This window comes from Phragmites australis, chromosome 12 (assembly GCF_958298935.1).
Source record: "Phragmites australis chromosome 12, lpPhrAust1.1, whole genome shotgun sequence".
In the NCBI taxonomy this organism is placed as follows: domain Eukaryota; kingdom Viridiplantae; phylum Streptophyta; class Magnoliopsida; order Poales; family Poaceae; genus Phragmites; species Phragmites australis.
The window spans coordinates 9,625,162-9,697,250 of record NC_084932.1 but is presented as its reverse complement, the minus strand read 5'-3'; the positions used below and the strand labels follow the sequence as shown (position 1 = coordinate 9,697,250).

Sequence of the window (72,089 nt, the reverse complement as noted above, 5' to 3'; positions counted from 1 at the left end):
TGTACTCATCCCATACCCATATGCCATCTTTCCACAATATAAGATCTTCAACCAATGGTTTGAGGTACATATCGATATTGTTGCCTGGTTGATTCAACCCACTAATCAGAAAAGGCATCATAAGGTACTTCCGCTTCATGCACATCCAAGGTGGAAGGTTGTAGATACAGAGAGTCACGGGCTAAGTGCTATGAGTACTTCTCGTGTTGCCGAAAGGATTCATACCATCTGTACTCACCTCAAACCTTAAATTCTTCACTTCATCTCTGAATTCCCAGTATTTTGAATTGAATCTCTTCCATTGCATGCCATCAGCAGGGTGTCTAAGCATTCCATCTTTCTTGCGCTGTTCAACGTGCCATCGCATCAACTCAACATTCACTCTGTTAGTAAACAATCGCTTCAAATGGGGGATTATAGGGAAATACCAAACCACCTTAATGGGGGTCTTTCTTCACCCCCACTCCATCGCTCTCGATATCATAAATGTTGCGCTTGTACTGTGGTGCATTGCAAACGCGACATGCTTCCAAGTCTGCATCCTCGCCATGAAACAACATTTAGTCGTTTCCACATGCATGTATTTTCTATACTTCCAATCCCAACGGGCAGACAACCTGCTTGGCATGGTATGTATTTTCAGGCAACACATTCCTCCTTGGAAGAAATGCCCTATAGAATTCTAATAATTCATTGAAGCCCTTATCGGCCCAACCTAGCCTTCATTTTCATCAGTGTCAGCACCACATGCAACTTACTGTGTTCATCTTTACAACTAGTGTTTTAGAGTCCTCTACCATGCGTTGGAACTTTTAATGTTGTCTTTCACTGGTGAAGTCCCCCTCCCCATCGCGCAATATTTGCTCTAAGTCGTCTTCGTTGTTGCCAACAAAAGTGTCCCCTCCATCGTTCTCAACAAAAGTATCTTCAAATGCTGACATATTAGAGTCTTCGTTAGCTGTCTTCTTCGACTGTTGGTTGCCCTTCATGCCCAACATCTTCAAATTCACCATGCTCAATCCAACGGGTATAGCCAGCCTTGAAACCCCTGCGAATCAAGTGTGCACGCATCTGTTCTATGTTTGAAAACTGCTTCTCATTTTTGCAATCAACACACAGACAACATATATAGTGATCGGTATGCTTCCTTTTTGGCTTCTTGTACACTACGGCAGCCCTTAGAAAATCCTCAACACCAACAAAGAACTATGGACCTCGATCCTTGTACATCCATGACCGGTCCATCTGCAAATCATTATAATTAAACACATTCAACTTATAATCATTAAACATTTCAAAATCTAGAACAAATTCATTGAATTACCTCTCATCCTGATTGGTCCCTATTTGAGGGCCCATCTCCTTCCGATACTTGGGTCTGGTCGGGGAACCCGCCTTCCAAAGGCTACAGTGTCCGATTGCGACCTGCGGGTGGACAAGCTATTCGTACAACATAGTATTATACCAATTGTGTTAAATTCACTACGTTGATTATGACAGAGGAAATCCACTGGATTATTATTTAAATTCAAGACTTTAAAAATATATGCAAACAACATACTAGAAAATTGGAGCTAGATTTTAGGGGCATTTGAAAATAACTCCTTGATTTTTTATTCTTTGCAATGATGCCACTCGAATGACAGTTCTAGTGGTATTTTTGCAATTTTTTAATGGCAATAACAATTCAAGTAGTGGTAAATTTGTAATTTTCCATAGATTTTAACGTAAGCACCCACATCTATTTACATGTGACTATTAATCTACTCCTTTAATTATCTACAATGACAAAATAGTGATCTTTCTCTAATTTATATCATATTAGAGCTCTTGCTCATTCCAAAATTCAACACCAAGGAACAAACACCTAAATTCAAATCTAGAGTAATATAGCAACTAAATCCAACTAAAAACCAAATATAGATCATGTCTATACATCTAACAATGACAAAGTTATAAATTTTTCCTAAATTAGATCTCAATTGCATCTCTAAATCCATAACCATAGAACAAGCACCAACCATCAACCCTAGAGCAATCTACCAAGTAAATCTATCTAAAAAAGAAATATAGATCATCTTATTAACCTTAGAGCACTTGATTCCTCCAAATCTTGAATCCTTCAAAAGTAGAGATGGCAAAAATGGTGATCGGCGCTGGCTTGCGGCGGCTCTGGTCACGCTTGGGGGAGAAGGTCGGTTTTATACTATAGCGCCCCATCAGTGCTGGTTGTATACCGAACTGGCACTGATAGTGTCTATCAGTGCCGGTTCGTGGCTGGAAATGGTTCTTAATTCCTCAGTATCTATCAGTGCCAGTTCTTAACTCCTCAGTGGTTGTTCGCATGTGGGAGTTTAAGAACTGGTATTGATACGTCAACAATACCGGTTACTGTTTAATCGGTACTGATGGGGCTCTACATATGTGGTGTTCTATGGTAGTGCAGGGTGATTGTAGCCTCCCTTTGAATGGTTGGCGAGCATTTGTCCATGGAGATCGATGGATGTAGTGTGGGTGGCGGTCATGTCCTTGAGGTGCACGGTGACCTTCACCTGGGGCAGTGGGATCTCCGACACGCTGTGGGTGTTGACCGCAGCGTACGGCAGCGCGTTGGATGTTCTTGGTGTAGGCAAAGATTGTGAGAAACAAGTTGAGATGTGTCTTGTTAATTTATGATGAGTGATTAACAAAGTGTTGAATTGACTCGATGATTTTTGGATTGTACAAGCATGTTTATGTTTGTGACTAACCCAAAAATAGAGTTGGAGGTTGTTGTCTCTGAGTGCGGAAAAATTTGACTCATCGGATGGTCCGGTGTATGTGTTTTTACACACACCGGAAGTCCAGTGTTAAGAGAGGATGAACACCGGAGCATTTTCAACTTAGAGTAAAAAATTGTGTGAGCACCGGAAGGTCCGGTGTTTGAAAGGTTTTAACACCGGAGCATTTAACAGAGATGCTACAAAATGGCTTGATTGGTGTTGTACACATCGGACAATCCGATGATGTGCTGTGTGCGCACTGGAGGCTTCACCAGACCATTTAACAGAGATGTTGCAAAAGGAGGTCTGATGAAGATGAACTCACCGGAAGGTCTGGTAATGGACATGACTGAACACCGGAGCATCATCAGAGCATTTTTTAGAAGGACTCCAGAGCTAGAGAGAGTACACACCAGATGGTCTGGTGCTTATACTGGTGTGAGAGCTGGACCATCCAATGTTCACATTTTTATTGCGAGTTACTATTTTTGCCGGGATTTCAATGTGAGCTAACTGTAGGTGGTGTTCACATATTGTTGGAGATACATGTTTGCTTATCTCATAATGTGTAGGTGACGGATGCAACTTGGCAGTCGATAGTGGGAAGATCAAGGCCAAGCGGGGTGCTTGGTGCCGGACGATCGGGGAGGCCGGACAGAGTCAAGGATGATCCTAGTTGTGCACATGGAGGTCTGCAAAGTATGGATGGAAGGATGAAGATGGCGTGCTAACAAAAATAAAGCGAAGGGGATACCAGTGCAAGTGACAAGGCGGCCTGATGGATTGGGAGCGGGAGAGACTTGCTAGTGGTCAAGGTCGCAAGATAGAGTACACGCATCGACATCCGGATGCTTTCTTGAGGTCGATACAATCAGTAGTGAGTCACGCTTTGAGAAGCATGCAAGTCGGTTTGGCTTCAAAACCATGGATGGGCGGAGTGCACGTGGTATCATCGCGAAGCTAGTGTCAAGACGAAGCTAAGTCATAAAGAAGCCGAGCCGTTTGATGAATGAAGAGAAAAATGGACAAAAATGCCCCGATGGTAGGTAGGAGTGCACTACAAGAGAGGGATATTTTAGAACAAGAAACTTGGTATCCAAGGAAGCTTCCAAGGCCTATAAATAGAGGCGTATGGCTATAGGGAGAGGTTGAGCCAGCTATTTATGCTTGAGAGCTAGGGTTTTAGAGGAGATGAGATGATAGGATTAGCCTTTGTAATATGTTAGAGCTTTTTTTAGAGGAAAATACTTTGTAATCTGCTTAAAATAGGGCTGACTTCTTATTGAAATGAAGTTCAAGTTTCCTCTCGTGTTCGAGTTTATCTCCTTCTAGTCTCCTTCTATTGGCTCCGTATTTTGTTGTAAGTTTTTCCTTTTGGATGCCATTTTCGTTTTGGTCGTTGGGCTGAAATTTCAGCATGTTGTGAATTTATTCTCTTTGTTGTTAGAGGCATAAAATTCGTACACATATGTGTACAAGTGGGTATTGAATTCCCATACATCTATTCCATCAACTTGGGGGGTTTACTTCTCTAGGTAGTTTGTGTTGATTCAAAGTTGCTAGATTTTATGCACAAAGGCATATGGAATGGTCTTGAATGGTACCTATGTGTCATATGTTGCCTTGAAACTTCCCTTCTTAAATAGTCCCTCTAGTGTTCTTGCGGTGCGTAGGGTGATCAAATAGGAGAAGGCCATCAGTTTCAAAAGAAATTTGTTGAGGCGCCAATTCACCACTCTCTAGTCGCCAATCTCAGTCCTACAATTGGTATTAGAGCCAGTTTGATCACCTGTTGACCTTAATCGACTTTGTGATCCGTAGGTGATATGGAGAGAAGTGGAAAGATTCCATTTTTTGATGGTCGAGACTTTTCGTACTGGATGGTGCACATGGAGACTTATCTTCTAAGCCAAGGAAGTGCAATTTGGGAGATAGTTTATTCCAACTATGAGATCCCTGCTCCTCGGATGACTCAGTTTCAAATTGAATAGTATGAATCCAGAAATATTTTGTTCAGAAGCCTGAGTCAGAATGAGTTTGACAGAGTTCAGCACCTCCGTACTACCTGAGAGATCTAGTCTACTCTGAGTGCCTTTCATGAAGGCACTAATCAGATTAAGGCTAGACACTAAAGTACATACAACCAAGAATATCAAATGTTTGTGCAAGGATCCAGTATATCTTTGGATGCTATGTTTGCTAGATTTGATGGAGTTGTGAGAAACCTTAAATCCACTGGTGTTTTCCCCTATTCTGATCATGAGAGGGTGATCAAACTTCTCTATGCTCTTGATCATAGCATATGGGAAATAAAGATCTCGAGCATTGAAGAGTCATCAAATTATGACACATTAACTTGTGATGAACTCTTCAACAAGCTCAAGTCCATTGAAATAGCTAAGGCGGCTCGGATTGATCTTGAAAATCCCCTATCTCAGAATATGGCATTAGTTTTCAGACCTAGTGGTGGCAACCAGTTTGGAGGTGGTGTTTCTTGTGCTAACACTTTATCTAGTGGATTTGCTTTGTCTTCCCTTGTTTCTATCACAAAGAAGCAGGTGAACACTCTTGACGATGAGGATCTGGCTCTCATTGTGAAGAAGCTCACCCGTTTCTATAACAAACATCGAGACCAGAGAAGGGGTGAATCTCGAGCCTTCTTTGAGTGTGGTGAAACCACCCACTTCAAGGCAGACTGGCCTAAGCTTAAGACCAGGGAGGACAGCGACCACAACTACAACAAACACAATAAGAAGAACAAGAAGCCCTTCTTCAAGAAGAACAATGAAAAGATGGCCAAGAAGGCGGCCAAGGCGGCTTCTAGGGTGTTCGTTACAGCTCTTAGCAATGTAGACACCTCTTCTAGCGAGGAGGAGAGCTCGGATGAGGAGGAACTGCAAGTGAAGAACAAGAAAAATGCCAAGGACTTTACCAGCCTCTACTTCATGGAGGACGATAACAATGACAGTGACCCCGAGCTTGATCCCTCTGAGGTATTACCTTCCTACGACCAGCTTTCCATCCAAGTCGACACCTTGAATGATGCTCTCGTTAGCTAGGATAGGTTACTTAAAAAAGCTATGCATGAGTTCAAAGCTTAGGGCCAAGTATGAGTCTGTTTCTTTTGAGTTGAGTTGCTTAGGTCTAGGGCCAAAGTTGAGGATGAGGATTATGAGAGTTGCTTGGTTGTCATTAGTGAGCTTGCCGAGCTTCAAACTGTGAATGCTGAAGTCGCCAGTCGGCTTGAGACTGCAGAGAAAAAGCTCCTTGAGGAGGAGTCCAGACCTACTCTCTTAGGCGCTTGCAAGAATTACCCTTTGCTCTCAAAGGATGCTGCTATGAAAGTCAAGTGCATAAACGAGTTAGAATCTAGATTGGAGAGTGCTGAGAGTTCTATGTATGTGCAGCCAAAATGTCCCACCTGCATTATCCTTAAGGACAAGCTCAGTTGGGTTAGAGGGTAAGTTAAAAATCTAATGATTGAGAATGAGTACCTCCTTTCTCTTGTGGAGAAGTGCTCAGAAGGCAATGGCAAAATTGATTTGATCTTGACCAAGATCAAGATGTGTGTTGATAAGGTTGGGTTAGCTTTGGGTTTGGGTTTGGGTTCTGAGAGAGCTGCTTACACTAGTTCTGACAAGATTGTTTTCACCTCATCCATTATCCTATAGTCGGAGAAAGCCAAGATCAATGCCTCACAATCCATACCAGAAAAGAACAAGCTTACACCACAACCTGCAAAAAGGAAACCCACAACACAACCCAAGAGATCTCCATAGCCTAAGATGAAGGCACCTATCAGAGAGCCTAGAGTGATCAGAAGTCGAGTTTCTGAGGGACGCTACCACTGCACATACTGCCAGAGAGAGGGTCACCTTGTTGGGTTTTGCTTTTACTGTAGGAGAGATGAGAGGCGTGAGTGGGAGTGGCCTTGGGACATGTACCACCCCTGTGTTGGTGTACATGAGTCTTTTCCTTGCTCCCACCCATGAGTTTCAGATGCTTTTTAGTCTCATCCTAGAGGAGGTGCCCGGCATGGATCTTATCATGACTTGTATGGTTTTTAATCACGTTTAAGAGGCTTTGATTTGCAGCGTTTTGGCGGACCATGTTTTCCCTACCGTGACACTCGCTCTCAGTGCACTAGTATTGATTTGCATGTACATGCTCCTACTTCTTCAGGGTAGATGACCTAGCACTGGATTCCTAGGAGGTTTTGACTAACCCCAGTACTGAGGCATCTACCTTCTATTCTTCTCATATGTAGGTGGCAGGCGGAGGCTTAGAGAACAAGTGGCTCATCGACTTCGGTTGTTCACGCCATATAACTGGATATTCATCGTGATTCTCTAGCCTCACCCCCATGAAGCGTCACGAGTACATCACATTCGGGGGTGATTGGAAAGGAAGGGTGAAAGCCAAAGGTATGGTAAGGGTCAATGGGAGTTTTACTCTTAAGGGTGTGGCTTTTTTGGAGCATCTGGGATACAACTTTCTCTCTATATCTCAGTTGTTGGATGAGGACTTGGAAGTGCGTTTCAAATGCAATACTTCTCGAGTTCTTATTTCTTCTAGCACTTTGATTTGTCAGATTTTCAAAGTTAGGAGAGTTTTTGGAGCTGATTTTTCTGAGTCTCCTAGTTCTTCTCGGTGTTTACTTGCTCAACTTTCTTCTAAGCTTTGGATGTAACATAGGAGACTAAGGCACATGAGCTTTGATTTGCTTACTCATTTCAATGCCCTAGGATTGATCTGAGGATTGCCCAAGCTCTAGTTTGAGAAGAACCTTGTTTGTGCTCCTTGTCAGCATGGCAAGATGGTTGCCGCTCCTCATCTACCAGTTAATCTGGTGATGACTAAATGACCGAAAGAACTTCTCCATATAGACACTGTTGGTCCTTCTCGGGTTCATTCGGCGGGTGAGAAGTGGTATGTACTTGTCATTGTTGATGACTACTCTCGCTACTCTTGGGTCTTCTTTCTTGTGATTAAGGATAAAGTGTTCTCACACTTTCGGAGCTTAGCTTCGAGATTGTTCAAAGAACTCCCTGGTGCACTGAAAGCAATTTGCAGTGATAATGGCACCGAGTTCAAGAACCATCTCTTTGATGCTTTCTACCTTGAACATGGCATTGAGCATCAATTTTCTGCCCCACGCGTTTCTCAGTAGAATGGCGTGGTTAAGAGGAAGAACAAAAACTTGGTTGAGATGGTTAGGATGATGCTTGATGAGCATAGGACTCCTAGGAGGTTTTGGGAAGAGGCTATTAGCACAACTTGCTATATCTCAAATCAGATTTTCTTGTGCTCGATCTTGAATTTGACTTCTTGTGAGTTGCGCTTTGTCGTAAAGCGTGGCAATCTTGATAAGTTCAAGTTGTGTTCTTTCGATGGAATTTTCTTGGGGTATTCTTTTCATGGTCATTCTTATAGGGTCTTTAATCTAGACGCTAACACCATCATGGAGTCCTATGATGTGACCTTTGATGAATCAACCCCGTGTGCTAGTCATGTTCTTGAATGTGCAGGTGACCAGGAGATGAGCGAAAGCATATTTTTAAATGGTGACCTTCCAGCTCTCGGGGATGACGAGGATGATCCATTACTTTCTACTACCACACTTGCTCCTAAGCTTGTTCCTACAGTCTCTACTTCCACTTCAGCTGCTTTCGAGGTTGCATCAATAGTGTTTGAGAGGGAGATCATCTCGTAGCATGAAGCTCCTCAACACATTCAGTGGTGACACCCTCCACAGATGATGATCAGTGACATTAATGAAAGGGTGACACGATCCAAATCTGCCTCTCATTCTCACTTTATTGATTCTGCATTTGTGCTTCCTTTGAGCCCCATGATGTTGGACATGCTTTATTTGATTCAAATTGGGCCAATGCCATACAAGAGGAATTAGAAAACTTTGAGAGAAACCAAGTTTGGGTCCTTGTAGAGCCACCCCCTTATATTCACACCATCGACACAAAATGAGTTTTAAAAAATGAACAGGGGGAGGATAGGTCTATAGTGAGAAACAAGGCTAGACTTATGGCTCAAGTTTTGACTCAAACAGAGGGAATTGACTTTGCAAAGACCTTTGCATTGGTAGCTAGGCTAGAAGCCATTAGGATCTTTCTTGCATTTGCGGCATCCTAAGGTTTCAAGTTATACCAAATGGATGCCAAAAGTGCTTTCTTAAATGGTTTCATAAAAGAAGAGGTCTATGTTAAGCAACCCTCAGGTTTTGAGCACCCCAAATATCCATAAAGAGTATACAAGCTTCATAAAGTTTTGTATGGGCTTAAGCAAGCGCCTAGGGCTTGGTATGATAGGCTAAAGTCTTTTTTGCTAGAGCAAGGGTACAATATAGGGTCGGTAGATAAGACCTTGTTCACCTTCAGGCATGGCAATGATTTTCTACTTGTTCAGATTTATGTAGATGATATCATTTTTGGTGGCTTTTCTCATGCACTTGTGACCAATTTTGCAGAAATTATGAGCAGGGAATTTGAGATGTCAATGATGGTCAAGCTTAACTTCTTCCTTAGGCTGCAAATCAAGCAATACAAGTAAGGTATATTCGTCCACCAGATGAAGTACACCAAGGGCTTGCTGAAGAAGTTTGACATGAGCAATGCGAAGCCCTTGGTGACACCGATGGCTACCTCAATCGTGCTTGATCCAGACGAAGATGGAGAGGAGATGGACCAGCGAGAGTACAGGAGGATAATTGGCTCCCTTCTGTATCTGACGGCAACAAGACCCAACATCCACTTCGCCATTTGTCTGTGTGCCCGCTTCTAAGCTTCACAAGGACGTCTCGCCGCCAAGTGGTGAAACGCATACTCAGGTACCTCAAGCACACTCTCGAGTATGGCCTTTGGTTTTTTGCATATTCTCCTCTCTCTCTGAGGTTTTTCAGATGCGGATTTTGCTGATTGTAGAATTGACAGGAAAAGTACCTTCGATACTTGTCATTTCTTGAGTACTTCTCTTGTGTATTGGTCTTCTCACAAGCAGTCTAGCATTGCGCAGTCTACTGCTGAAGCTGAATATGTAGCTACTGCTAGCTGTTGCTCACAGATTTTGTGGATGGTTGCTACCTTGAGGGACTATGGGTTAGACTTCAAGAGTGTGCCACTTTTGTGTGACAACACCAGTGCCATAAGCCTCTAGAACTAAACACATAGATGTCAGATTCCACTTCTTACGAGACCACAATGAGAAGATAGACATTGAGTTGAGCTACATAGATACCCAACACTAGCTAGCCGACATATTCATCAAGCCTCTCGATGTAACAAGATTTGCCTATTTGAAGGGAAAGCTTGGAGTGTGCCATCCCTATGGCATTATATAAGGGGAAGTTGCCATTGTACATACTCCGTCTTACTTTTGTTGTATTAGCATCACACATAGCATTTTGTAAGATAATTATAGTAGTTGAGCTTCACTTATGTGTTCATTGCACTTTCTTGTATTAGTTATGAATTTGTGCTAAGTGGAGTGGATGTATAACAATTTGTGCAAGTTTAGACTCTTTTTGAGACATAGCATAAAATCTGTTGAGCAAGCTTGACTTTTCTAAAGCACAAAACTTGAAATATGAATCTAATCACCTGTCACCCTTGAGTATTTTCTTTAGCTTGATTAGTGCTTGTGCTAGGTCATTTTTGTTCAGCTCAACGGATTAGGGGTCTTTGACTTTTGTCTTTGTAAATGTTTAGCCTATGATTAACCCTTGGGAGAGCATATGCTCTTTTGTGTCACAAAGGCACAACTTGATTTGGCTTTGTAAAAATTGCATATCTTGAATCCTATGCTAAGTTAATTAAACGAATGATCAAGTTTTGAGCTAAAAGTGAATCCAATATGGTGACTTAAGGCTTCATGTGGTTTGCCAAAGAAGTAAACTCATGGTTGCTTAAGTTCATTTGAGGATAGTTAAATGATCAAATGTCAAAGAGAGCTTGTGCTTTTAATGTGCTAAGAATGTTGTTTTTCATCTTATCAAACGAACGCTTGGATTGATATGTGGGTGCTTGCATACCCCATCAGGTTGAACTTGGTTTCCTAGTTTGAACTTGACATAGCCCTAGTTTATGTAATCTTTGCACTGATCATGAAACTGTTAATGTTTATGTGGTGACATCTTTTGGATAATGGAACTACATTATCAAAACTTGCTTCACTCCCAGTGCTTGTGACATGGGATCACTTTGATCCTTTGTACACCTTTTGAGTTATATTGTTTACTCCTCATAGTGCTTTGACATCTCTAGTCCTTGCAAGTGCTTTGTGATCTATATGTGAAGCTTTGTAGGCTTGCATTTCATTTGCATGTTCATACATTGCATGGTGCTTTGTCTCAAAGGAGGAGAAATTTTGTCCTTAATGTTTGCATTGCCAAAGGGGGAGAAAATATGCATTAATTCACAAAGAAGAATCTTGTATAATGAACGGGGGAGAAAATCCATAATGAAAATTGTGCATACATCAAAGGGGAGCACGGAGCATATGCATTGGAGTCTTTGAAGTTTTTGGCTTGTCTCTCTTCTCTCTTCAGGCCTATGCAAGATTCTTATGCCAAGTGACATGTTTTGCTCTTTCTTGAGTTTTTGTCACTTGGATGAGCTTCTTTTGTTTCTTCAAACCAATTCTTTGTGCTTTAATGGTTGTCAATGCACTCATCAAGGGGGAGATTGAGAAACAAGGTTGAGATGTGCCTTGGTTCATTTGTGATGAGTGTTTGACAAAGTATTAATTTGGGTCGATGATTTTTGGATTGTATAAGCATGTTTATGTTTCTGACTAACCCAAAAATAGAGTTGGAGGTTGCTGTCTCTGAGTTCAAGAAAATTTGCCTCATAGGATGGTCCGATGTGTGGATTTTTACACACGTCGGAAGGTCCAGTGTTAAGAGAGGATGAGCACCGGAGCATTTTCAACTCAGAGTCAAAAATTGTGTGAGCACCGGATGGTCCGGTGTTCGAAAGCTTTGAACACCGGAGCATTTAACAGAGATGCTACAAAATGGCTTGACTAGTTTTGTGCACACCTAACAATCTGATGATAAGCTATGTGAGCACCAGAGGCTTCACCGGACCATTTAACAAAGATGTTGCAAAAGGAGGTCTGATGAACATGAACTGACTGTAAGGTCTTGTGATGGGCATGATTGAACACCAGAGCATTGCCAGAGCATTTTTCAGAGGGACTCCAGAGCTAGAGGGAGAGTACACACTGGATGGTCCGATGCTTGTACTGGTTTGAGCGTCAGACCATCCGGTGTTCACATTTTTATTACGGCTCACTATTTCTGCAGGGATTTCAATGTGAGCTAACTGTAGGTGGTGTTCACATGTTGTTGGAGATACATGTTTGCTTATCTCGTGATGTGTAGGTGATATATGCAACTTGGTTGTCGACGGCAGGAAGATCAAGATCAAGCGGGGTGCTTGGTGCCGGACGATCAAGGAGGCTGGACAAAGTCAAGGATGATCCTAGCTGTGCACATGGAGGTCAAGCAAAGCATGGATGAAAGGGTGGAGACGACATGTTGACAAAATCAAGTGAAGGGGATGCCGGTGCAACTAGTAAGGTGGACCAAGGGATTGGAAGCGGGAGAGACTTAACGGCGGTCAAGATCGTAAGACGAAGTACATGCGTCGATATCGGGATGCTTTCTTGAGGTCAATGCAAGCAGCAGCAAGTCACGCTTTGAGAAGCGTGCGAGGCGGTTTCGCGGTTTGGCCTCAAAACCGTGGATGAGTGGAGTGCACGTGATATCATCACAAAGCTAGTGTCAAGGCGAAGCTAAGTCATGAACAAGCTGCAGCAATTCGATGAATGGAGTGAAAAATGAACCAAAATGCCTCAGTGGTAGGTAGGAGTGCACTGGAAGAGAGGGGTATTTTGCGAACAAGGAAACTTAGCATCCAAGGAAGCTCCATTTATGCTTGAGAGCTAGGGTTTTAGAGGAGAGGAGAGGGTAGGCTTAGCCTTTGTAATAGGTTAGAGATTTTTTTTAGAGAAAAATACTTTGTAATCTGCCTAAAATAGAGCTGATCTCTTATTGAAATGAAGTTCAAGTTTCCTCCCGTGTTCGAGTTCATCTCCTTCTAGTCTCATTCTATTGGCTCCGTGTTTTGTTGTAACCTTTTCCTTTTAGATATGATTTTTGTTTTGGTCGTTGGGCTAAAATTTCAGAACCTTGTGAAGTTATTCTCTTTGTTCTTAGATGCATAAAATTCACACACATATGTGTACAAGTGGGTATTGAATTCACTTGCATCTATTCCATCAACTTGGGGTTTTACTTCTCTAGGTTGTTCGTGTTGATTCAAAGTTGCTAGCTTTTGTGCACAAAGCACATGAAATAGTCTTGAATGGTACCTATGGGTCATATAACATCTGTGGAGTCATGTCGCCTCAAAACTTCCCTTCTTAAATAGTCCCTCTAGTGTTTTTGCTTCCACTGAGGTTTTGAGGTGCGTTGGGTGATCAAATAGAAGAAGGCCATCAGTTTCAAAAGAAATTTGTAGAGGCGTCTATTCACCCCCCTCTAGTCACCAATCTCGGTCCTATAGATTAGCCTTCCAGTTGTCCTGATGTAGCACCAGCAGAAGCATCATGCAATGGCGCGCATGACATCATTGATGGGGAAGTGGAAGAAGATGAGGCCGAGGAGGTCGTCGGCGAAAGTGTGGATGCAGTACTCGCCATCTGAGGTGGAGATGATGGCGTCCCTGGTGTTGATGAGGTTGGGGCGGTGGTCGTCCTCGTTGGGAAGGGGTTGTGGTGATGCGCGACATCGTTGGTGAGGTTGGAGTACTGAGCTGATGCAGAGTCCGCCAACACCAGCGAGTGTGTCGAGGCCGCAAGAGAGCGCACCGATGCCAGAATGGCTGCGTTGGAGACCTTCATCACTGCCAGCATCTCAGAAATCTCAGTAAGGTTCTTCTCCATCTTCATGTTGATTCCACTGATTGAACAACTCTAATACCAATTATCACATATCCGGATGATCCTCACACCGATCAACAACAGGAACACCTCAATCACCCAAGTTAATCCAATTCAATACCAAATCCAAGTCAGTTACATGCAGGATACAACTGAGACAAGGAAGCCTTAGGCTGGGAGAGAGCGAGAGAGAGAACAAACACTACTACAAAACACCACATATGTGCAAGTCCATCAATGCCGGTTCAACAGTAACCGGTACTGTTGACGTATCAGTGCTGGTTCTTAAACTCCTGCGTGTGAACAGCCACTGAGGAGTTGAGAACTGGCACTGATAGACACTATCAGTGCCAGTTCCATATACTAACTGACACTGATGTGGCCATACAGTATAAAGCCCGCCTTCTCCCCCAAGCGCGACCAGAGCCGCTACAAGCCCACCAGAACAGCGTCGTTCGCCATTTTTGCCATCTCTACTGTTGAAGGAATCAAGATTTAGACAAGTCAAGTGCTCTATGGTTAATATGATGTTCTATATTTCATTTTTAGATACATTTACTTGGTAGATTGCTCTAGGGTTGATGCTTGGTGCTTGTTCTATGGTTTTGGATTTAGAGATGCAATTGAGATCTAATTTAGGAAAAGTTTACAACTTTGTCATTGTTAGATGTATAGAGATGATCTATATTTAATTCTTAGTTGGATTTAGTTGCTATATTGCTCTAGATTTGAATTTAGATGGTTGTTCTTTGGTGTTGAATTTTGAAATTAGCAAGAGCCCCATTATGATATAAATTAGAGAAAGATCAATATTTTGTCATTGTAGATGATTTAAGAAGTAGATTAATAGTCACATGTAAATATATGTGGGTGTGTACATTAAAATATATGGACAATTGCAAATTTTTCACTACTAGAACCGTTATTGCCATTAAAAAATTGCAAACAAATCACTAGAACTGTCATTCGAGTGGCATCCTTGCAAAGAATAAAAAATTAAGGAGGTATTTGCAAAATGCCCCTAAAATCTAGCTCCAATTTTTTTATATGCGGTTTAGGTATATTTTCAAAGTCTTGAATTTAAATAATAATCTAGTGGATTTTCTCTGTTCATTAATTAACGTAGTCAATTTAACACCATTGATAGAATACTGTGTTGTAGGGATGGCACGTCCACCCACGGATTGCAATCGGACGCGACAGCCTTTGGAAGATGGGTCCCCCGACCCGGCCCAAGTACCGGAAGGAGATGGGCCCTCAAATAGGGACCAATCAAGATGCGAGGTAATTCAATGAATTTGTTCTAGATTTTCAAATATTTAATGATTATAAGTTGAATGTGTTTAATTATAATGATTTGCAGATGGATCGGTCATGGATATACAAGGATCGAGGGCCAGAGTTCTTTGTTGGTATTGAGGATTTTCTAAGGGTTGCGGCAGTGTACAAGAAGCCAAAAAGGAAGCGTGCCGATCACTATATATGTTGTCTGTGTGTCGACTGCTAGAACGAGAAGCAGTTTTCAAACATAGAGCAGATCCGTGCACACTTGATTCGCAAGGGTTTCAAGGCTAGCTATACCCGTTGAACTGAGCACGGTGAACTTGAAGATGTTGGGCGTGAAGGGCAACCAACAGTCGAAGAAGATATAAACAACGATATGACATCTAACGAAGATTTCGATATATCGGCATTTGAAGATACTTTTGTCGAGAACGATGGAGGGGACACTTTTATTGGCAACAATGAAGACGGCTTAGAGCAAATGTTGCACGATGGGGAGGGGGACTTCACTATTGAAAGACAACATCAAAAGTTCTAGCGCATGGTAGAGGACTCTAAAACACTAGTTTACCCAAACTGTAAAGATAAGCACAGTAAGTTGCATGTGGTGCTGACATTGATGCAAATGAAGGCTAGCAATGGTTGGAGCGATAATGGCTTCAATGAATTGTTAGAATTCTTGAGGGAATTGCTTCCAAGAGGGAACGTGTTGCTTGAAAATACGTACCATGCCAAGCAGGTTGTCTGCCTGTTGGGATTGGAAGTAGAGAAAATACATAAATGTGGAAACGACTGCATGTTGTTTCGCAGCGAGGATGCAGACTTGGAAGCATGTTACATTCGCAATGCATCACAATACAAGCGCAACGTTGATGACATCGAGAGCGATGGTGTGGGGGGTGAAGAGCAAATAGAAAAGACTCCCCGTTAAGGTGGTTTGGTATTTCCCTATAATCCCCCGTTTGAAGCGATTGTTTGCTAACAGGGCGAATGCCGAGTTGATGCGATGGCACGCCGAACAGCGCAAGAAAGATAGAATGCTTAGACACCCTGCTGATGGCATGTAATGGAGGAGATTCGATTCAAAATACAAGGAATTCAGAGATGAAGTAAGGAATATAAGGTTCGGATTGAGTACAGATGGGATGAATCCTTTCGGCAACATGAGAAGTACTCATAGCACTTGGCCCGTGACTATCTGTATCTACAACCTTCCACCTTGGATGTGCATGAAGCAGAAGTACCTTATGATGCCTTTGCTGATTAGTGGGCTGAATCAACCAGGCAACGATATCGATGTGTACCTCAAACCATTGGTTGAAGATCTTCTTGTATTGTGGAAAGATGACATACGGGTATGGGATGATCAGTGGTTAACGTTAATTATCATGTAATGAGTACGAAAAATTAAGTTTAACATAATTGGTTTCCCATGTTTTTTTTGATACGAATATTTCATAATTTCATTACGGAATTAACAAATTAATTCAATGCACATTTTATGTATGAAAGTATTTTTATCATGTAGGCGACAGTAATATAAACTCAACAAATTTGATGAATTTTTCAAGTTTTCAGCCGAATTTAACAATAGAAGAATATTTCAAGGGAAAAACTATTTATCAATGCCGGTTCTAAGTAGCAACCGGCACTGATCAACATACCAGTGCTGGTTAGAAACTAGAACCGGCACTGATACGTGCATCAGTGCCGGTTAGAAACTAGAACCGGCACTGATGCTTCTGTACATATATATACCAACACTTAGCCTCGTTCGCTCCATTCACCATTTCAGGCCACTCCTCCTCCTGACACTCCTCATCTCCACCGCCGCCGCTCCTCCCCGACAGTCGCCTCCTCCCCGACTGCCGCCTCCTCTCCGACCGTGCCGCCTCCTCCCCGGCCACCCCTGACACCTTGGCCCGCCGACCCTCGACGCGCCGCCCCTCCTCCCGACGCGCTGCCGCTCCTCCATCTTCTTCCTCATTGCTGGCCGCCCCAGTCCCCCTCTCCGTCGGTGAGCCTCCACTATCCGATTAGGGTACGGTTACTATGAAGATTGCTATGTCCGATTAGGGTAAAATGTCTTGAATATATGTTTGTATGCTTTAGGTTACTGTGAATATATGTTTGTATTTTGGATGCCACCAAAATATGTGTATGAAGTGGTGTATATTTTGAGTATGAAGCGTTTGTATATTCAGAACATATGGCTTCTGTTTGTATATTCAGAACATATGGCTACCAGAACATATGGATGCCGTTTTGTGTATGAAGTGGTGTATATTCAGCAGGGAGAATATTTTGAGTGCCTATCTGGTCATCTTGTTAGAGTTTTGCCCACATCAAAGTCTACCTAGCCCTAATTTTGAGTGCCCCACAACAGGTTTGCACACAGTAGAATTTTCTGGTAGTGGGGATCTTGACTTGAATGAACTTTTCAGGTTTACATGCTTGCCACTGAGTCCATATCATTAGAGGGAAAAAAGGGTACATCTTTTTCCCTTTTTGCAATTAATATCATTCAAACTTAAATATATTGCAATGGTGGCAACATATTGCATTAAAGCTGCTTTCTTGAATCATTTTGATTTTTTACAGATTAAAGCTTCCTTTTGGAAGCACTTGCGCACCACCCATACATACTTGCACGGGCACTTTCTTCTGTCAACACTGCCTAACATATTGCTGTCAATATTATTAGTGCATGATAGGACCTGGGTGAAATCCTATTTGTTGGGAAAGTTGGAATTGGAACAACCAAAACTATGGCCTGGCAAGGCTTTCCTTGGTTACTAGATTTGCAAAAAGCCTCTAGCTGCTGGCACCTTGAATCAATCGAAGAGCACTAGCTTAGATTTCGCACCAATATTTTGAGGCAAAGGCTGTTGCTTGATCAAATATTTCTCGGTACTTAGAGCGCCAATTATGTACTGACTCCTGTGATGAAAAAGTGATGTTTGAGTTGGAGGCAGCCGCTGAGGCTGCGCAGGGCAGGGCCGAAGATGATGCTCTGGAGGGTCAGATCGATCCAGATGCTGATGCTCTAGAGGGTGACGAGATGACAGGAGAAGAGAGGAGTGGACGAGGTCCCAGCAAGATGCCTGAGGTCAATTCATTCGGGGAGCCCACGAGACCTAAAGTTGTTCCGGGGCCGTTCAAAACAGCAATCGGGTGTCTAGTGAGGGACCATGTTGCAATCACATATAGAAGTTGAAGAGGCAGACGAGATGACATGTGGGTGGTTCCCGATAACATCAAAGATCTTATGTGGGGCAAGTTGGTGGCAAAGTTTGAATACCCTGAAGGATGCAACATGGTCAAAGCGAAGAGTCGTGCCCTATCAACAATGGCTATCGCGTTCAAGAATTTCGAGGGTAAGCTATGGAGAAATTATTACTTGGTGGGCTAGACACCGAAATGGGATGATTATCCGATGGTGGAACCATTTTGGAATGATTTCGTAGAGTACAGGCGGTCAGAGGAAGCTCAACGACTAAGTGAGGTAAACAAGGCCAACTCCCACAAGAATGTGTGCCCACACAGAACTGGCTCGCGTGGGTATGTGAGGAAATACAACGAGTGGGAAGAGATGGAAGAACAAGTAACTCGCAGTGATGCCACACCTCAGATGGCCGACTGGATTGAACGAGCGAAGCACTATCTGTACGCGAGAGGGGTGACTTTGTCGGCAGATGACAGCCTAAACTTCAAAAGAGACAGAGAACAGGAAGTGACGTAAAGAATTGCAGATGCCCACGCCCAATCATCGCAAGGCTCTTTCAGGCCAGAAAGGGAGAAAGACCACCTAACCTTGGCTCTGGGAACCAAGGAGCACCCAGGATGAACCAGAGGCAAGGGAGTGGTGCCTTGGATAGAGGAATTCCCAGAAGTCACCGAAAGTTACAGTAGTCGGAAGAGAAGGAGAGAAGAACTGGAAGAACTGCAGGCTATGTACGACAAGAACTTGTACAGGAGCGTCAGATGACAAACGCCAAAATCAAAGAAGCACTTCAGCAAGTAAACAGGCAGCAGCAAGGTGAAGAAAATGTTGTGAGCCCTAGTGGTCGTCGGAGCACCTGCGCGTCCGTGGGGTTTGCAGAAGAAGAATTGGCCCATTACCCCGTGGACGACATCACAGAAAGCAAAGTGTGCAAGCTTGTCGTGCCCACCTTGAACATTACAACCACGGTGGCTATGGGGCAGGTCGACCAATGCGTGAAAGGAGCTCTCTTCAACAATCTTCCGATATCGCGGGGATACGCCAAGGTCCACGTGGACTCCATGTAAAGGCTGTACCGTAAGATTGAATGGATTACCCTGAAGAGACGGGTTCCAAGAGGCTCGGATCAAATGTGGGTGGCTTCGTTCTGTGGCCCAAGCGCTACATAGTGTTTGAAGATGGGACCGACGAGTCGTCTGATGCAGAGTCAGACCCACCACACAGAATTTCTCTGACTTCTCCACGGTCGCTGCCACTGCCACCGTCATAAAGAAGAGAGCCAACTCCTCCACGGTCGTTGCCACCGCCACCGTCACCCAGAATAGAGGCAACTCCTCCCACTCTGAAGTTGCCACCAAGGGAGCCAACTCCTCCCTCTCAGAAGTCAGCACTAGTGCCACCAAGAGAGGCAACTCCTCCCCCTCCGAAGTTGACAACAACTACACAGTCTAAGAATTTGAGTTCACCTCAGAAGTCGGCTTCATCCCAGAAGCAAAGGGCACCTAAGAAGGTGGCAGCACTTGAGAAGTTGCCTTATGAACAAACACTAGAGGAAACCAGAGCAATAGTGGACACCAGTGTCAAGAAATTCTTTCAGAAGCCAGAGCCTGAGAAGAAAAAATCAATTTGTGTAGAAACACAAAAGTTTTTCTTAAAGATGGCCAAACTTGTTGAGCGTAAGAGTAAATCAGACTACACGCGCATCAAAAGCAAGAAATACTTGAAAGAGTCTTCTATCAAACAGATACGACAAGAAGAATTTAGAAAGATTTCTTGAAGATTCTCAAATGACAAAAGAGAAATTTCTAGACGAGTCCCTGGCACCAAAAGTAGTCGAGAGATGGCAATTTAAGTTGGGCAAACTCTTGGTCACGTCAAACATGTGGGACAAATTGACCTTTCAACTTCGGAAATTCCATGCGTGGTACATGAAGGAGTCGCGGGATGGTAGAGAAATGTTCGAGGCCAGATACAAGGATCGAGATTTCCTACATGGGGATGGCTCTATTTATATATTATTTGCGGAAATGTATCAACTGTACCTGCAAGATGCTCTCGACATGTCTATCTTGAGTTGTTGGACTCTATAAGTGTCGTATACGTATAATTCACAGTATACATTCATGTATCATTGGATTGAATCTTAACTTATTCCTTATGTAGAATGGAGCTATAAAGATGCAGGACGGAGGGCATCGACCATGTGGGATTCATCGACCCACATCATGTAAACCTAACAATGATGTAATCCGATCCAAAAGGAACCGAGGACTATGCATTGAAGTGTATTCTGGAGCAACAATTGAAGAAATACATACTTTTTCCCTACCACTTCGGGTATATGTTTCCCTCCATGAATGTTCTACTCTTTTTGAGCAATACATAGTTAGAAATTAGGACCAACTAACCTATGGTGACCTATGTGCAGTTATCACTAGATCCTCCTTGTCATCCAGCCAGATATCAACAAGATCGTTGTTTTTGACTCACAGAATAATCCAAAAGAAACCTACCAACCTATCATTGACTTGCTATAAAGGTAAAATCCGACCATTTCGTTATTGCTCTTGTAATATTTGATTAGATTGAATCTAAATCTACTTACGGTAATAATCACACACATGCAGAGTGTACCTACGATACATCAAGAAAAGTATCAAACACTGGCCATTCGCGAAAGAATGGATTATTCGATATGACTTTCCTTGTAGGAAGTAGGGCCCTGGCAATAATTTATGTGGTTTTTATGTAATGGAATTCATGCACGGATTCAATGGAGACGCGTCGTACCACGTGGTCGATGCTGAGGTATGCGATATACATCTTGATGACTAATTTTCAAGTCCGACACGTGTTTATAAGAATTGATTTCTTCAATTATTGAAATTGCAGCTCCTCGCGCTGTCCAGAGATCGACTCATGGCCATTGAAATCATCGCACTTCAAGAAAAATTTGTCGGGTTCATCAATGACCAAGTCATTAGTCCAACCGGCGAGTTCCATGAATTTGGCTCCTCTCTCTCGTTACCTTCATCCGACAAGAAAAAACAGAGTTCAGAACCTTCTATTAGCAAGAAACCTTAAACTATTTTGTATGTTTTAATGAAACCTCACATGTATGCGGTGTATATATACTGTGACGAGACTTGATGTTTTAGAAATGAAATTTATATGTGCTTGTGTATATATGCTGCGATAAAACTCAACGTCACGTAAATTAAATTTATATGTGCGTGTCCATAAATATACCATATACTATTGCCGGCAACCGCTAAAATTTGAAAATACCACGGAATTGGCGGCAACCGCCACATTTTAAAAATTACGGGAAATACCTATCAGTGCCATGTGGTAAAACAAACCGGCACTTACTTATCAGTGCCGGTTTGTTTTACCCATTGGCATTGATATGTGTATTATCAGTGCCGGTTAGATCCACAAACCGGCACTGATAGTGATTTTCAGTGCCAGTTTCATACCCAGTACTGATAGTCTGAGTAATTAGTGTCAGGTCCAAAACCGATACTGATGAGGTTTTGAAACCGACACTGTTTACCTGTTTTGTAGTAGTGAAATTAGACTGGGAGGAAGAGAGAAATGGGATGGGGAATTAGATAGCAGCAGAGAGGAGCAGAAGGACAGGGGAATGGAATTCAGAGGAGGAAGGAGCCGAGGAGGAAAAAGTGACTGGGGAATGGAATTCAGAGGAGGAAGGAGCCGAGGAGGAAAAAGTGTTCTATGCTTCTGCTCTTCGATGCTCTTCTCCATGGACGCATGCCTCTCTTCTATGCCTCTGTAGTCGCTGGATGTGCCTCAAGCAGGTGGGCAAACGTGGGCCCATTGAGCCGCCAGGTCTCACGCATATGGACCGTGACACTACTGTTCCATACCTTCATGTCAGTTGCACAATCCATGCATGTAGGTTCTGCTCTTCAGCTACTACTCTTCCTGTTGCATCCATCCTAAATACTCTCTAGACTGTAGTGTATCCACCTCAAAGTTTGTACCTGGACGAAGTATGCCTCATGTAGGATAAGCTGGCCATGCATGTGCATGTTACTAGCACCACTAGAGCTTTCATGCCACCTTTTTGTATGGCTACAATCTAGCTACGAGTTCTTTCAAATTCCAAACAAAAAAAGCTGCTGCTGCTGCTGCTACTATATTTCGATTGATTTGGCCATATGCAAAGTCAACTCTCTCTCTCTCTATATATATTGAACGATATAGAATTATACGCAAAAGCTTACCCTTTTACACCAACTTTTGGTCTAATTTCACGCTTTAACCCTTTCTTTGCTTACCGTAATGCACGGCTCGATTACTAGGCATTTTGTCATTTGGATTGGTGACATTAACAAAGTAACAAAGTGGAACGAAAAAGTTCACAAAAGATGGACAAAAAGAAAATAAAGTGATCATCGCCATCATCTTGTTCTCGTACGCATGTCGCCTCATGAGTAGCCTCTCTAGTCCCTAGCTTAAAGGAGGGCAGGCTGCAGCCGAAAAATTAGTTTTTCACTAGAAAATTGCTGAGGTATCTCGTTCTTGTCGCCAAGCTTTAACGAGTTCTAATGTGTCTTCCATGATAGCGAAAAATCTCGGATAATCGTCGTCATTATCAAGGAGTGATTAGGAGCCCTCGCTGTTACTGCATGCTCATAACTAGGCGTACGTGCATCTCTTCCGATGTACTAACTACTTGTAATGATCTGAATCAGAATTATGAGAGCATATAGGCAGTGTTGGATTCAGAACTGGTAAAAAAATATGGCTTACTCTGTTCAAATTAGAGTAAATATATAAAACTATAACTTAAAAAAATGATAACTTTCGGTGTCAATTTCACAGAACTATAACTTTTGGGACAACTACAACTACTACAAAACTACAACTTTAATTGTCTGGTCAAAAACTGTTGGGCCCCACCTTTGGATTCCACTATGCATCTTGTATTAGTCCTTGAGGTAGTAGTTTATATGCACATTTCCAACATATTTACCATTATAGACATACTTCGATTATAAAACCTAGATTAGAGTCTTACATAATTACCTTACAACACAGAGTCAAAACAAAGCTTTTGAAGCTTAATAGAGTTTAAACAATACAGTGGAAGCATAACGAGTAGACCCAAATGCTATAGGCAACTAAGGTAAGGACGTACGAAACCTTAATCTTCTATTCTTTATTGTCAACACCAGCGTAGAAGTCTCCCGGGTCTTCATCTGAATCCAACAAGACAAGGGTGAGTACAGAAGGTACCCTCAGTAAGTCTTATCTCAAGAGATAAATATATGCATAAGGGGTAGATCAAGGATGTGGTAAGTCTTTAGATTTTGGCCTAACGCCAATTTTGATGCATGGGTTTAGTTCGCAAAGTGTAATTCAAAGCATTTGAGGAAAGCTGTCTTAAGTTGAGATTGTGGGGTTGTTGACCTTAGGGGAGTTTCACCGATCCCACAAGTTCCTAAGTTTTATAGTTGGTGGACACACAACCCTTGTCAACTATCTGACGACCCACTCCAGATGCCTGGACATAACCGTTGTTGGTGATATACCCTACCGACAATCATAGAGATGATTATATCACATCTATATTTGTGTATTTTTGAATAATACATTATTTTGTTCCATGGATAATTGTCATTTACACATATTGGTAAGTATGTGACATATTTGTGAATCGCTTTATTTTATTGTGATGTTGTTCTAAATGATACCTAGTCCTATATTATTATATGGGACAATAACGATTCACATATTAGCACATGTATTGATTGATGATCATGTTTCATGGATCATAGATATGGAGATATCAAATCAATAATGTGGATACATGTTAGAGAATATGGTGTTAGATAGACCCACCCTGAGATACTGCAGGGATTGTTTTATAATATGCTATCAGTTGTATCTCAAATGGTGTACCTATAGGATCCTTAGAGCTGAGATCGTCATTGATTCCTAGAATATTTAATGGCACACTTTGGGACTGCTAAACGCTACTTCGTAATTGGATAGCCATAAAGGTAGTTTTTGAGTTTGTCATGAAATATATCGTGGGGTATGAGCGATCAAGATGCAACTTGCCTCTCCTATATAATAAGAGAGATATCTCTGGCCCCCTCGACGTGGTTGGATTAGAAAGTGTATGGCCATGCCAATGTGATTAAAGAGTTAATCATGAGTTTAGTAATCCACTACAATATTGAGCGAATGGTCTAGCTATCTGCATGTGTCTCTCCTTGAGCTTGACTGGTATGATGAGGCAAAGGGATTGATGCATTTGTATGTCAAGGTTTAGCCATAATGATCTTTATGTATACTCAGGAGTCAATATGTCCTACTAGGGACCGGTATTGATTTTGGTTCAGAAAAGGGCTTTCGAGTTGTGCCATTTATACATGAACTTAACGGGTCACACACTTAATAGGTTGGAACAATATATACAAATTGGATCTATTAGTGGGTTTGATTGAATTGTGATCCATGAGGGATCAGATTCCTAATGGCCTACCGACATGGAATCCCATTAGTGGGCTCTATATAAGGGGATGCGTTAGGGTGGGGGCACAGATAGTTCAGCCACTCCAAAATTTAGCCGCGCCCCTCTACCCGACCTCCCCAAAACCCTACCCGTGCGTGTGGTTCTAGCACACCGACGCTTAGCGTCCCACCCTAGGACGTATTGATACCATAGAGTAGCTGCTACAACTGCGGTGCTGATCAACTTGATGACTTGAACTCAGAGTAGTTGTTGATTCGACTCCCAATTGTATTCAACTCGGAAGTCAGATCACTCCCAACTAGGAAGTCAGAACATGCCCAACTAGGAAGTCGATCGCCTACATCTACACGAGGAGGAGATCACGTGGAAAGGACAATCACCTTGCTAAGTTTGGCTACTTCCTCTACATTGATCCACATGACGTCGGACTGGTTTGCTCCAACTCTCACTACTACAGAAAAGGTCATCACTGCCAGTTCAAAAACATCATTACTACAAGTTTTTGAACCGACAGTGATTAAGCGGCAGTGATAAGCCAACTATCATTGTCGGTTCATGTAATTAGCCGACAGTGATAGTTGGATTATCACTGCCGATCCATTCATTACTACAGAAAGTGACTTCACTACCGGTTCCAAAACCCCTTTCACTGCCAGTTTTGGAACCAGTGGGCAAGCTGCGCTGATAGTTTTGGCACTATCACTATTGGGTCCCCAACTAGCAGTGAAGCCTCTTCCAGAAAAAATACGACGAGCTAACTCAGTTTGAGCCAAAGCCACCACGCACGCTGGCTCGATGGCCCCAGCCGACGTGAGCTCCACTGCTGCCATGCCTGCTCGAAAAAGAAAAATCAACACCTTGAATAGATGAACCCATTTCCCCCCTTTTGCTCACATTGAACACAAAAATTACAAGAAATCAACCTGAAAAGCATCTATGCAAATAAAATTTATGCATCATCTGCACATATACAGAGGGCAACAAGCAGACATGAATAAGACACAATTTCTGTAAAAAAATCATGAATGCAACCAGCTGGAGAAGAGATGGCGACAAAGATTGGCCTGGTGGTGTTCTTCTTGGTGGTGCTATTACTATCAAACACCTTAGCACCTCCTCCTTATGCTAGATGACGCGATGGACCTCCGACAAGAGACAAGCAGCCCAGCCTTATCCTCTCGCATCACTTCTCCCGCACTGCTCCATCCCTATCTCATTTTGTCTCTCGAGTCACCAAGAAGCCACAACAGCTCAATCTCCCTCATGCTATCGTCGCAAGAGGAGGCCATCGGGAGTTCCTCCATTGGATCCTCACTATTGGGCTCTGCTCCACTTACCGGCCAAGCTAGCCTCCTCCTTCTTTTCTCTCCCACAGTCGCACATGCTGTCACTGGATTAACTGAGCGCCACCACTCACCTTCGCTCGCAATCGGCCTTGCTCTGACCTCCATCGAACCACAAAATGCTCAAGCTCAGCGAGGAGGCCAGAGCTCGAGGGGCAGCAACTCGAGGAGGAGGATGGTGGCAAGATCCATTTTTAGAGATAGAGATAGAGAGAGAGAGAGAGAGTTGGGGATGAGGAGGAGATAATTCTTGGATCAGCCACAGAGAGAGGGGAGGAGATGAGGCTCAGGGGACTTCAAAAATATCTGGCAACATGGTGGAGCCAAACGCTCAGACGTGAGCTTGTGACCTTAAATCAGATTGCACGGGAATTTTGGGTCCAGCCACAGCTTCACTACCGGTTGGTATTAAAAATTGACAATGATACTACCACCTCCAGTTCATGACTAAAGCCAGCAGTGATAATTGACCATCACTGTTGGTTTTTTTGAATGGATTTTTAGTGTCGGTCCTTGAAACGAACCAACAATGATGCACCATCATTGTCAGCTCGTAAGGAACCGCTAGTGATAGAGCGGCATATAAGGGGGTTTCGTAATAGTGATTACATGAACTGACAGTGATAACCCCCTCCCCGGCCCAGTATAACTGTTATCAGCAATATCACATATACATATACAATTCATCACATATACCTAAACAGATTTCATTCACAAATCACATATATACATACACGGTTAACATGTCATTCACAAATGTTCTTGGTTGGACATTTCATTCACAAATCACATACACGACTAAAATGTCAAATCACATTTCATTTATGAATAACTCTCTAACTAACAATTTATTTTAGAAATCTCACAAATGACTTGAAACATTCATGCAAGGGATCCAAATAAGCAGTTCAACCTTTCTTGCTACCCGAAGTTGTCGAACTCAGCAAGTCCCGAGTTCTCAACGAAGGAAGCGCTTTATATGCCGGCTCATAAAACTTGCCTTTTGGACTTACCACTTCATCATTGATGAACCCAATAAGTTATTCTTGAATGGTGTTGAGTTGATGTTGTAGAAGCTTACTTGTGTTTAACTTGATTACCTGTCATTAGAAGAATTAAAGAAATCAATCCTACAGAACACGTGTAGAAATTGAGAAGATCGTAATAATATGTATTTACATACATCTGCTTCATCTTGGAGCACCCTGTCGCCAGTAAATGTGTGCATGAACTCAAATACATAAAAGCCACATAAATTGTTGCTCTGTTACTGCCTATTACACTGAAAAAAGATATGAAATATTACTGGCATGGAACTTGTCATGTAGTAGGAATTTGAGACATGAATAGTATGTACCTACCGGAAAGTTAGTTCGGACAGTGAAGGTCTTCTGGGGGATGTAATTGAACACTATCCTTACGATATCGTGCGAATGCCCTATTCAGGATTATTAATAATATTACTAGATTTAGATTCAATCAAATGGAAGATTACTAGAGAGAGTAATGAAATGATCGACTTAACATGTTTAGCAAGTCTATTACAGGCTGAAATTGTGTTTGTGATCTCCTTTGTGAGTCAAATACAACGATCTTGCTCATATCGGGTTGGATGACAAGGAGGATCTAGTGATACCTGCAAATATATATATAATAGTCTAGAAGTATGTATGTCTTGTATAAAAGAATAGAATGAGCATGTAAGGAAACATATACATAAAGGTAAAGGTGCAGGGTAAAAGTATGTATGGTATCATGTAGGATGACAACCCCCTTTATGATATTTCTCCCACACATGAATGTTGTTTGAGTGGGGTGGATCACCTGGTCCTCCACACTATTTATACGGTTGGTGGATATTTTTGTGAATATATTGAAGGTTACATTCAATAGGCATATTGTTGAATGCGACTTGTCTCTTTGATTTTTGGTAGAAGCGTAATAACCCCAAACTTAAGGCTATAATATGGTAGGTTCCCAGCATGCGATTCATGGAACAACGTCATCAAATCATACTTGATGATGTCCCAAAAAGCCTGATAGAACCCTGCTAGAAAACCATTGGGTTGGGTGCCTTATTATGTTTCATTTTAAACAATGCATTTCACACTTCCTTTTTGTAATAGGTATAATGCGGAGGTCATTTTCAACATCAATCACCTGTGAGATGTCATCTCTTTGTGATTCTATCATCGAGAAGTGGTACCTCTGGTGTAAAAAGACCTTTATAATATTTTGTGATATACGCCTTTACCAAGAAGTGTTCTCCAAAGTTTTCATACTAGAATAGAACTGGTCATCCGCGCTACATCATCAGTGCCGGCTAGGCCAAAACCGACACTGATGAAATATTAGTGCCGGTTCATAACATCCCATGCTCGATCAATTATTGAATCGGGTTGAACCGGCACTGATACTCGGTATCAGTGCTGGCTCTTAGCACAAACCAACACTGATACTCTAGTGCCGGTTGGTAACCATGAACTGACACTGATACTCAATATCAGTGCTAGTTCATGTTATGAGCGGACACTAATAAATGTATGGTATATAAGAGGCACCATTTTCTCCCCCAAGCTCAAACAGAATAGAGAGGAGCTTTGTTCTGCTCGGCTCCCACCATTTGTGCCCAACCTTGTGCTTGGAGACTTCAAAATTTAGAGGAATCTACGTGCCCAAGATGCTCTAAGGTTAGTAAGATGATCTGCATTTTATTTTTTACTTTGATTTACTTGCTAGATTGCTCTAGGTTTGAAAGTATGTGATTGCTCCATGGTGATGAATTTTGGGAGGAGCTAGAACTCCAATTGAGCAATAATTGAGTAAATATTACAATTTTCTCATTGCAGGGCACATAGAGATGATCTACTTTTCATTTGTGTTTAGATTTATTTGCTCGATTTCTCTAGATTTGAAAGTATGTGATTATGCCATAGTGACCTAGATCTCTAATTTTCTAGTAGTGATTTAAGAAAAAAGGTTAAAATCACCTCCCAATAGATTAAAATCTAGCAACAGTTTTCTAGTAGTGAATTAGGAAAAAAAAGATTAAAATCACCTCTAAATAGATCAACATATTGAATATGAATATTGTGCTATCGGGATGGCACATCCACCAGCTTGTCACAAGCAGACGTGGCAGTATTTAGAAGGTGGGTCCTTCGACCCAGGGCAAGTGCCGGAAGGTTCTGGGCCATCTAATATGAAGCAATCAAGATGCGATGTAATTAAATAAATTAGATGTGCATTTTGAAATATTGTATGGTTATCAGTTCAATGACTTTTTAATAATTGCTAAAACGTAACGATAATAACAAATTTGTAGATGGATCGGACATGGACGTGCAAGGCTGACCGTCACAACCTATAGTTCTTTCATGGCGTTGAGGCTTTTTTGAGGGCTGCCGCGGCGTACAGGAAGCAACAAAATAAGCATGATGATCACTATATATGATGTTCGTGCATTGAGACTTTTTTGAGGGACTTGCTTCCAGAGGGCAACGAGTTGCCTCAAAACACATACCTGAGATAAAGTACCTTGGCCCATCTCATCGTTCATATCATGCATGAGATAAAGTACATTGGCCCTGTATTTCTGTATCAGATGTATCATTTCGAACGGTTCATGTCAGTTCTGAAGAAATATATTCGTAACCGAGGTCGACCGATAGTTTACATGGCCCAAGGTTGAGGAACAGAGGAGATCGTTGAGTTCGTCGTTGACTACATGGATCTAAAAGTAATTGGTAAGCCTGTATCTCACCATAAGGGAAGGCTAAAGGGGAAAAGGGTGCTAGGTCATAATATAGCCCGTACCAACGATTATGTTTCATTCACCCAAGCACATTTCGTAGTTCTGCAATAATCAGTTGTAGTGGGCTCATATGTCAATATGCATGTGCAAATACTATGGTCCACAAATCCAACAAAGTTAGAGCATTGGATCATAAGAGAGCACAAAGATAATATCTATAGTTGGTTATGTAGACACATGATGGATAAAGATACAAATGATGCACTATTAGAAATGCTAGCTAATAGGCCGTCAACTACGATTCATACATACAAAGCATAGACAAACTCGTCACATACATTTTATATGAGAGCACAAGACAAACTTGTCACATACGGACAAAACCATTCGTGCTTGCCCAAAGATGTTACTCAAATATTCTATGTAAAGGACATGGACCTAACTATTAAGGAGGAGCGCCATGTGGTTCTTCAAGGAAAAAGAAAGATTGTCGGTGTTGGGGATGTCATCGACGAGGAACACTATAATCAATTTGACGACATGCATCCTTTCAGAGAGAATGTCGACCTGCCTCTCATTGATGACACTGAGAAACCTACCTACATACATCATGATCATAACGAAGCTATAATCGATGAAAGTAGTCTTGATGTAATATTAATTTAGGCTTCGCTGTAATTTGTATCAAGGACATGTATTAAGTAAGAATATGATTTAATTTGTATTAAGTAAAAAGTTCACAACTATCATTTATGCTTTAATTAGAACAAATAAAGCTATTGTATGATAGTTATAGATCTAATTCGTATCAACTAAGAATATACCTTATTTTCTATCTAGTAAAAAGCTTTAATTTTTATTAAAAATATACATTGTCTTATCTTATGTAACGAAGATGTACTACACAAATTATAAACCTATTGTAAAATAAATTACCTAATATAAAATAAATTACTAACCTAAATATACAATAAATTAGTTCCTACAAAAATTAATGGTTAAGTACTACACAAATTATAGATCTAATATAAACCCTAATATATAATAAATTACAGACCTAAATATACAACAAAATATTTTATCAAAAAAAGAAAAACAATATTAGTGTCAGCTGTGGTCTACAGCTAGTACTAATAGTCCTAGTACCAGTGCCGAATGTGGTTTACAGTCAGCACTGATGCTGGTATCAATGCCGGTTGTAGACCATAGCCGGCATTGATGCACTATCCATATATAGCAGCTCTTAGCCGCAGCCTCCTCCATTCATCTCCCAAAGCCATTGCTAGTGCCCCTCGTATCTCCACGATGGCTCCCCAACATGTCGCCTCGCTGACGACCTCCTCCACGCCTCCCTAACGCGTAAGCCTCCTCCTCCCCGGCGGCCTCCTCCCCATCATCCTGAGCACCTCCTCCCCGGTGGCCTCCTCCCGAAAACCCCAAGCACGTCCTCCCCAGTGGCCTCCTTCCCGGAGGCATCCTCCCCGGTACCCCGAGCACCTACTCCCCGGCACCACGAGCCCAAGCCTGACATCCTCGTCCTAGAGCTCCACTCTGGCGATCGCGCCGGCCTCCTCTTCCCCGGCGGCCTCCTCCTAGCTCTTCCTCATCATGCTCCTCTACATCTTTGCAGTGAGTGCTCCACCGCCTGCCATCTCTCTCCCCCATGCAGTGACATTCGAGTGCGCCTTCCTTCTTCTATGGTGCATATGTGGTTGCCGACCATCGTGCCATGCTGATTGAGATGCTCCCACCGATGTGGTTCCCTGTGTGCTGAAGCTTATTGTGTAAGAGTAATGTCAAGTAAAATCATTGGGCTGTTGTTCGATTCAATCCTGTTGTTGTTATGTCAGAGTACTTGGTCAAATATTTGTTTGCTCATACCTCTTGAGAACTTGAAAAAAATCTCAAAAACTGATGAGGAAGCCCATGTGGTTATCCAATATTTACAAAGCCTGTGTTGCTTGGTGATGCTAACAGTGGCTTGATTTTGTCCATATTGCCAATCTTGCCCTGTCTTTGTTATTGCCCGTTGACGTTACTGTTACATTACACTTTGCCTGTGTGGTTATCCAATATTTACAAAGCCAAGAAAACTGATGAGGAAGCCTGTGTCGACCCCTATGTTGCTTGTCATTCTCGTGCTTGTGCAGTGATCTAAAGCATAATTTTTATTGCCTCATTATGATTTTTTTTTGGTTTAGTCATGGCACAAATTGATCAGTTTTTTTATTGTAGTAGTTAAATTATTGATTTTCTTCTATAAATGGAGATTCGCATGTGGTCATTGCTTTAGTGATTTGCAATTATTGTTTTCTTTAAGTTTCTATTTGGGCAGTTTTTGTCAGTTGAGTGCAGTTTCTCATATGTGATTATGGTTGGCTGGTTGCAGGAAAAAAAGGCACAGCTTCTCAACTACAATTTTTTTCAAGTCCTGTTTCGGCAGAGAGAGTTAGGTAGTAGACATAGAGAGTCCCAATGGGAGTTAGAAGTAGAAGTTGTTCTAGTACTGTGTTTTTGGATTGTATATGTTTATTCTCATTTTGTGAACAACTTTGAACATGAGAATGTGATTTAAGTACAACTTAAATTGTGAATGTGTGATAGCTTCAACTACAATATGCATGATCTTGTTTACTTTCTTAAGATTGTTTGCATATATAACAGATGACTGCAAATTTTTATGCTTTTGCTCAATTTTTTAACCATATGATCAGTATAATAGAGCAACATCAAGATTTTAAACCATAAGTTGTCATGTCTTTGAACAAAAAAATGCAGACCGAGTGCATCAGATGGTGTAGAATGTGAATAATAACAGAAAAAACAAATTAGTAGATTTATAAGGTGGACTTAAAATATTTACATCCGCTGTTCAGTTCTGTTAGCACATATGCCCTACTCTTTGTAGATGCCGCGTGGATCTAGCAAGTATCATAGACACATCCGAAGCAGTGTCTACTACTCGCCACGTGGTGCCCCCTCCCCCTGTCCACCCGGCCTATTCCTCTACGATGGCTTCGCCCCACCATCCCCGATGCCCTCAGAGATGATCAAAGTGATATACCTCTCATCTAGTTTTGTTGGACAATATGTAGTTGTTAAAGATTTTTCTGTATTGATGTAGGTGATTCCTTCTCTAGTTTGGTTAAACAGAATATTGCTGACATAAAGGGTTGTACACAACATGTTGTGACTACCACTATAAGTGATGGTGATACAAGAAAGATATCAATTAGTTTTTGGATGCCGACAAGTGAAGAAGAATCTATCAATATTGTTGCCTCTAACATCTAATCACTTGAGAGCTATGTGGTTGAAAAAAGCACAATGGCAGTGTTTTTGCAAGAGGTTGAGGATCAAGTTGGGTACATTTTACTTGACTACAACTATTTTAAATTGAAAGTGCTTTAGCAGAATGTGGAGGATGTGGCTTCAGTGACTATCAGTCTCTCATGGTTACATGCACTTGACATGGTTGGTGACATGAATTTTAGTCTATAGTATTATTTCAGATATTATAAAATTTTCTCTTCATGTTCATGTTCTTTGCCTGTAGGATTTTTACTAGAACAGCATGATGCGTTCTGATCTTAGCTTGGGTTCACTCTTACGCTATGTCATGGAGCGGCTTGGGTACACAATGATTGGCCCGAAAGTGAAGAGGGTTCATGAAGGCAAATATCAGGCTTATGTGGAGTTTGATTCAAGTATCAGTAATTTCTCTGTTTATGGAATGCCGTTGGATCTACCTTTTTTTGCTCAAGATAGTATGCTCGTTTATGCACTAAGCTATTTGGATAAGATATATGGAGTTGATATCGTAGATGTCAACTATGAAGATAATATGATTCCTTCTACACCATAGATTCAGGAATGAGTGCATTTGCAATGTGTTTAACTTTATGATGTGGACTGTGATAATGTTTTATGTGGATATTGATGAAATCATGGTTATGTGTGGATGTGGATTAAGTATTTGTGATGCATGCGTTTATGTATATATCTTCTTGTGATGTATGCGTACATATATATGCATAAAAATTTGAAATCGGATTTTGAGTGTTGTATTATTGAATTCATAATTTATTTGTGCCTACAAAAATATCAGTATCGGCTTGTCCCACTAACTGGCATTGATACTCAGACTATCAGCGTGATTCTTTATTATAGACCAGTATTGATACTCATTATCAATGCCGGTTCACAAACCGGCACTGATAATCTCACCGATTAAAAAACCATCACTAATTAAACTAATACTGATGACCCTTTCTATAGTAATATCATGGGCCAATATAATGCTAAAATTTGAAGAAATGATACCTAAAAGACACGGTTGGTGCATGTAGCTAGAGCTAGACCAGGTGGAGCACATGTTGATGCCCTCCTCTCTTTATACGTCGGTACTGATCATCCGACCATTTTAACTATTGATCGACACGATGCAAGGCGATCAACATAATCACAAATGTGCTCGAGTTTTGTGTCGATCGTCCGAGTCCAAGTGATTGCACGCTCGATGCCCTCTTTAATGGCTTCGTGGCATCAACCTACGTGTATAGGGTCACCACAATGTGTGCGCATCATGATGGATTCATGAAGTAATCAATATATATCGATCTGCAGGTAGCTACCCAAATGATTCTTTCGCTTTTTCCCATGGTACCAATAACCATGTAGCAAGAGTACTGCATCATATCTTAAGTACTCATAAATCACGATTAAATTAATTTGATGCCATTTGAAAATGTCTAAAAAAACTTCGAGACATGCACAAAAGGTTGTTGTATTATCTATAATGTATATTTATATTCATTCTTACATGTACTTCCACGTAGATCACATATTATCATTGAGTGCCATATGACATATCAGCGAGACATGGTGGACTCAGCATGTCCTGAAAATCAACATATATAACAGGCATATACTAAAACCCTGGAAAATTTCACCTGATATAGTAATATTTTGCTGTTGTAGCTCTAATATAGCGGCAAAAAGCTATTCTCCAGTAGCTAACACCATATCCGAAAGTAGTATATAAAGCTGCGGATTAGAAGTTTGATAACTAAATATTGAAATCGATCAGGTGCATGCATATATGGAAGATGAATGTGTTTTGTAAATATTATGCCTTCTGGAGATTGCTATGCTCTGTGCCGGCCGTATCTCACATGCATATTCTCATCTCATATCATCAAGAATTAACAACTGCCGACTACATCTTTCTACAGCTACCTTCCCACTCATCACAAACACGTTCAAGTGCAACAATCACAGCACCGTATCCAAACCAAAGATCACAAAGGACAAATCGAAATCTCCAGGAACCTAGAACAATAATATTTATAGATCACAATCAGATCGATTGACACGTCCGTATCGCACAATTACGACGACGAAAAATTAAGAGAAACATACATGCATTGTTCAAGAACCGAATAGTGCATGCCCATCGATGCTTGCAAAAAGGATACGATCTTGGTTGCGATTTGAACTCGATGATGCTAATGTGTGAGCATATATGTGCGTGTATATCTATATCTGCAAGCATTGGAGAGCTGGCTAAGGTAGGTCTCCCTTTTGGAAATTCCCGGTGCAAAGTAGGGTTGCAAGCAATAATTAAAGGGGATGGACACAACAACAAGTAATGCACCGTGGTGGAGGAGATGATGGTCGCATCCCCACCGCGTACGAGTCGGCCGGCACATCCATGACAAAGAAGAAAAGCAAATCGACCGAGATGCAAAAAGAGCTGCCTGTGTATGCTGAGAGTGCAGATGCATGCGCACCCGTTTTTAGCTCCATTTGGGAACGCGGGATAGATTTTGTTTTGATTCCTGCCAGGATTAAACTAAATTTGTGTGTTCCAAACAGGGTACGGAGACTTCAACTAGAAATTAACCGAAATATTGAGTAGTTGTTAGATTCAAAAACTGGAATAGGGACTTCAACTAGAAATTTAAGTAGATATCGAGATGACCTAGAAAAGAACTGATTCCAAACTTTAAAATGTATAATTGGAGAAAACTACCAACGAAAACATTAATTTTTACTTTTCTTTTGTGAGGGGTTCGAGATGTCAACAATTATGGCAACAGATCGAAGGCCCGAACCCATTGGCACGCTGTCCGAATAGGTGGAGATGGCGGAACTTAGGGTACGAGGACAGTAGAAACAAGAGATATATCGTATAGAGGTGAGATGGCACAAAGAGTTGGAGGGGCGATCCGAAGGAAATGAAACAAAAAAAAAGGGAGGCTGCACCTAAAGGCAGGCACTATATGAAAGAAAAAATCATTAATGACAGATGATAATCTGTATTAGTGATGGATCCTGTATCCGTCATTTTTATCGCGTTAATAATGATAGATTATTAATAATAGGCGATGATCTGTCACTAATGAGGTTATTAATGTGGATCATAACCGTGATCCGTCAATATTACTAAATATTATTGACAGATTGTAATCTTGATCCGTCACTAATGACCGATGAATATTTTTCGTATTTTTTGGACACGAAAAATGTAAAAAAAATATATTTTTTCACCCTAGCCATCCCAACGCAAGGCCCATCTCATATGCCTCACAAGCCACGTTTTTTTTCACATTGTTTTCAAATTTGCATTCTATGGGAATTGAACTTGCGACCTTCTCCTCGCATATGTAGCCACCTTACCACCTCTACTATCATATAGTTATGATAAAAATCAGATATTTTACTTTTAACCTTCTTTGTCGAAGGTCATTAGTGATACGTTATAACCATAACCCATCACTAATGACTAATTTTGTCAAATTTCGTCGAGGGTTATAATTTGATAGGTGACCAGAGTGTATTTAGTAAAACGGGCATAACTTTTGCATACGGATTCCGATTTTAACGTTTTTTTTTACTTTACGGACATCTTAAAAAAAAGTTACATCGGGTTTGGAAAAAAAATTTTAGGCCAAAAATAGCTTGGAAGATTGAGTTCTTGCCCTCCGGAAGTTTTTGCGCCATTTTTGAAACGTGCATTTGCGTCAATAGCCATCACAACTTACATCAAACTTGAGCATAAATGTACAATGATTCCTATTCTATTGCTGTTGAGTTGAGAAAAATAAGAGAAAAATAAAAAATATTTGTGAATACCGTTATTAGTGACTAGAGTTTGTCATTAGTAACGAGTCAACTTGTAATCCGTCACCAATGAGTGGATCATTAGTGATGGGTCAAATTATGACCCGTCACTAATGACTGACCTACAACCCGTCACTAATGACCTTATTATTAGTGACGGATCACAACTTGATCTGTCACTAATAACCGACCTAGGACGACTCGTCACTAATAACTGCTCATTAGTGACGGGTCTATATCTGATTTTGATCAGAAGGAATATTAGTGATATGTCCTTATTAAATCCGCGTGTTGAGCAGCCGTTACTAATATAGTGTCTCATTTGCTAGTTTCTTACATAATGAAGATAAGTCGCAAAGCTTATACTGTAGGTCAAGAAGGCATTACTAGTCACACCCCCAGCTCTCAGAGTTGACACATTATCGATGCAGGTGTTTGCAGGGTAATTTCCCTATGTACACAAAGATTTGCGCTTTTAGCGTGTCAACAATATTATTTGCTATTTTCATTACCAGAATCTAGAGAGTTCTCTGGCGGAATTATTTGTTATGGCAAAAGCCAGCCCGCCAGGAAAAATAACTAGATCGCGGCCAAGGAAGGCGAAGTCTTGTAGTATGTTTGCCCCCTCTACTTCCAAAATTTTGATGAGTACCCACCATAGAAGCCATTCCAGTGTATGAAATAGATTAAAAAGATGATGTCTTTTTTTAGATAACGGATAAAATGTTCCGAACAAAAATATAATGATATGTCTAGGTACATAAACAACATGATGAAACTAGTACCCTATCTAGCATGGGTACACATGTGGCTCTCTTGCACATCATACTCCCATCTTTTTACAGAATCGTTTGTGGAATCATTGTTCCTCCCATGTACCTTTCCCCATATTGTACATCTCTATATCTAGCTACATGTACATCTATCCATTCATCAACCACTCCTGCACCATCTTATATTCTGCCGGCATACTTATTCTCCAACCATAAACCCTCTACCCTCACCAACACGTACGCACTCAACTCTCTCCCACTCCTTGTGCACGCTCTTCTCGCTCTTCTTCTCCTAGCTTGCTTCTGCTTCTACTCCGATCTCATCATTCTGTTAATCCATAGTCCTTATGATGAATCTAGCATCCATTGAGACGCCTCCTCTTGGAAGCCAAGAGAGAGTTAATACTACCACCACCACCACAACCGCCGTCAAGGCAAAGGAAACAATCTCCAGAAACACTTGCTTTCACGGTCATCTGGACCTCAGCCTCGGCATCTCGTTGTCTCGCGGCGGCAGCGGCTGCGATGCTGCCGGTTGCGGCGGCAGCGAGGCGAGCTATGGCGGTCGTCAGGGCAGCCGCGGCGACGAGGACGTAGATTGCAGGAGCAGTGGCAGCATCACCACTACCACCACTACGAATGTGCTTACCGCAGGGCTAGGCCATGTCGGTGATTTTGCAGCAGGTGGTGGTTGGACGGCGGCGTTCATGCCGAACCTGACTGGTTTCATGCACCCATGGAGCCTCGCCGCCCGGCAGCAGAAGGCGGCCGCCGAGCAGGACCGGGCAGCGCCGGCCACGTACGAGACAAGGTGAGCTAAAATGTTTTGCGACACAATGACGAAGTATATATTTTTTCTTTTTTATCACTATGTGTGTGTATATATGTGTGTGTATATATGTGTGTATATATATGTATATGTTTGAGCATGAAATTTGTATGGAGAATTTTTGTTTATTATCTAGGTTAATTAGTGTACTTCTAAAATGCGACATCATTTGAGTCGTAACAGGACTAGATTCAGGAACTGTGCCTAGATTAGTCGGGGAGGTTATGAGTGTGCACCTCACCACGTCGGGATGTCCGGTTTTCGGATTTGGGTGCTTCTTATCAAAATCGATCTTACATAAATAGTTCATCCAAGGTACTCTCATTTTGTGATGGGACTTGCATGGTTTATGGACATGCACATGAGGATGCAAAGGGGCAATGTGCTATAGATTTGCAATCATGGGGCAAAGAATGGATGCATATAGAGTGAAAAAAGGGAGAACCAAAGTGATCTACGTACAGTGATTGCATTCATTAACATTTTGATGCACTCATCGATTAGTATATATATTCTGCAAGTTGTCGTGTGCTTAATTAGTACTAAGTTTAGAAATGATTGCGAATAGATTCTTATCCAAGAGCTCATGAAAAGGGCAACGTAAAGGTTTGCAAACATATATTAGATGGAGATCCCTTAAGAAGCTACTTAACTACATATTATTGTCAAGATCGGGGAGACGATATAGCCAGACACAAAACATTCTTAATCACTTGTAATAAAAAAAAGAAAACATTTCGCCTTTCTCTACTTACTTCCATCTTAATCACTTGGAGGACCATGCATATAGAAGAGTATGTCAATTATTGCATCTACACGAATAAGTTGCATTAATCATCCATGTAACAGATGACACACTGTGGGAACTCCATATAGTATTCGGCAATGTTAAATATATATGAGTATTCCGGTTCTTGGTGTAACTAGTTGCCACAGGCCTGCCTCAGTCCCAGTCCTCTGCAAAATGCTGGCAAGATAGCTTGAAATGGAGGCGTATGACTACCCTAGGGCTCGCTAACCCAGGTGGCTATGTCATTCTTAACTGAACTCCAGAGCTCTTGGCATATTCTTTTTTAAAATAAATATACTCAACCCATAGAAAGAACTTTCAAGGAGATCAGTCTGCTTGAAAACTCTAACACAACTTCCGAAAATAAACAATTATATTTCTCACAAAGAAAAAGAGAAGCCAAAAAGTGTCCAAAAGTCGGCAGGTTATATTTTAAACGAGACCTATGCGAAGCATGCAGTATGATTTCTAAGTGAATTACACACGATTCCTACACGTTTCAAATGGAACCGGCTAGCTAGGAAAACATGGTATATATATACGTGTGTGTACGTATAACATACACTAGCTGTGGACCATCACTAGCAGTCCAGTCAAGTAGTCCAGAATGGTTGGGCTCTCTTGTGCTTTTGGGACCGTTATTGCGGAGCGGAGGCCGGAGACGGCGAGACGAGAGATCTTTGGGCCTGCAAGAGGGAATATTCAGCGCAGGCAGCAATGATGGGAGCAGCAGGCACGGCTGGCTTGATTTTCGCCCGTCTGGTGCACCGCAGTCTTTTCGATAAAAACGACTTTTTGTGCCCCTCCCAGCATAAAGTAGCTACTTTTCTCAATAATTCAAACAGCTGTGTTCGTGCCCATGTGGCCAGATGATGTGCTTCTTCTTTTATGTTAGGAGCGCGTCTAATTGCATATCGCCTAGTGCTCATGTTAGCTAAGTATAGTACATGTACTTTTAGATGACTAAGAGATAGAACAATTTTTAGGGGACTGAAAATTAGCCAACACGTACTTTCAATGGCGAAGCCAGGAACACTGGATAACCTGAGCAAACTTTACCGGTGCCAAATATCAACCGATCCAACTTCGATTTTTTGCCCGGGCTGACACCACCAAAGTCCAGTTGGACAGGAATTTGGAGCGGGGGGATCGGGAGCTTGTAGAATAAAAAAGATCAAACTTTTGATCGATCGAGTTACTGAACCCAATCAAATCAATGGAACATCGGTTTCTGATGAGAATTAATAATATTTGAGGGGAATTCGGAGGAGCCGTAAGCATAGGAGCTAGTAATTAAGCAATAAACCGATAACAGTTTAGGTGTGCAGGAAGGAAAAGGAGGATTCCTTCACGGGGAGGAAAGAAACGCATAAAGATCACGCGCGCACGCAGGTTTTCCCTGTCGGAGAAGATGAAATCACCAGGAAAAAGAGACCATGGAGCCCGGGCAGCCGTCCAGCGTAGCCGGGTCCTGTGGATCCGCCAGTGCGTATTTTTCCCCTCCTTGACCTCAAGAGACAGATGAACCGGATGTACATTGCATGGGTCCAAAGCACCATCGATTGCCCACTTGCAATGTCAAGGTAGGCGCTGAAATTGGCGCACTTACCATTTGAGCTCTGAGTGCTAATTTTTGTAAAACTACCTAGGTCTGTCCTGTGTAAATAATTCTTTTATTGGATTTTTCCTGCTGAATGCTTGCATAATATATAAGCTTCTGCTATCTTTTCTGGTCAATTATTATTTATAAATTAAACCCATGGTGACCAAAAGTTAAATAGATGAAATTTATTTTGTACACACATCGTTACCTAAAACAGAGTCGGGGAGTACAAACATGGCTTCAGTTCAGTTGTTGTTGCATTGACCACAAAGTGTGGCAGGTAAGTTACAAATGGCATGAAGTAAATTGGAGACAATCAAACAAAGTATCTTTTTATTTATTTTTGTGCTGCATGCGTTATTACAGTTTGTAAATCTCCATCGGTTTCACAGATGTTTTACTTAATTTATTTTTCTTGCCAACAGTGATGCCCATGTCGTCCCATTGCCGGTGGCCGTAGGCTGGCCGCCGGTGCACACCTCGCGGCGCAACCTGGTAACCTCCATGCTCGTAGCGAAACCTGGAACCGCTGTTGTGGTCGACGGATCGAAAGGTATGACGACGCCGATGCCTTCTGGCGGCGAGAAGAATGTGGTGGTGCCGACAGACAGCACACTCGTGGTGACACGGCCGCAGGCGAACATGTTCGCCAAGGTTCACATGGAGGGCTACGCGATTGGCAGGAAGATCAACCTGAGGGCCCATAGCAGCTATGACTCCCTCTCTCAGGTGCTCACCAAGATGACAAGAAACTTCTTTTGTCGTAAGTACCTACTACTTTTCATTTATCTATCGATATCATCCCATCTTTTCTAACTAATATTATTAATTTTTAAGTCCTCTGAGATTTTATTTGTATTTGATGGTGTTGAGTGTAATTTTGCGATCCTCAAGATGCATGCGACTTCGACTATTACCTTTTACAACATACTATATAATTTTGTGGTCATACTTTTAAGGGCAAAACTAGTGGTGTAGTTTTCACACATTGAATCTAGGTAATTTTAAACAAATAGATGATAAAAGTTTAGAAAAATTGATCATTGTTATTCTTAAACAGCAAATAAAAAGGAATGGAGTACACATGGGAACTATCAAAGCTTTAATTGGTTCCTTAATTAACACCAATCTGAGATGTCATTTTGGTTCATTCGTTATGAGTAACAAATCTTTTGAGTTCTTATGATAACTTAGGCCAGTATCTATTTGGAGAATAGGAATTTGGTAGAATTCAAAGGAAATAGAACATTTCCTAAGAGAATTTGGAAAATATTGTCTCACCCCAAACGAGGCCTGCATGTGCAAGTGTGACGGGACCTATGTAATTTTGTGGCCCAAGCTCATTCTCGGTTTAGGGCCAAGTTTCAACAAGGATACCATCAAACCGAGTGGGCTAATTGGATCCTCGGACCAGATTGGCATACCACCCAAGTTTCTTTTAGTTTTACTGTAATTAGAATATATTCATGCTAGCCCATCAGTCTAGGCATTTCTTTAGGAACCAGTCTATGCATTTGTTCAAGCCTATTATGAGTAACAAAAAGATATACTGCTGAACCCAGCTGTCAGTTACCCGGAATTCTTGATTTACACTCAACATTGCTGGGTCTACAAGGATTAATTCTACTGTTATGAGCTAAATAGCCAATATTGCTTTCATCTCTCTAACTCTTTCTAACACAATGGTGAGACATTGATTGTTCTAAAAATTGGATTTGGTTTCCATAAATGCAGCCGCAGATTGCTCGGGTGCAAATATGGGAGAAGAAGAATTTTCCAATAGTGACAAGTTCATATTTCTTTATGAAGACTTCGAGGGTGACCGAATGCTGGTTGGCGATGTTCCATGGGAGTAAGTACTACTAATTTCTTACAATCTACCAACCATATCATTAATAGCGCAATATCATACCAACATTCTATTGCAAGACTCAAGAGTTCAATTTATGGCCTACATATACTAGTGCAAAACTAAAACCATCTCACCTTGTTGTATTTCATAAACAATTGTATATGAATGACAAAATCATTGTAGGAGTTGACGAAAATCTCAATTATCTCAAAGGAAAATAATTATATGAATGATAATATTAAGCTAAGAAAGTTACTGAGAATTCAAAGGTCAAAAGGTTAGGAGTATTCATGCTAAAATTATTTCCAAATGTCTTATGGCTTTTTTAGAGTATAACATGAAATTATTAGGATTCTGCCAAAACGGCAATAAGTAATTATTAGGATTCTGCGCCAAAACGGCAATAAGTAATGTTGCTGTGCATTTTCTGCAGGTTATTTCTAGCATCGGCCAAAAAATTATACATTACCCGAAACTCGACATCAAGAAACAAAGGTAACTGAAAGGTAGATTTGTGTACTACTTGTAAGTTATAAATTTCTTTCTACATTTTCCCATGCATGTTGAAATGTTGCTCACACGAGAATGTGCTCGTTTTACACAATTGGTTTCAGGTCATGGTGACGGTGACAAAAATGGTGCAACTGAAGAAGCAATGAATAACTGAAGTCATATATAAAGCAAGTGGGTCAAAATGGCGTGACATTTCAAGATCTGACATATATAGTTCTCAACTAGTATTGATCTTCTTGTACTAATTAAGCTGGCTAGCTAGCTATCAACAGTGACTTAATTATGTTGTACCAACGGTGCTTCCCAATCAATGTGCGTATAGTTTTTAAGTGTTACATACGAAAAAGTCTGCCAATAGAAAACATGTGATGAATACCGGTGTCAAGGGTGGCACAACAAGTAGACACTATTACAGAAACTGGCATCCATATCGGTTCAAAACCGCTATTAGTGCTAGTTTTTGAACTGACATTGCGTAATCGTCAGTGATAGTATAGGATTATCACTGTCGGTTGAAGAAGGCTCAAACCGGTAGTGACAATGGTGTATGATAATTGTGTTATCAATATCGGTTTTAACCACAAACCGACAATGATAATTTCACACACCTAAAAACACATCAGATATGGTTCACATTCAATTCATTATTCAAATATGGTTCACATGTACGGTTCATCACTCATGTATGGTTTCATGATTCATGTATATAAAAATTAAAAAGTATGTATTAATATGTAAAATTGCTTACTTTAGCATTACTTAATAGTACTCCATCTTCGTCATCACAGAATGCGTGCAAATAGGTGAAATGAGCCATCTCTAAAATATATTTTGATGACTAATCCTATGTTTTGCAGAGGAAATTTCACCCAGGCAAAGGGAGAGGAATGTGGCTCTAATAGTACAAGGATGAGCACTTAGAAAACCTAATTCACCTCTTCCCCTGCATAGGTGAAATATGCCCTTCTATGATCACTCAATATTTGGTGGCTAATCCTTAATGTTGGTATCATCAATTATGGCCGCCAAAGGTGACAGGATAAATAATTATCATTGGCAAATCAAAACTTCAAAATATCATTAGTCTCATAAACTTAAAAAGATAAAAGCGGAAGATGGCAAACTCTATATTAGGACGTGGAGACAACTATAGGAAAATTAAAGATATGCAAGGTGCATATGTAATAACCATTCCTATCGAGTTGTATGTTCACATATATGGAAAAATAGATCTCCTTTTTCATCATTTCCATGTTTAAAGATAAAAGCAACTTAAGATACAATAAGAATGCAAAATACAAAAAAGAGTGTCTCAGATTTTGTGACCAAAGTTTCAGATGACATTTGGGGTAACAATGTGTAGATACTTTGTACTACTTAAATATAATTACCTCTAAATGTCACCTTGAAAGCTCATCGGACACCAACTATCATCATTGGCATATGAACATGAACTTCTCTAGGGCCTCAGATTAGGACATAAACCATCATAGCTATCATAAAGATGTGTACTCAAAAGTGGCACAAGCCTATCATCATTATGCACCTTCTTCTTCTTTTTGTATCTCAATAAATTTATCATTTGATGATTAAAAAAGAAGATTTAGAGTGATGATATTGATGAAAAATAGTCACTTCATCCTAGCTAGCCATTTACCTCATCATCATAGGCTAACAATAATCACCATCTATCACTGAAAATAGGCAAAAACAATATTTTTGTGTCTTCATATCATTAGCCAATATAGCAAGTATTGCCTCAGTCAAAATGTATTGCAATTGTTGCCCTCATTGGCTCACATAAGAGAGATTACATTAAGACCCCTTGATGGTAAATTCTTTTATGTTGAGCCAAGAACACTAACATTAGCGCAAGTACCTAAAGCAACAACATCATAGGAAGTTGAATAAAAATAACTGGAAAAGGGGCCTTAACTCACGGGCATAAGTTATACAAGCAATAACACAAGGTTTGTCACCATTTCACATCCTTTTGTTCCACACCTCATAGAATATGAGAAAGATTGAATAAGAAGATGTGGAATGGTGATAGTCTTACTACTACTGTCAACCATATAAGTGCATAATCATCACATGTCTATGTGAGTTATTGTGCACTTTAGTCATACAAAAAAAGAAGAAGAGAGCAAGCTATGTCTATTATCATTTAACTTAACCCCTCTTCTTGTCTCAACTATATTCCATCTATTCTCAATTAATTACAATTAATCTCTTTTTAACTAAGTTCTTAAATATGGCTGGACAAGATAAAGGTCATGGTGAGAACTTTAGTGTCGAGATGGATCACAAAACTATAATTCCCATCCATGGACTTCACTTACCTAGCCAAATTTGTCATGCCACAACTACACAATTGAACATAACCTTCTTTTTATCTCAACTCTAATCCATCTGTTCTCAACAAACTACAATCACTACTACGGAAACTCCAATCAATGACAGTCTATCAATGCCGGTTTTGCTACCATCGGTAGTGATAAGATATTACTACTGGTTCATAACCACCAACACTCAAAAAATGATGAGTTTGTTGGAACTGGCAGTGACATCACTTATCACTGCCAGTTCATACCTTGAATCGGCAATAGTAACTCACTGCCAGCTCATGGTATCGACCAATAGTGATAATGTGTGTATCACTACAGGTTGCTTCCTCTAATCGGCAATTATGTATCAATGATGGTTCATGTAATCGACCGGCAGTGATATAACCATTATCATTGTTGATTGATTCTATGAACCGATAATGACATGACATGCTTCCAAAGAGAACGCACATGTTGGCCAAGCTTCGAAGTGCAAAATAAGTCACTAAGCTTGAAAGTTCAAAATTTACACTAATTAATCTTAGAATTTCAAATTTAGACTAATTAAGCTTGAAAGTTCTGGATTACACACAAAAACCAAAATCTGGAGTGCAAAACTGAAGAGACTAAGACTATGCTAGCTATAGCTATGCCTATACTTATGCTTCTGCATCTTTGATGACGGGCCATCAATCGTTTGACGATGACTCCTAATCATCCTCATCTCTGTAAACGATGATGAGGTCATCGTGACCTCTAGAGGCGATGACGGCCTTCTCGAATCTCATCTTCATGAGCTCGAGCCAATCAATGCTTCTTCCATCGAAGGCATCCTTCTCCTCCTCCTCTAGCCTCCTCCTTGTCATTGTGTTTGGAGACCTCGGTGCGGAAATTCTTCAGTGGCAGGTTGAGGCCCAAGAAGTTCTCCCAATCATAATCGAACATGAGGAGGATTGTTCGTCACCAGAGAGGAGAGGAGGCTAGTATTGGCTAGAGTTGGCGGTGGTGGAGGTCTAGGTACCATGACTAAACATTGTGGATGGAACGAGGAGGCTGAGGAGGGCAACTATTATAATAGCCATTCCAGGAGGACAAAGTGGTGGAGAATAAAGGGGCATCGCACATGCAGTTTTAATGGTGCGAAAGAAATGAAGGGTCGCACAAGAGTAGGAAGGGGCAGTTAAGATATTATTGCTAGTTGGTAAAAATAACGGTAGTGACAGGGGGTGCGCAAATCGACTCGATGGTATATCACTACCAGTTTGTAACTACAACCGGCAGGGATAAGGGCATGCGAATCGATATGTTGGTCTACCATTGTCGGTTCATAACTTGAACTGGCACAACTACGACCTCTATTTAATCCTCCTGTCTCTGTCATTTTCTCTAAGGCACATGTGAGAATTCACTCTAACACTTGTGAGAGTAGAGTTTTTGTTCTTCTTTCCTCTTCTGACTTCGATCGAGAGAGGTTAGTGAAGAAACAAAGTTTTCATTTCTTTATCATCTAGTGATTCATTCTTTCTTACTTAGATCTATGTTCTTCTTGTCTTATTTTTTGTAGATCTACTTCTTTTATTATTGGGATAACTCATTTTAATTCTCAGAGGGTTAGAGTACGCCAGCTTGTCGCTCATCACCTGGGTCTCATTCCAGGTGACTAGGAACGTTTGCTTCTAGTTTGGGGATGATATGTTCATCCAACCCAAAGCCGGTGGATGACCATTGCCGATATTCTCTAGTATGCCTCAGCACCAAACAATGCTATGTTGTCCTAGATTGCCTTTGATCCCCGCAACAACTATTGCTATGTTCTCTGCACATTACCCGACAATGCTCCTTTATGAACTTTTGAAAGTGTGAAGACCTTTGGTCTGTTATACAATATTTTTACTAGTCCACTAATCTAGATAGTTCATCTATCGTGTGCTCTTTATTTTGTAACTTTTGCGTACTTACAAATTTTATTAAGAAACAGAGAGAAAAAAGTGGATACTAGTATCTTATAATCGAAATATTCTCTACTACTTTATGTTTGTTACACACTCTTTATAGAATATGGCGACAAGATATAAGGTTGGTAATGTATTTTAAAGCTCTTTGGTCATTAGTTATTTGGTTGTCTCATGTTGTGTTGATGAAGCAATGGTGAGTCTAAGTTGTGAACAAATAGATGCAATATTAATATTTCATATAATGGTATTTATGGATGTGCAAATTTTGTTGCGCAATGATTATTTTGTATATATCAAGTGCAATATGGAGTATTCAAACAACACTATTGATTAACAAAATTATTTTCTATAAGAACATCATGCATGCTCCTTACTTTGATTTTACTATAGAAACGGCAAACTAATATTTCTTGACAACTACAGATTACTACTACTTGTCAAAAACAACTATGGACCCCTAGACGAATCGAGTTTGTCACCACATCCATGCAGAATTCATGAATATGACATGAGAAAAGCCAAAGGATTTGTTTGTGTGTAGCTACATCAATAATCATGCAGATCAGTTATTACTTGTACCATCAATGCATTGCAAGATATATGAAAATCTTATTCCAAGATATGTTGTACTTTATTCATTAGATAGTTAATGTTAAAGATATAGATTTGCAGGCATATTTATCAATAACATACTTCCATTTACATCCTTATATCTTTTCCATTTTAATGTTGATGTGCCATCAAAAGAGATATTTTCAATATAACCCTCAATAATACTCCACTTTATATGTTTTCAAGTGCTAATCAGATCTACACATAGTACAGTGAAACAAAGAAATACTACGTAAAACATTATGTGATGCTAGACAATCTCATCCTATCATGATATGTAATTATTTATAAATTAGTTCACAATTGTATTTTGTTTATTAAACCTAAAATTGCATCATTATAATAATATGTGTGCAATTAAATTATAAATCATAAACTATGTAGTGGCCTATTTGGAGGATAAATTTGGATGTAAGCCACTATTTGATATGTGAGATGAATTACCTATCCATGATCATCTTGAAGTATATACAATAAAGTGTAGCATTCCATTCTTCAAATTTACAAGATACCAAGTGTAAAATAGCTAGTTTGAATAATGGTATTTTTTAAATAATGTAGTGTACAAGAATGACATTGCTAAAATACACACCCCTATTGAACTTCTTTTAAATAATCGGCTTTCCATTTTGTATATGCCTATTGTGACCAACAAAGATTTTTAAAAGAATTAGTCAATGTTTGCAACCCCATGAGCTTATATTTTATTACTTTGCAATTAGGTTTCTCCCTACTCCATTTCTCTCTTTGAATAACATACAAACAATTTTGATATACTTGTCACTAGTTTGTTATTTTGAATGAATATTCTTTTTTAAGAATGATTTTTTTTTTTGTTAACTAATAGAGAGCATACTAGGACTGATCTCCTATGGATGAGATGAAGAGTATGAATGTTTCTATTGAACCTGAGACTGAGGCGAAACCAGGGTTGTTCTCATCAAGGTTTGTGAAGGTTTTTATGCAGGGGAAAGTTGTTGGCAGGAAGATAAATTTGGTCATTCACAAGAACTATGCTTCATTGTCCTTCACCTAAGAAAGATTAGGCAACAACTATTCTAGTAAGTTTAACATTCCCATATGCATCCATATCCCATATAGTCATCTGCTGATAAAAGTCATTAATGAACTCACACATGGATATGTAGCCTCTGTTATATATATAATTTCAATGGAGCATGTAGTTTCTAGCTCTTAATTATTATGAAAAAAAATAGAAAGATCTTCAAAGGAAGGGCATGGAAAATTCTTAAACTTTTTCACCTCAATTTCTTATTTTGGACCTAAAGTTATTTTCTAGTTTCTAATTTGTATATACTTTTGGGTGACATGCCATATTTGTTGAATATATGGAGGATCTATATTAGTTAGTTATGGACATATATAGCCTTCACAACTTTGATTAATCCTTTTCTTTTGATGTAAGCATACTTTTGTATACACAAGAATCACAATAATAGTAACTTGTAAAGATCCATGTTTTCTCTCTGGCCATATGCATAGAATGAAGCTTCGCTAGTTTATAACTCTAAAAGTGGAAAAGAGAAAGTAGAGACTCTTATTGTGTAGGAATTAGGCTTAGCCAAGTTGATTGGAGATATAAGTCCACCTCTACCACCTAGTTTTGGTTCTCTTTGGCTTGAATTTAGGTAGTCTCTTTTGTTTTGTTCTTTTTAAGAGTAGACTCTATAGTCAAAATAATTGTTAACTATTAGAAAAGGTGTTCAATTTATTTCACATTTTTAGATTGTGCAAACTCTTACATGTTACTTATACATGCTTGTTTTATTTGAGAAAAAGTTCAAGCACATATATACTTGAGCATGTACATCATCACCCAATATATATATATATATATATATATAATTCAAATCTGGATTTGGAAATATGAAAATACTTATTATTCTTCAATTGCCTAGTTCCATCATGTGAACTTAATGGCTTAGTAAACAATGAAGAAGACAGTGTATCATATGGCAACAACTTCATTCTCTTTTATGATAACCTGGATGGTGACCCGTTTGTTCCTTGATGAAGTCCCATGGGAGTGAGTTTTTGAATCCTATTACGACCTTTAGTTTCTCCTTCACAAATTATATATTAAAAAGTTACTATTGCAGACTTTTCACCATTTCAGTCAAGAGGATCTACATTGTTCCTATGGAACAAGAGAATGGTGCACAAATAATCAATTGCCTTACATACATTTCACCTCTTGCAAACAAAAACTTAAAGAATTGATTACATACTATATAAATTTAGAAAGAAAACTTTATTCGTTATACGTTGTGCTTATTTTGAAGGATAGTTGGCGAACTTTGTTTCTTCTTGGCTACAATTGCAGATAATGAGGAAGAGGAGGAAGATGGAAAGAATGTTGATGACAACGCTGCTACTTCTGTTGCTCCCCTAGATGGAGATGATGCTCCTGCCAATGACGATGGGGTTGCTGATGATGGAGATGCTACGGTTGATGCTTTTGCCGATGATGGAGATACTACGGAATAGCCAAGAAATATGAAGAGAAGTAGCATGTAACCATGGTTGCATTGCTCATGCAACCCAAACCAAGCTTCAAACGCACCGTAGTCACAGCTACATGATCGTTTCTTTGTACATGTTGTATCTTCAATAACCTCTCATTGTATGCACACTTCATCTCAGGCTAAACTGCTTGTGTCCTTGATGAGCCAAACCTTTTCACATGTTATCCTTAAGTTAAATTACCTGTCGTGTTGTACCGTTTTGACAGTGCAACATGTGTGTGTGGAAACTTCTTGTAGCCTCAAGAAAAAGTGCACTCAATTAGCTTGAATTATTTGTTTTATCCTCATGTTTGTTGTGTTCATTTTATCTATTATTATCACCTTGTGATTGAAAAATTAATCACCTACCACCCCTTTTGTGTGTGTTTTAGGATTTGTCATGCCTGTGCATTGCAAACTCACATTTAGTCTTCAGAAGTTTATTATCCCTACTTTAGATGGGAGTGGTAATAAAAATGGTTTTATTGATATAGTAAGATGCCCGTGTGTTGCAACTCCTAAATCTGACACATGCTATCTATTTTATTTCCACATAACTAGGACAAACATGATTTTAAAGATAAAACTTAATTTCATAAAGCAAAAGTGCTCCACATGCCTAAGATTTAATATTACAACAAAGTCTTGTTTCTTGTCCAACATGAACACAATAAAAAATAACTTATTATAATTTCATCCAAGAGACATCTAGGCAGGGTCGGTCCTGACATATCGGAGGCCCTATGGCGAAACAAAAGTGGAGGTCCTCAAATAAATATGAACATAAAGTGAATTCTTAGTGTATTTATAGTTACATAACAAAGATAACTTTTATCGGTGAATACTTCAAGCATCATTTAAATACTTTAGGTTTCTTGAGCTTAGTTTGGTTATACTTTTGAACACTCTGACTTCCTTATATCTATTTTTCTTTGAAGTATTTGCCATGCCAAACATAACTAAAAGGTAATTACCTTTCAAATCCTTCTCATCTAATAGAATTTCCTCTGTCACCAATTCCATCAAAGTTTTTGGATTTGCCTCTTAGGAAGCACGAGGAGTAGACAACATCATTGTTTTGGGTGGGGAACGACAGAATAGGATGGCGATCACAGGGATGGCTTCAACACTTGAAAGGAACGTAAGCAAGTCCCATAGTTTTTTTACTACACTTAGTTGGCTGAGATAGTTAATGGCTTAATGTTGTATACTTGTGATTAAGCTTTGGGAGTTGTCGATTAGACATAGGGTCTCAATCCTTAGTTGGTAGTTGGCCTATGTATATATGCATACTTCATGCAGGTTTTGGCTGGACTGGAGGCCCCTAACTTTTGGGGGCCCGAGGCAGTCGCCCCTTTACCCCACCCCCAGGGCTGACCCTGCATCTAGGTAAAAGTATGAAGAAAATGCACGTGTGATAGACCCGTTTTCTGGAACTCAATAACATGGACATGTGTAGCCATGAAACCGAGGACATGATTCTCAAATATCTGCATCTTGAGATCTTCTAATTTGGCTCTAAAAATACTTAACACGAGATCAGGATGATCTTGTGGCAACTGGCCAAGCTCAAACTCCCGAATGATCTCTTCCCAATTTGGGTTGCAAATCATGGTAAGGACTAAGGAAGATGTCCGATTGACCATACTTATGCACCAGCACCATAATGTCCAATCATCCTCTCACATTGCTATCACCACTGTATCGATGAACAATGTAGGAATTATTGTTCGTTTGCCCACTAAAAATACTTGGACGGCAACTCCACTGGAAAGCTGGGTGTGGGACCTTAATTGGACCAAACCTGCTAGCAGCATAGAGAAGAAGAAATTATACATGAGTAAAAACTTCCTATGCATACTATTAATATTCATATTTAGGATACACTACAACATAGAGACTCATCTCACATGGCTCAGAAAACCTCGTCTCACATGGTTTTGGAGCTGTAAAAGATAGTTGGTTCGTATAATCACCCGATTATCTCCAATGTGTCTCGAGTCGTGTGTAATAATAGGTACCTCCAACAGTTCTAAATTGAAATCGTGTGGAATACTTCCTCCTATCATAAATACATATCATTTTGGATGAGACACGATCTTGAATGCATAGCTTTGACCACTATTTACATTATAATATATTTATAAAATCCATTAAATTTGTGATATTATGAAAGTGTTTTTCAAGATAAATCTACACATATGATTTTTAAGTTTTCAAACTAAATATTTTGAAAGCTATTGTTAGTCAAAGTTTTAAAAGTTTGACTAAACTTTTTCCAAAATGACATGTATTTATGACCGGACTAAGTAACTTCATTATCAGAGACACTCCTCTCGTATGCCATGTGAGATATTTTAGTTATACGAGACGACTCCTCTTGCAAGCCGTGTGGGATGACCCTGCTTCCCCAAATGCAATATTTTGCATACCATCTATGATTTGCATACACAACAACAATAACAACACTATATTTCAATCAGATGACATAATAGCAGCTATATAGCAGAATACATACAAACAACAATATATATCATTCATGCAAACCAGCTATTGCTCGAGCCAAAGAATTACGAAACAAGTTTGAACCAAAGAATTATAAAATTGTTTAAACCAAAGAATGACAGAATTGTTTAAAACAAATCCAAACTAGATATTGTTTCATTCATACAAATGAGTCATGTTGAGTGGCCGCTCAGCACATAATACTTTCCATTTGGTTTGAGGATTTGCCAGTTTATGAAGCTATGCACATGTCCTCAAACCAAGCTTAACTCACCCTTCCCCAAGTCAGTTGTAGGCAACGTATCAAGAAAAAGTGTCAATTGCATACTTAGTCCTCTATGAAAATTGAAAGCAATCATATGAAATTTAAAAAAACCTCAAGAATTTGGGGCATGGTGTTAACCAATTCTTCCATGTATATGCAGGCACAAAAACCACATTGGTTGTGCACTGCAAGAAAACAATGTGGAGTTAGTTTGAGAGAATAAATTATAAATGTTGTGATAAATGCTTATTTTGTTATTAATGTGTACATATCGGAAAATGACAAACATGTTTTAGTTGTCCATTGCTCCTGTAGGAGCCTTTGTGATCTTCAATGAACATTTCAAATGCCCTATGTTCAAAATATAGTTAAGCACATCCATTGTGAAAACATTGGAAGATAATTATATATGCAATAAGTTTACCTATCGATTTCGGTCCTCATAGGCGTAAAGGTGTTTTTAGGATAGTTCTTGGAGTCCATGTATGCAACCACTCCTCTTCTAAGATCAATCACAACAAGGATCTATTACCACTTTGTCCCGTTGTTGTAGGCTCCAACTCCAACTAAGTACTTTCACCGGCCCACAACTTACCTCCACAGCTTACAAAATGTAGTCCACGACTCTTTGCATGTCACTTGCGAGGATCGAAGCCTCGTAAGTGACAAAAGAGTTAATTTTTTGCTACAATTGGTATTATGTGAATGTAGAATATGATGGTGACACTGAATGTCCAACATCTTAAGAAACAAGTGCCGAGTTTGTTGTACTAGAAGAGTAGGTGCAACTGCTCGAAGTCTGTTGGGAAGTGGCTATCCCTGCTTAGAAGAACCACACCCTTAATATGGACCATGATATTTTGTGGCAACTCTAGTTGCTCATTGGACCTTTTTAGTACCATTGATGTAGTTATTTGGGCGCCAATGTAAGTGTCTCTATAAAAGCATCATTGCCAAATGGTTGGGCCAAAACATACTTACATACTTGAGTTACTTCTTTCTTCACCTTCTTCTTATTCTATACATGTTTAAATAATTTTAAGAGATGCACTGTGATGAGAGGATTTGGCCGTATTTTCCAACAGGCAATGGTAAGTCGATTTTTGTAGACTCCATGTTGATGATCCAAGGCTTCTGATCAGAACTGAACGTAGCCATCATAATCGCTACACCACAACTCTGTGGGTTATCAACCATGCAAAACATGACTAACCTCGCCAATAATGTCGATCCCTGCATACGGATTGAGAACACAAGCAAGAACGCAGAAGATACAATCTGAAATTACGAATAATATTAAGCACACGATAAAGTGGGGTTCCACAAACCAAAGTAGCGGCCTAGTAAGTATAGTACAGAAGTGATTATCTCACAAGTAATGTGTGTAGATACAATCTAAGCAAAACCCCCGTCTAAAGTGGCAGGAGCGAATTATATAAGATAGCAAGTGGCGGTAGCAAAGGAGGAGATGGTGACCAAGGGAGTGGACACTCTAGGGCTCCCCTTGAGTATGGTCCTAGTGGTGGGGCGAACACCAACATGGGCCTGGGTCTCAAACGAAACTACAAGGATCAAGGCCTGATAAAATATGATGCAACACCCAATAGAAATAGTAGTGACTTGTCATGATGTTTTTAAGATTTTCCTTGCTGAATTTGGATGTGAGATTAGATCCATCAGAATGGTAAGGCAATAAGTTTTTCATCAAGTACTCATATGCCTCCATCGGACTCCAGATAAAATATTTTTGGCCTTCGGAAGGCAATGTTGTTGCATCGATGTAGAGAAAGTAGAGGTAAGCTCAGCCATGTAGTGGAGGTACTTGTACATGTTGAAGTAGTCATAATTGGCCATGAAGCACCATATCATGATCACCATGAAGTAGGAGAAGTACTGACGTGCTATTGTTCATCCTTGCAACAAGCTTTTCATCATGTAAACCTGAAATATCATGCACACAAAAATATACATGCTGCATGGGACGTTTGGATTGCCCAGCTATGGTTGCATCTATAATGAACATAGTCTCATCATGTTGCCTTGGTTATTTTCTTGCTCCTATATGAAGATGTGTTCTACAGAAATGCTTGCCTCCAGGTTGCGAAAACAGAAATGGTGCATGTTTGACCAGGGTGTTCCTTGTTTCCTAAGGTTTTGGTTAGCATGTCATCTTCCTTGTTCACTTGAATAGACCCTTGTGTTGATGCAGCAACCAAACAATGCCACTAAGATTATACAAGTTAATTAGGAACATGTTAAAATATGTGATCGATAAACAACAATTTTAATGTAAATTAATATCTTACAATTTTTGGTTCACTTCCTCATCCAAAGGTTCTTGAAGGTTATCTCACCCGTATGCGTGGTAGATGCCCTCGCTCGAAGCCAGCTATGGGCATGTTCAATGTCGATGTCTAAGAATGGCGGTTCTTGTCCCTCCTGGATTGCCTCCTCATCCACCTTTGCCCATTGCTCTTGCTTACCAGCGTAGCCCATGGCACCAAGGTTGAAAATGATATATAATAGTTGGCAGTCGTGTGCAATTCCTCAACAGAGGTGGTGGGGGTTCTTGTTACGCTCTCAGACAACCTTGTGTTCTTGGATCACCTTCTCAAATTCTTCTGTTTCCTCATCTCTACAAAGGTATCCCAGTTCGCAACCTTAATGAAGGGGTACAACCTCCGGGGTGTAGCGAAAATGGCCCCATTAGGCCATGATTATGATTTTGGTGATTAATGACAACATAGTCAATGAGACTAACATGTTTGTCAAGAATATATGTTAGTAGATCACATGGATGCAATACATGAAGAAGCCACCGCAGCCGAGACAAAGTTGGACTGAATTGGAGAAGTCCTAGAAAGATTTGCCTCATCAGATGGTCTGATGCTCTGGGTGTTTGAACTCGCCGGAGTATATTTATCAAATATGAGAGAGGCTGAAGACCTCACCAGAAGGTCCGGTGTTTGAGTAGAGTGCTCACCAGAGAAATTCTTCCAGAGAAGGTGTAGTGCTAAAGAATGAAAGTTAAGCCTCACCAGATAGTGTGGGGATCAGTGGGAATTGCACCGGAGCATTTCCAGAGAAAAGAAGAGAAGACTCAACCCACCGAATGGTCCGGTGTTGAGAAGGATGAATGCACCGGAGCATTATTACCAGAGAAGGATGCAGCCGCTGAAGATCGAAGGTTCAACCCATCAGATGGTCCGGTGTGAATGGAATGAACACCAAACAATGAATAGTGCAAAGAAGCAGAATGAAGTTCAACGCAACAGATAGTCCAGTGATGAAGATTGTGTACACCATAGCATTATTTCCAAAGAGAGTTGCATTGGCTCGGTTGGCTAAAGTCAACTCACCGAATAATACAATGATGAAGTGATGTGTACCGGATGCATACACCAGAGCAATTTACACACAAAAGAAGGAAAGGCTCAGATTGCTTAGGATAACTCACTGGATAGTCCGGTGATGGAGATGAAGTATACACTGGTGTGTCCGGTGTTCACAGAGGCTTGAGTGGGGTTCCAATGGCTAGTTTGTGAGAGTGTACTTACTGGATGATCCGGTGTTGGTACTATTGTTCTCACCGGATCATCTGATGTTAACAGCTTTTTAGAGCCATTGGGTTAACAGCTAGTGCATGAGTTTAAAGCTATAAAAACCCCTCCACTCAGTCATTTAAACATGTGGCATGCTGCTGGAGTCCAGAGAAGTTCATGTACACCTGAGAAGACATCCAAGCCACCAAAGTGCTTAAAGTGATTATCTAAGGCGATTAAGCACAAGATTAGAGAGTATTTAGTGCTTATAGACCTAGAGAGAGTGTTGTTAGGTGATTGCTGCCTAGAGAGTGGATCAAGAAATGATCCAACCTTGTACCTAATGGTACGCCGGCACCTTAGAGTCTTGGTGACTCACCGACAAGCTTGTTGACCCTCTGACTTGGTGTGGAGCGGCAGCAAGACGATTGTACGGGGACGCGGAGACTATTGCCTTGGTAGCTCAAGCTCCGAAGTGATCACGGCGGCAAAGAACCGGAAGAGAGGCTAGTGGTGAGATCTTGCCTTGGTGGCTCATTCAGATGGAGGCCTTATGTTTGTGACTTGGTAGCTCAAGAGCCGTGACCGGGTGTCGACCGGGAGCATATACTTTGTGGAGCTCCCACATGGACTAGGGGTGATATTTATATCATCGGTACCATGAGAAAAAATTCTTATGCCGAGTTTGCTCTCTCTATCTTATTTACGTTTCCGTATTTATATTCTTGCAATTTACCTTCTTAGATAGTTTGAAAGTATTTTGATCGGTAGAGGAAACACACTAGATAAATCTAGAGCATATTTAGATAGAAATTGATATAGACATCTTGAGTTATTTTTAGAGCCAAAATAGTTTTGAGTGTCCTAATTCATCCTCTCATAGGATATCACCTATCCCTTGACGGAACGGAACGATTGGCCCTTCTTAACATACTATTTGAAAAGAATGTGCTTAAACGTTTTCATACTTCATCAATCACCTTTAGTGCCATGACCCACACGACATCTTTTGATTCTGATGGCGTCTCAAACTTCTCAAGTTCTGCCAACAACAATGCCTTCTCTGCCTTAGGAGCATCCTTCCATATAAGAATATCGATGTTCACCTTCTCCTTACCAAGCAGCCTGTAGGTTCTTACGAATTTCTGTGTTGATTTCTTAGGTAGGAGTGGGACCCGGCAGCCATGACATCTATGGTGTTACATCGGCCCTCGGGCATCTTATTATGTCCTCGGCCATACCTTCGGGGTACCTCTAGCAGCAACTGATAGAATGCAGAGGTGAGGCTGTTCCGGGAGGTTGGTATTGGTTCAATTGTGGTTGCTCTTCCTCTTCTAAACTGCATCTTTGAGTTGCTTTTCCTTTTCTAAACTGGCATAACTTTCTGCTTATTGATTCTCATCACCATAGGGTCATACTCCTTTATAGAATATTCACAGTTATTTTTCTTGCTCCACTCTATTCTATAGTCATTTTTTCTTTTGGAGGACAACTTATTCACAAGTGATGGTAGAGCCCTAATGCCAAATGATTCCATTTTCTCAGTTAAGTGTTCATACGTTGCAATAAAATCATAAATATTAAATGCGGTAACATCAAGCATAAATATTGAAGATGTTATCGAATGCGTTACGAGAGCATCGCCAAATGAATACGTAGGGAGCGATACCGTAGTTTGATTTCAGCTGAAATTAAAAAAAGATGAAGAGATATTTCGCTGATTTTTCTTTTAATTTCTTTATTTATTTTTAGTAGTAAAATGAGTCTTATATCCGTAGCTAGTAACGAGGTGAGAAGGCTGAAGGATGAGGTGGATGATAAAAGTAAATAAATTATTTAAATTTTATGAGTTTTTATTAGATATGAGAAGAGCATAAAAAATATGAAAATCAATTCGTGTATTATATAGTAGAGACTACGAGGGAGACTACGCACACAATCGATGGATTGTTTTCGCGGACGAATTATGACCCACATGTCCGCCTGGGCAGACAAGGGAGGGGGAGGTGAAGGGGCGGATGAATTCAGTAGCTTCTTTTTGAGTAGCAGACAAGAGAAATAACATGGATTTGCCACCATCAGTGTATTCTTCTATTTTCCTTTTATTCTTGTGAATAGCTTTTGCCCGTGGCTACAACCACACTTCGTTTTTCTTTTCTTCTTTTTAGAGTTTTCTTTTTTACCGGTGTCTTCCCAAATTGCATGGACTTCATATGAGTCCAAGAGATGCAGAACGAAGGAATCCAACCTTCGTCGGCTCGACTCTATCCTAAGTCTTGCCACTACACTCCGTGCGTATCTGCAAATTTAAAGTTCAGAACCACACTTGACCTGGTTGTACCAACCCATTCACCATCTGTAACTCGGGGATGCATTCGACCCAAACGATCGAGCAAACCAGACCATCTTTGTCCTCCACGTCCCCAACCCAAGTGTATTAGAGATGTATATTATTATTTCCAAGTCCGAGTCAATTTGGCACAGCTTCTGACTTCTCTGTAGGAAAAAGCTAAAGTGCCTAAATGAAAGAGTTTATTCTGCCGTAGTGGAGCCTTGTTAACCTGTGGGGTCAATAGAAATCACAGGTCTTGGCAAATTCTCCTGCGAAAAATCTATTTATTTAAATTTTTAATAAAAAATATAAAAAAAACTCTGAGGAAAGCTAGGTCTCATATTAGATTCTCCGTTGGCATAGCTTCCGCTTAAGTCAGTATTGGAAAAATAGAAGAGCTGAAAGATAGCTGAAACCAAATCCCAAGGCGGTTAGCCCCTCTTGCCGCTCTCTGAGGGGGCGGTTAGGGCCTTTTTTTCCTCTAAAAATGTAATTTTTTGTATAATTGAAGAAATAAAAAGGAAGGGGTGTAAGGAAATTAAGAATTTAAATTTGGAGTAGGTTATGTAATAGTCGGAGAATAAAAAATCAGTAATTAGCAGTCGCAGCATTTTACATGGGTATGAGGTGCAACGAGGACAAACATAGTATTAAACATAGGATGAAAACATTAGAATACACTGTAACCGCGATGACACGATGAGAAAACAAAGGTGATATGTACGGTTCGCACTAAGACCTACTTATTAGTGCACCGATCCTAATCATAATATGTCTTAGGGAGGAAAAGTATGTCAGGTTACATTAGGTACTCTCTACTGCGTGCATCTAGGATACTTTCCCTTTCGGAGGGCATCGGGACCTGCCGCCTTAGCACGGCGGGCTCTCTCCCGCTTCCTTTCCCTCTCAGCCTCTCGAGCCTGAGCCACGGTACGGTCGTGCGCCGCCTTCCTCATGCGCTCTTCTTCCTCCCGCTTGAGGCGAAGTTCCTCTTGCTGTTGCTCGTACTCCCGACGTGCGTACGCTTCCCTTCTCCACCTCATGTTCATGTCGACCCACAGCTTCTGTGAGACATTTTGCTCATTGTCGAGCCACTGAATAAAATCACAGAGAGGTGGGTGCCGACACGGATGAACGATGGTGCACGTCTGATGGCCGAGACGACTCGGCGTGGACACCACTGGACCTGGGAGGCGCCCCTGCTACATCTGTGGTAGATCGGCATGAGGTAAGCTTCAAGGCGCGCGTTGTCTTGTCAAAAACCCGCTTAATGAAGCTCGCAACATCCGACGCACTTAGGTGGTGCCCTTGCCGGAGGCGGTCCATGGCACCAGCTACATCCCTATGTACATCATAAACGATATCTGCCTGCGGATACGAACAGAAGTAAACAATTACAGTATACGGTTATGTTCGTTCAATATGGACTACTGACTTCAAAAAATAACTTACTGCAAATGCGGGGTCCTCGTTCCAATGCACCGAGTATGCCTCCGTTGTCGACGCGATGTGGGGCTGGACACCCTCTGGGGTGTAGGTGACACGTGCGCTCGTACGTGGAACGTACCACCGTAGGTACTCGTTGAAGTTCCGCTCGGTGTGGGGACGAGCCTCCTCCATGACATCCTGTAGCGCTTGGGCCCATGTTGCCACGTAAGGGGCCAAGCGCTCTGCCCAGAGGTTGCCAGCTGGCTGGCCTTTCCGCGTGTACCTGCATTTGAACCACGGTAAATGTAAGTCACAGTGAAACGAAGGTTGCGAAAACTGTAATTTTTCATATGTACCTGTGGACTTGCACGGGGACGGTACGGATGTGGACGAGAGGGAATGCCTGGTGACGGCCAACCTGCCGCATGATGCGGTGCGGTTAGTACTCTTCGATGTAGATGTCGAAGACAAGGGGCGCCTTTGTGAGCCAGTACTCCTCGTCGCAGGTACACAACGGTGACAAACCCAATCCTGCACGCCCCTGCACGGCCAAGATGCTGTATGGCTCCCATACCACATCGTCCAGACGTAGCCTGTCGAATTGGGTACGAAAATGCTCGTACGCGCTGCGAGGCTGCTCGTGCGTCCAGTGTGCCTGCGTGACAAACATCAATACAAATCTTTAGAGGGAAAAAGAACACGAAGGAAATTGTTAATGTAAAATACGTACCGGACGACGGCACCACATCGAGGCCATAGTAGGCGCGTCCTCGTCCGGCTCGCCGTACCATTCCTCTGGGTACGGGGAGCGATCCACGACCGACCTGCCTATGGAGAAATGCTCGTATAACCACAACTGCAGAAGAAGTGGACACCCGGTGAAAGTGGCTAGTGGCTCTTTCTTCGTGCATGCGTCGCAGAGCGCCCGATACATCGCAGCAAGAACAGCGGATGCCCAACTGAACTACGGTACGTCCTCCGCATCAGCGTCCGCTATCGACCGGGCGTACGGCACAAGCATCCTGGCAACCAGGTGGCCTTGACCACTAGTGAACATTACCCACCCAAACAACCAAAGCAGGAAGGCCTCCAAATGCCTGGAGACCGCGTATGCGTTGGCATGTGGGTGTATGTACGCCGGCTGCAAATATGACTGGTGTCAAAAATGAGCATTACTACATACTATATTAGTATTTGATAGTTTGTATGGTACCGTACCTGGAACTGTAGGATCCACTTCTTCGTTGGCCCTCGTGCATCGGACAAGAACTCAGGAACGTAGGAGGGTGCGTCCGCCTTTTGCTCCACCGGGCCAAAGCGCTTATGCATGTCATTGATCCAGTCAGCCTACATATCGATGACCCCAACCGCAGCTCCCGCGCAAGGAAAGCCTAAGAGGTAGGCTACGTCCTGCAAGGTCGGGGTCATCTCGCCGCACGGGAGATGGAACGTATGTGTCTCCGGCCTCCATCGGTCGACCAGTGCTGCTATCAACGACCGAACAATGTAGAAATGACGGGCCGCAACCTCAGGGTTCTCCGTCGATCGGGCCTCGACCAACCGGCAAAGCGGTAGGAGTCCAGCCGCTGCCAACCTATAAGTGTTGCAGTATATCAATAATATGGAACAACATCAGTGATATGGCAATTTTGTATCAAATTTTCGAAGTACCTGTGCTTCCATCGCTCGTCTATCGTCAGCAGCTCTCCAGGGCCCCGTGGTCGAAACACTCCTAGCTCCGTCTGGTGCTCGGCAGATAAGAAGCTGCGATGCTTCTTGTCCACGGCAGGGTCTAAAAGCTCGGGGGTCGCAGGGTCAGCCATATCTGCATTTGAAAGACATGTACATTAATACATTGTTAAATAAATACAGTAACAATATACTTTGAATGCAAATTAACTATATCACTATATGCAACATTAACGAATATTAAAATGGTAGAAAACGAGCACAACACACATAAAACTCACCTAGACAATAGGTGCATCACCTGGTGCATTTTTGGGACAATACTTGTACGTGTGACCTATTTTATTGCCCTGACTACATCGCTTCATCCTAGGGCCAGCCTCAGATTCATCCATATCGTTGCGAATCCGACGAGTTTGTCTTCGGCCCGGTGCATTCTTCATCTTTTCCAAATCAGGCACATATATTCTTGCAGGCCCTGGATTACTTGTAAAAGTGTCAACAATGTCGTAACCATACAGCTCCTGGTTCCAGGTGTTGAGTATTTGATCTTTAATAAAATACTTTGACACATATTGCTTGGGAAGCATATGGTGTTCCGCACACGCAGCTATGACGTGTGTACAAGGTTTGTGGAGTAATTGTGGCTTCTGACAACTACAGATGCATGTCCCACTCCTTAACACACACTCTTGAACATGCCGCTCACGTCTACCCCCATCTGACCCTTATCCCAACACAGGACATTGAACCTGTGCTCCGTAGTGCCCTCTTGATTTGCACGATGCATGTGGGCCTTCTTATTAGCCTTCTCCATATACTCACATAGCATCCATCCGTAAAGCATACGATTGTCCTCCATTACAACCTTAGCAACTGCATACCGATCAATAAAGTACTTACAGGTCCCATGCAAAATGCCTTCTACAATTCCAACTAGTGGTAGGGACCTCATTCCTCGCATGACCCAGTTATAAACCTCTGCAAGATTTGTAGTCATTACTCCGTACCTTGCACCACCACTGCCGTACAACAGAGCCCATTTTTCATTTGGCTCATTACGTATCCACTGTGAGAATCTCCTAATAGATGAGCCTGATCTCCTTACAATCTGCGGAGTATCGGTTGGAAGAGGTCCGAGAGGTATTGGTCCATCACCATTAGGTGCAGCCTCCGCAGTTTGTTTTAGAGTCAGTTCATCAAGTCTTGCCCATAGTGCATTGAACTTACGTTGCTGGTTTTGACTGCACAACTTCTTAAAAAGCTTCATTAACTCTTTGTTTTTAAACTGTCTGTAGAAGTTCGCACCCATATGGCGCATGCATCACCTGCTTTTGAGATCGGGTCACTATGCTGCTACACCCCATCGCACGCTACCATGTTGCATATCCAGCAAATCCTGCAACAATCCTGCATGTCTATCATGAATGAGACACACATCTGGTCGGTCAAGAACAATTGCATGTTTAACCCGCTCTAGGAACCAATACCAGCTGTCCCCGTTCTCACTCTCCACGAAAGCAAACCCTAGTGGCAGGACTTGGTTGTTACCGTCGACCCCAATTGCAAACAAAATCTGCCCTTTGTACTTCCCAGTCAGGAATGTTCCATCTAGGCATATGATGGGGTTGGCAATATCGAAATGCTTTGATAGTTGCAGCGAATGCAAAGAAAGCACACTGCAACACTCTTTTTTCGCTGTACTCCACATCAGTAGAGGGGTAATGCTTGATATCATAGTAGCTGCCTGGATTTCTTCCACAAATTATGGCTAATTGACGAGGTAGATTGTGATATGAATCTTCATATGTTCCGAAACTCATCTCAATAGCCTTTTGTTTCGCCCTCCATGCCTTCGCATAGTTTATTGTGTACTGGAACCTTTGCTCAATAGCGCGAATTATTGATCGTGGCTCATACCTTAGGTTGTCCACAATCTCTCCGTACATAACATTTGCAATGAAAGCAGAAGACAGGTTCCGGTGGGCGAACTCTATTTCCTCAATGTGACAATTATGTTCCTTAACTATTGAGCATTGCCAGTAGTCTAACCATTTCCCTCTGAATGCGTGCACCCGCCAAGGGCACTGAGGCACCAAGCACTTCACATCGTACTCTCTTTTACTGGATTTAACAACCTTGAATTGCCTATGAAGAGACAACAATCAGAATTTCACTGCATCAATAACTGCATCTTTTATAGGGTACATAGCACCCTGTGACACCTCGTTCTCATGGTACTGCCATGGTGTCCGGTCAGCCTCGCTAACCACCAACTTCAAAAATTCATGATCCTGCCACTCTGCAGGAACTGGAGCATTACCCTCCTCGTCAGACGAATCCCCATCTGTAAGGCCTTCCTCCAACTCTTCATCCTCCAAATCCATATCTTCAATGATGCTAGGGATGTGCTCTCCTTCATCAGCTACACCCATCGATTGCAGCTCTGGAACATCACCAACTTCCTCCCTGGACCCGACATTAGCCGCCTCTGATTCATCTTCCACTGCATCACTTGGTCCTGCTACTGCTTCCGCAGAGTTCACCTCATTTTGATCTTTCAGGTACGCCTCAGCTAACAAAACAAGCGGCAAGCCACGTTCACAACATATATCTATATACTACCTCCAAGTTGATGTGGCTTCGATGGGAACAAGCTCACCAAAGTATCCATGACTAGCACGGCTGAGGACAGCTTTCAACTTCAGCTCATGTTGCTGCGGATCCAGTTGGAAAAGCCGCATGAGCCATTTGCACACACCCACAATGATCCTCTTATTAGCTTTACTAAGCCCCTTCATGACATGGCGAAATTCAGACAGATCTACACTGTTAAGACCGTACCTAATTTCACCCTCACCATAATATATCTGAAAAATTAATTTATCTGCCATCCCTGAAAACACCCGCAAACATAACCAATGTTAAGACAACAAACTATATTTCTAATTATCGGATAAAATAATTTCTAAATGCTATCCTAGGTTCGCAAATTATCATATACTGCTACCTCCTACGTCCACAGGTACAACCCCAATATAGTAAAAATAATATACTAAAAATAATATTCTACATTGCACTGCTATCGTACCATTTTCTAAATAAATTTGACAATTTTCTAAACCCTAGGTCATAAATGTCTAAAACCTATGTCATATACTACTACTGCACTAATTAACAACAATAGAAAGAAAAAAAGACTTACCCGAAATTATTCTTCAAATCCGCGGTCCAAATGCAGCAGGGCTTCGCCGACCTCTCTTCCTCCCCTCTCCTCTCCTCTCTTCTCCTCCCTCTTCTCAACTTTTTCTTTTTTCGGATTTTAATGAATTTTTGGCCTATTTTTCGTCCTTTTTATAGGAGAGGGCAGCCGAGCGGGTAGCGCGGCGCGGCGGGCAGGGAGGCCTATTACCGCCCCCTGAGAGGGCGGTAAGGACCTCTACCCGCCCCCTCAGGGGGCGGTAAGGGACCGGCTCGGGCGGGCAGGCTGTACCTGCCCTCTAAGGGGGCGGTTAGGCCTACCGCCCTCTCAGGGGGCGGTTAGGTCCTCTAATCGCCTTCTCAGAGGGCTGCATCCCCCTGAGAGGGCTGTAGGCGCCTAGTTTTGCAAATTCTCCTGTATAGAATCTATTTATTTAAATTTTTAATCAAAAAAATATAAAAATAAAAAAAACTCGCTTTCCTCACTGTCCGATTGAGCCGTAATCCAGACTAAGCCTGTTATGAAATTTGGGCCGAGTTGGGCTTGTCTAGCTCTCGTGGCACTTCATTCGAGTCCTCCTTTTTGCTGCTTGCTGTTGAAACCAATGGCGTTCGCTGCCCTGCTGTTACTCCCTCCTTCCTCACCACCGTGACAGATTTAGGACTTGTTTGGTTGATGGCCGTAACTTGCCAAGCTGCAAGTTAGGTGTGCCACACCACATTAGACTGTTGTTTGTTTCTCTACCAGACTGTGGTGTGCCAAACAAAATTAAGCAGCTAGTACATTTTTCGCCATAGCAAATCTCACCAAAAGTCTGGCAATCAATTTGCTCGCTAGTATTTTAGCGCAACGCATGCACCGAAAGAAGCACATGTTGTGGTCACCGTCCTAGTGGCACGAAAAGCTGGCGCGAAGCAGAAAGCTTCGCGGATACTCTCTCTCTCTCTCTCTCTCATGCCTTATCTGTACAAACAGTTCTCCTTCCACTTACTCTTCTCCACATCTCATTCTCTCCCTCCGCAGCTTCTCCCAAAATCTCTTCTTCTCCATTATAACCAATATTTTGTCTCAATCAGTCAATTGCTGCAAATCCATCCACAGATCTGCCTCCTTTCTCATCACCATGTTTGGATAGTGCTGAGCCCATCATGTGAGCTGCGATGATTTCCCACTTCACTCATGCAATTCGATCTGCACCAACTCAAGGTACGTGCTGATCTATCTTTCTCATCTCTCATGGCTTCTATGTTCGGCCCTTCTGATCCTTATAGCCATGACTACATGACATCTTCTCTGCTTTTTAGTACTGCCAGTCCTGAATCAAAGTGCTCACGTAGCTACCGGTGTTCACCTCCGTGATCTCATCTGTACGTAGCTCGTGCTGAGGCTAGGCATCTCTTCCAAGGTATGTGCGGATCTAAACACTGGGTGTAAGTGAAACAAACAATTTCTGCTTCTAATTGGTTTCCTTAACCTCCCTTTCTAATCCCCATGGCAATTCCACATGAAAATTAGCTGCTACAATGGGTGACTCCATTCTGTCTCTCTTGGTCTAGTAGATATGAGGTAAAAACTATCAATTTTTTGTTTCATTACTTGTTGTCGAATGTTTGAGGTGTCTAATGTTGAATCACGGTCTATGCAGCCTGTATATTCCTATATTTGCTGTTGTCAGTGCTGTCTCTTTGTCATATATATTTTAGTTGCCAAATTATTGTGGCTCTAAGATAAATAAATTGTACCCCTTTTTCTAATTTCTCTTAATTGTTCATAGATGCATCAGTTTTTTATGCATAAAAGTGTATAGCTAGGGGACAAAATGCAAGTGTCTGTTGCTTAGAGAAGCTCATGGAATGCTTGTCATTTCTTTTTTTTTTGTTTAATTGCTATACGGAACAATGTCGATTCATTTTTTGGCATAGCATTTTCTATTTCTAGATGGAGTGAAGAAAGCAGCTATGCTTATATTATTACTTTAGTTACTGGTGATGCTACTACATGTGGAGGAAAAGGTTACTCGCTGCTCTTGCCTTGTGCATAGCCAGTTACTCGTATTTGACTGAAATACGAAAGAGGGAGCGCGAAGGTGTTACATATGGCTCCATGTTGGGTAGAACATTTCACGAGAAATATGGCTACAACATTTATATAATGAAACTGAAGCCCATTGTATTTCTGAGTTGTGCATGTGAAAATAAGTTTTCCATAGGCTATGTGGAAACCTCAGATCTTGTGGTCTTTTGGTGGACACATTGAATGTCATGGTGGAAGAACAAGTTGCTATGTTCATGCATATAGTGGGTCAAAAATGGTCTAATAGAGCTGTTGGTTTTGAGTTCATTCGACCGGGTGAGATAGTTAGTAGGTACTTCAATGTCGTTCTATATGTACTTGGGTTGCTTGCTAGAGAACTCATATACATCAAAACCACTGACACACATCTAAAGATCATAAGTAATCTAGGCAGGTTCTACCCTTACTTTGAGGTACAATAATCATGAAACTCTTTCAGCTAGCTTTCTCAAATTTAGGTGAGTGGTGTGTTAGTCTAATGAAACATCATTTATCTTGTCTTAGGGTTGCATAGGAGCCTTGGATGGTACTCATATACCAGCATTTGTCCCTGCACACATGCAGGACATGTTTATGGGTAGAAAGTCCATTCGAACTTAGAATGTCCTTGCAGCTGTTCATTTTGACTTGCGATTTATCTATGTTCTTGCTGGATGGGTGAGATCAACACATGATTCTCATGTCCTTCAAGATGCTCGAAGTCGCCCCCACTAGTCTAAAAATACCAGAAGGTAGTAGTTCACATTATAGACTAATTAAACAACATATTAGTTCATCAGCAACATAGGGAACATGTTCATGTTGTAGGAAAATTCTTTCTAGCTGATGCTAGATATGCAGCAAGACCTGGTATACTTCTTCCATAGCGTGGTGTTCGTTATCGTCTTAAAGAATGCAAAGGCACTAGAGAACTAGAAGATTATAAGGAATTATTTAACCACCGCCACTCCTCACTTAGGACAATAGTTGAGCGAGTTTTTAGTACCTTGAAGAATCGGTTTAAAATCCTTAAAAGTCAACCAAATTTCCCTTTGAAAATTCAAGTAAAGATTATGGTTGCATGTTTTGCACTTCACAATTGGATACTAAAGGATGGTGATGATGAGTGTGTCTATGATGATGATTCATGGTACAAAGCTCTTCCAAGGAGTAATCAGTCCTATCGTGACATACGTACTGAGAGTCAGGCTTGGATACTTAAAAGATATCAGCTAGCGCGTAGCATGTGAGGAGATAAAGTAGGCAATTCCAGTTTAGAAGCTAATCAAGCGACCGAGAATATAACCATTGAAGGTGTCATGTAGTGGTTCTACACATGATTGTATTCCATGTACTGAAATTTCTATTTGAGACCATTATTTAGATATTCCATGTACTGCAATTTCTATTCGAGACCATGCTTTTGCTATTTGTTTATGCTGAATACATCATTGTATTCAAATATTTATTGTGCTGTTGATATGGACTTCTTAATTAGGAAAGAAATGGTGAAGAGAAAGGGAAATGTGGATGTTGATGGGTCTGTCCGTGAGAGAACCATCACTTAGGATGAGGAACACACCAAGTTCATGCTGAATTAGTATTTTGAGTATAAGAAAAACCAACATTCAAGCTTTATGCGAAAAAAGCCACACCATATGAATTGTGCTGATGCCTTAAATAAAGAGTTTGGTATGTGTGTAACTATTGCACAAGTTGATCGTCAATGTGTTGGTCGCATAACCAACAATATTATATTGATTGGGATGAAACCAATCATATTACTATTGTGGATGAGAACCTGGTTACAAGCTCCTTCAAGTAAGCATCTACTCCAATGCTTTTTATTTTTCTTGTTTTCCAGTATTGATACTAACTTCTATTTTGGCTTTTCAAATGCAAGCTTAGGGACATTGGGTTATTGAGATCTTGTCATCATATCTATGGTGATCCTATGGTCTAATCTTCTCACTTTCAATGATGCTTTATCTAAACTGTATATCGTCTGTGTAAAATTATGCATTTGTGCTTATAGTGAATCTATATGATGCTAAGCATAGCACTTGTAATGTAATGTGATTAGTTATTCTCCTGTACTTGCAATATCAGCTATATTGTTTGTGGTTGCATGTTATGTGTTTGGAGTGGTAACCTCACCTCTTCATAGATTGAGGTGTTTATATTAAAGTTTGGCTGCAAACTAAACAATTGCCACACATATTTACCAAACTTGTAGCAGATCTTACGGTTGCAATCCAAACGGTAGCCGTATTCAATTTGCTATAACTAAGGTTAGGCTTGGCAGCCAACCAAACAACAATGTTTTGCCACAAAGTTAGTCATGCCAGAACTTCGGCATGCGTCTAACCTTAGTTGTGGCAACTTGCGGCGTCAAACCAAACAGGCCCCTAGCTCCAAAATTACGGTACGGCAGGTGAGCTTAACCAATAGAAAAAATAAACATCCATGTTTACTAGAATAGTACAATTTAGAGTATACGATGATAAATGGACGGCATTGAAGAATAATCAATTTCAAGATGCTACCTCTCTTGTGAAGGGTAATATAAATTAATTGTAACAATTTACCATTCCATTTATCCAATGAACCTTTTGCATTCGCTCATTTTTTTTAAAACCACTTGCAAACGGAACTTAGATCTATCGATCTTTGACCTTGCTTTGCGTACGTGCTCGTCGCAACAGATCGTGTCCGTGCCAGGAGTCGGAAACCGATGTGTGGCCATCTCCCACCGGCATGGCACTACGGCGGCCGACGGCCACACGCTAGCGGTGAGTTTTTTTTATATTTTCTAACATAAATAATAAAATAAATATACTCCGAATGAAAAGATTTGTAGAATTATGTGACTAGGCGGTAAGGTGCCTACCATAGGCGGTAAGGTGCCACCATGGTTGGACATGCCCTTTTTGCCAATTTTGTCCTTTCCTCTTTCTCTATTTGGACAGTAGGGTTGTCATGCTCCAAAATTTATGAAATTTTTTTATAAGGCCCATAATTCATGGTGAATCCATTTTAAAAGAATTAATCTCAATACCCCATGTAGGTTTAAAATTTTAAAAAAACTCCAATGATGGCTACTTTTAGAACTTCTAGCAATTCTTAAGGCCTCAAAAAATTTCCCAAAAATCTGGAAAAATTCACTAATATTTCTCTCGTGTGTCTTAATAATATCTAAAATTATTTCCAACCCTATGTTACTTGGTGAAAAAGTGAGTTCCTTTGCATTGCTCTATTTATATGCATTTTTATCATTTCATGTGATATTCTCTTTTTTTAAAAAATTCAAACATGCACAAATTCATCCAGACTTTTATGGAATACATATAAATATGAATGTGCACAATTTGAGGTGTGACATCAAATAAAAAAAGAAATGTAGGCAACCGGACAAGTACCTACACAAAATCATCCAAACTCTTATATAATTTTATGCACATTCATTAGGCCGTGAAGTGGTCAAACGCCAAAATATCCTTCAACCAAGAAGATTGCCCTGATAACTCTGTACGACCAAGCCGCTCCACGATAGTGGTCGAGGCCACGATAAATAATTGCAGGGTTACCCGAGTAGACTTATGTACTTTGTATATGTATTGCATAAGAATTCGGATGAATTTTTCATGTTTGAATTTGTTTGAAATCAAATTAAATTAAAAAGAGAATATCACATGAAATGATAAAAATGCATATACATGGGGCATTCCAAAGGGTATCACTTTTTCACCAAGTAACTTAGGGTTGAAAAAAATTAGATATTATTAAGACACATGAGAGTAATATTAGTGAATTTTCCCAGAATTTTGGGAATTGTTTTGAAGCCTTAAAAATTACTAGAAGTTCTAAAAGTAGCCCTCTTTGGAGTTTCTTTATTTTGAAACCTACACGGGGTATTGAGGTGAATCCTTTTAAAATGGACTTATCATGAATTATAGGCCCTACAGAAAAAGGTTTATGAATTTTAGAGTACAACAACCCCACTGCCCAAATAGAGAAAGAGGAAAGGAGAAAAATTAGAAAAAAAAGGGTGGGTACTCTTCATCCGAGCTTAACTGCCTCATCAGAAGGCGGTAAGGGCGGTAGGCACCTTACCACCCTAGGCGTCTAATTCTACAAATTATTTTATCTAGAGTATATTTATTTAATTATTTACTAGTTCAATGCATGTGCGTTACAACGGGAGCACAAAATTTGCAGTAGATAATATAGTTGACTGGGTGTTCTTGTCCTTGCTGCCACCCATGGTGCCCTCCGATGTGGATCTCCTTGCACAGTAGCCCAAAGGCGAGCGTGGTGATAGCCCAGGCGATAAG

At 41.0% G+C, this 72,089-nt stretch overlaps 1 protein-coding gene across 2 annotated transcripts; it reads left to right on the top strand.

Annotated features, from left to right (window-relative positions):
* The first annotated feature begins 37,875 nt into the window (after positions 1 to 37,875).
* LOC133887085 (auxin-responsive protein IAA27-like) lies at positions 37,876 to 43,683 on the top strand. 2 transcript variants are annotated; one of them, XM_062326999.1, is made up of 5 exons: positions 37,876 to 38,545; positions 41,382 to 41,719; positions 42,691 to 42,808; positions 43,242 to 43,303; positions 43,423 to 43,683. In XM_062326999.1, the coding sequence occupies exons 1-5, from the start codon at positions 38,082 to 38,084 to the stop codon at positions 43,473 to 43,475; spliced, it is 1,035 nt and encodes a 344-aa protein (XP_062182983.1). In that variant the 5' UTR covers positions 37,876 to 38,081; the 3' UTR covers positions 43,476 to 43,683. The 2 variants fall into 2 exon arrangements, with proteins under 2 accessions (XP_062182983.1, XP_062182984.1); XM_062327000.1 differs by having other exon boundaries at positions 43,242 to 43,314.
* The last annotated feature ends 28,406 nt before the right edge of the window (positions 43,684 to 72,089 follow it).

Coding starts and splice junctions, on each gene's coding strand:
- LOC133887085 (XM_062326999.1), top strand. CDS start 38,082: ATGATGAATCTAGCATCCATTGAGACGCCTCCTCTTGGAAGCCAAGAG. Junction 41,720..42,690: donor GACAAGAAACTTCTTTTGTC/GTAAGTACCTAC, acceptor CCATAAATGCAG/CCGCAGATTGCTCGGGTGCA. Junction 43,304..43,422: donor CTCGACATCAAGAAACAAAG/GTAACTGAAAGG, acceptor AATTGGTTTCAG/GTCATGGTGACGGTGACAAA.